General features: G+C 36.1%; 3 protein-coding genes and 1 pseudogene across 3 annotated transcripts; 2 read left to right on the top strand and 2 right to left on the bottom strand.

The window, feature by feature from the left end:
* Positions 1-42210: 42210 nt before the first annotated feature.
* Positions 42211-43838, bottom strand: LOC149166940 (uncharacterized). The gene is made up of 2 exons (XM_089430304.1): positions 43806-43838; positions 42211-43293 (listed from the first exon to the last, which is right to left on the bottom strand). The coding sequence occupies exons 1-2, from the start codon at positions 43836-43838 to the stop codon at positions 42211-42213; spliced, it is 1116 nt and encodes a 371-aa protein (XP_089286430.1).
* A 323-nt stretch (positions 43839-44161) lies between these two features.
* LOC149166939 (uncharacterized) lies at positions 44162-59719 on the bottom strand (annotated as a pseudogene).
* LOC149166938 (uncharacterized) lies at positions 59415-62311 on the top strand. The gene is made up of 3 exons (XM_089431439.1): positions 59415-60109; positions 61336-61646; positions 61777-62311. The coding sequence occupies exons 1-3, from the start codon at positions 59798-59800 to the stop codon at positions 62237-62239; spliced, it is 1086 nt and encodes a 361-aa protein (XP_089287565.1). The 5' UTR covers positions 59415-59797; the 3' UTR covers positions 62240-62311.
* Positions 62300-62890, top strand: LOC149166937 (uncharacterized). The gene has a single exon (XM_089430302.1). It carries the CDS (start codon positions 62300-62302, stop codon positions 62732-62734), a length of 435 nt encoding a protein of 144 aa, XP_089286428.1. The 3' UTR covers positions 62735-62890.
* Positions 62891-72089: the final 9199 nt, after the last annotated feature.

Raw genomic sequence — 72089 nt, 5'->3', positions numbered from 1 at the left:
GATGGGACTTCATCCAAGGGCGAGGATGAAGAAAAAATTTCATTGACTAGAAAGGAAAAGAAGGGAAAATGGAATAAATATAAATCCAAACCAGAATCCAGTCAAGGGGGGAAGAAGAAAGAATTATCCAAAATTAAATGCTTTCGTTTTCATGAATTCAAGCATTATGCCACAAAGTGTCCACACAAAAAGGAAAGCAAGAATACCTCAAGAGGAGCAGTGGGTGAAGCTTTAGATTCACATTCCAAGCTTAACTTTACCCTTATCACATGCATGGCCAACATAGTGATGGGGAGCTTGTGGTACTTGGACTCAGGTGCATTGTTCCACATGACAGGGTGTAGAGAATTTTTTAGTGACTTGGAAGAAAAAAATTTGCAAATGCACATCGAGATGGGGGACGACAGAAGGTATAATGCAACTAGGATTGGTACAATCACTTTTTAGATGGAATCAACCCCCCCCCCCAATGCTCAAGGATGTCATGTTCGTTCTGGGTCTAAATAAAAATCTCGTCTTTGTTGCAGTTTTGGTAGATCGTGGTTATGATGTGATCTTCAATAAAGGAAAGGAACTCCTGAGACACGTAGCCATAGGACAAGTGAAGCAGATAGGGGTTCATGTGAAGAAATTGTATAAGCTAGATGTGGAAAACTGTGATGCATTAAGCACTAAGGTGGAGAAGGTGGAGAGTCGCAATTTCAGTGAACTTTGGCATAGAAGACTTGGTCATTTGCATCATGGCACCATGAAGATCATGCAATAGATAACCACAAACCTCCCCAAAGGAGTAATTGAGCAGAAGGATGTATGCAAAGGATGTATTTTGGGGAAGTACACAAAATTCACATTCCATGATCAGGACAAAAAAGAACATGCAGTATTGGAAAGCATCCACTTTGATGTCTTTGGACCTTTCTCGACAACATCCACTGCCAAACACAATTTTTTTTTCATTTGTATTGATGATTTCTCATGGAAGTGTTGGATCTTCTTCATGCAGAAGAAATATGAGACATTCTCCAAGTTCGTAGAATTCAAGGCACTAGTTGAGAAAGAAATTAGCAAGAAGGTGAAGGCTCTCAGGAGTGATAATGGAGGTGAGTACATGTCAAATGAATTTAAAAAAAAAATGTACAAAAGAAGGCATTCGAAGGGAGTTGACAACACCCCACAACCCACAGCAGAACGGGGTAGCTAGGAGAAAGAACTGTAGTATCGTGGGAGCAGTGAGGGTGATGTTGGATGAGCAAGGCCTATGTCTGCACTTGTGGTCTGAGGCATGTAACACAATAGTCTATTTGCATAATCAGGGTCCTCATCGGATTCTAGGAATGATTACATCAGAGGAGGCTTTCTCAGGAAGAAAGCCACATGTCTCGCACTTTAGGATTTTTGGAGCCTATGTTTACTACCATGTCTCCAAAGAATCAAGGAATAAGCTAGATCTGACATCAAAATTGGGGGTATTTGTGGGTTACACAAAAACTCCCCACAACTAGTATGTGTACTTTCCATCCCTCAAAATGACAGTTGTGTGAAGGGATGTAAATTTTGATGAGGAGAAAGCGATGTGGTGCTCTCTTGAGAGGGATCTTTAGGTGCCACCAGAAGAGGAGCTTTTAGCTCCAAAGGAGGAACCTCAAGAAGTTGTGGAGAAACCAAAAATTGAGGTACAGAGAGTGCAGACAACCACTCAAGTAGAACCATCCAAAGAAGGCAGAAAACTAACCAAGGATGCTGAAATACTTGTGTAGGATGCGAGGGAGAATGTGGGTTCTACTTAAAATCAAAATAGGAAGAGAAGGTCATCTAATCAATACACTGGCTACATGGCTCTAATGACTGAGCTTGTAAAGACTGATCCATCCTATTTCGAGGAAGGAGTAGAGAAACCTGTATGGGTTGATGAAATGGTGGAGGAATACGAATACATTGTAAAGAACAATGTTTGGGAAGTGATCCCAAGACCAACAGATAAATCAGTTGTGGGTTCACGATGGATCTTCAAGGTTAAGCAGGTAGTATATGGAAGAATAGAGAAGTATAAGGCCAGATTTGTGGCCAAGGGGTACTCTCAAGTTGAGGGAATTGACTATGATGAGACCTTTTCTCCTGTAGCAAGGTGCTCATTCATTAGATCAATTCTTTCTCTGAGTATGCAGATGGCATGGAAGATCCACCAAATGGATGTAAAAAAACATTCCTCAATGGAGTTATTAAGGAGGAGGTGTACATTAAGTAACCGGAAGGCTTTGAGACTTTTGATCGGGAGTCTCGTGTGTAGACTCAAGTGAGCATTGTACGGTCTCAAGCAAGCACCCCATGCTTGGTACACCACGATCAATAGTTATCTCACCAATTTTGGCTTCACTGAAAGTGAAGCAGATGAAAACCTCTATCATATCTTAGTATAAGGTAAATTGTTGATTATTGTCTTATATGTTGATGACTTGATTTTAACTAGTGATGAACAATTGATTGGATCTTGCAAGGAGGACCTTGAAAGAGAATTTGAAATGAAGGACATGGGTCTCATGCACTCTTTCCTTGGCTTGGAAGTATGCTAAGGCAACAGGGAACTGTTTGTCTCTCAAGGCAAGTATGTAAATGAGATATTATAGAGGTTCCGAATCGAGAGTTGCAAACCCATGGAGACACCTCTAGCGACTAACTGGAAGAAGGAGGATGCCACTTCAGGTGAGGAAGTGGGTGCTACTATTTACTGGAAGTTAGTGGGTTCACTGATGTACCTTATGAACACACGACAAAATATGTGCTATGCGGTCAACTAGATGAGCCAAGCTATGGTTAGGCCAACTAGTTTATTTTGGAAGGAATCTAAGAATGTTATACAGTACCTAATAGGAATTATCTAGTTTGGACTATGGTATAGACGGGTAGAGGGAGTGAAGCTATGTGGCTTCATAGATGTAGATTGGGTGGGAATTCCATCAGACCGAAAGAGTACATCAGATGTAATTTTCAGTGTTGGGTCCACAATTGTTTCCTGGTACAGCAACAAGAAAATACCTGTGGTGCTAAGCTTGGCATAAGTAGAATACATGGTTGCAACTCAAGTAACATGTGAGGCGGTCTAGATGAGAAAGGTACTTGTTGGATTATTTGGTCAGATGATGGATCCAACTATAATAATCAGAGTTGCATCAAGCTATTTGAGGATACTATTTTTCAAGCATATAGATATCTAGTATCACCATATACAAGACTGCATGTAGAGGTGGATAATGTTGCTTCGGTACATTCTGACAGAGGAACAAGACGCTGACGTTTTGACAAAGGCCTTGTCAAGAGGGAAGTTTGAGTTCCATAGGTGTAGGATATGGGTGGTTGATAATCCCTTTCTTGTTGGGATGGAGTTCCAACTAGGAGAAGGTCAATTGTGCAGTGGGACTTCCGTCAAACTAAGTGATCATCCAATTAACTGATCAATTTTCTCAAAATAGCTAGTGAATGCATAAAATTTGAGTTACCCAGTTGAGGTGGAGATTCCAAGGCAATGTAACATCAGTTACATACTATTTTAGAATGTACAGATGTTGCATGCAACCTGATGATTAACCTAAGGAATTTCACAATCCATTTTCGAGAAATTCCTAAATAATAGGGGCCTAATTTCTCAAGGAATTGCGCAAGGAAATAGGAGCTCAAGTAGAGGAAGAAATTGACTAGGTTTGGGTAAGAGCTTCTCAGTGAACAGAGAGATAGGTTATGCACTTGCAGGTTGTGCTCAGTTGAGAAAATCAATTGTAATACATCTTTATTCATCAGATTAATGCAAGCATGCATTGGGGTTTTTCACAGTTTAGTTTCCCCGAGAAAAATACTATTTGCATGTGTGTTATTTCATATTGCATGTCTGAAGTTTTTGTTCTATATTGTGAATTACTTTCCACAGAGCAGTGCAATAGGCTTTTGCCTTGTGATTTTGATTAAAAATTCATGAGAAGTTGCAAATATATACCATAATTTTTATAGGATGAAGTGTCAACTATATCGACCTAACTTCCCCAACACGCATTTGGCAATCGTCATCACACGTCTTAGGAAGCTTGTCCACCATTGGCCTCCTAGGATTTTAGGATGGGAGATTACATAGTGTCTATAATTAATATATATAAAAAATATTGTATTTTAAATAATAATAATATAATATAATATTGATTATATACTTTAAATAATATATATCTATATGTGTGTGTGTGTGAACTCATAGTTAATTAGTTCAAGTTATTGTGTTTGATAGAGCAAAAAAATACATCAATGAGATCCCTTCTTTGATGTGTGTTTTTATTGCTCTATATAAAATTAAAATTTATATTTATATTTATAATATTTATATTACTATTATTATTTATAAAAAATTTGAAAGAAAAAAATGATTAAAAAATGATCTATTATTATTTATTATTCAAATCATATAAAATATTCCTATTATTAATATTTTCATTTTTGATCAAAATTAACATTTATTATTATTATTATTTATTTATGATCATAACTATTAAATTAAAAATTAAATTAAAATTACTATTATTATTGTCCATATAATAGGGGTTTATTTGAGAAAACCTCTACTTAAGGAACTAGGGTCTACACCCTAATATGGACCACACTATAGTGCTAGTTGGATACTTGTCATCAAATAATCCAGTTGGGCAGTCATGTCACCTATAATTTGCACCTTATGCCATTTCATAATAGTGCATATCAATTAGATACAAAATATAATAGAGCAATTTACATCATGCCATTCCTCATTGGATGTCTCGATATCCCCCAATCACTAGCTTAGAACTTGGTTATCACATAGTCCCTTGCAATCTATAGGTTATTTCTCATCCAAGGATATACATAACAACGATATATATATATATATATATATATATATATATATAAGTTCAATATCCATGTACCAATTTTTTTGAATTAATATCAGTAGCTAGAAGTAAATATTACATCATATAAATCATAGCTTTGATAACTTATACACTAGATAATTCATAACCAAATAAGCCATACATCAGATAAATCATAATTTTGATAAGCTATACACTAGATAAATCATTACCAAATAAGTCATACATAAAGTAAATCATACATCAAATACTTTAGTCAACAAAAAAGTTTTTTATATAAGTAAGTTCATTCGTCTAATTGAAATGCATCAATATTACATAGCATTCACAAATAAAACAACATGGAAATGGAAATAAGGCCTTAACATAGGTAGTTATCTAGGTCAAAATGGGCATCACAAATGGTCAAAAAGTGAGGCTAGTTGCAATGTATAAACTCTGCATCCTCCTAGGTAGTAGATCCAAGTTATACTTGTCCCACTGAACCTTAACCTAGTCCACCAAGTGACACCTGAGTTGTCGACCCGATGGTCCAATATGCGTAACTATTTGGCCGTTACGGTTCCCATGTCCAAGACCTGCTATTCCCTCCAATCAAGTTTATGAGATTCATCAGAAACATAATGTCATAGAACATATATATGAAAAACATCATGAGCTTTATGCAAATGGGGTAGCAGTATAAGACGATAAACAACTAGTCCAATTTTCTCTTTGATTCTAAAAGGTCCTATAAATTGAGGGGACAACTTCATCACTTACCCAAACCAAATGGTGCTTTTTTGGCTCGGATATGAATAAAGACTTGGGCTCCCACTTCATAACATCAATCGTTCCTATGTGCATCGACATAACTCTTTTATCTATCTTGTGCTTCCCTTAACCTTTGTTGAATCTATCCTTACCTATAACTCCATTTCTTGAACTAATTCTGGCTTGATTATTACTTTATACTCCAACCTTTCCTAAGTCAATGGCATCCTGCATGGCCTCCCATATAGATTCTGATAAGGTAGCATCCTGATTGAACGATGTTTCCTTCGAAACAATTTATGGGTTGACCTTCTAAGGAGTCTTCATCACATGAGGCTTCTTCTATTTGATTATTTGTTTTTACATGTGGCCAATGATTTCAAAACCATTCCACTTATTAGGAACTTAATTAATTATTAACCTTATCTTTGGGTTAGATTTTTGGTTGTCCAAGCATCTTTATAAAGACTTTTTTTCTTAGGCATATCCACTACTTTTTTTTGTATTTTAATAATGTTATATTTTTCTTATTTTTTCTTTTATGAAATTTACAGGTTGAGGATATCATGGGAAAGTTCTAGGCACTTTCTTGATGGATCATTTTTAGTGCTACATTTTCAAGATTCATTGAAAATATCTAGTATTAGCTTGCTAACATTTATTACGACGTCTGACCTTGTAGGGCCCCAAGTGACTCATGCAATATAGACAACTAGTTTGGTAAATAAATCCTCACACCTCTTTCATGAATTCAAAGTAGTCAACCACTTTAGCTAGCACGCCAAGCTTAAATTTTCTTTAAACTTGTCTCAAATAGTTGTTATTATTATTGTGCAATTGTGTTTTCACTTTATTTCATATTATTTTTTTTTGTTATTTTTTCTAACATTAACTCTTAAGTTAACTTATAATTCATACCAACTATTATTTTGAATGACCGATGGATTTATCACTAACCTAAGTTTCATATTAAAACTAAGGCTTGGAAAATTTAAGGAGTATTGTTACTTATAAAGTGGAATATCTCCATTAAGTATGTCAACAGATTGATTCCCTTATGAATAATTGGTTTTAGGGATTAAAACAACCAAGGTCCCATTCCGTTTTTTCATCTTAACCAATCCTACTAAAGCATTTTTATGTGTTAATTCTCGAATGTCAAATTTGAGAATCAATAACTTCCAATAGTGAAGTTACTAGAAGAACTACAAAATAATTTTAACCACATATCATGGTTACAATGAAACCATTTACATACATCACTAAAAGAACACTTTTACTAATAATAAGGATGACACTGGGCTATGTGTGGAAATAGTCATAGGCGCTTGACCATTAACAAAAGTAGTATAGGGTGGAATAAGGAAGGAATGACATCATCTTTTTTGGAATTGACTCTATATCAATGTCATGGCCTCTTTTTGTATATATCACACCATATTGACACATCTCCTAGTGTACCATTCTCTTCATTCTAAGAACTATTGCTAAACACTTCAATCTTATCATCTGGAAGTAGTATGAGCTCACATGGTTCCCATGTACACTCCATCCCAACAACATTCCCTTCTTCATCATGTTGCTTCTTCAACTTTGACATGATGATGTTCCCTTGAGTAATTCAAACAAAACTTCTCCATTATATGTTTGAACATATACTCTTTCTCACAAGACTAGCTAGATATTCCTTACTCAGCTCTCACAACCATCTCATTTTCTTACACTCTCGTTACAACTACATTGTACTCTCTCGAGATGGACTTCTTCCTAGCATAGATTCTTTTCACATGATCCACAGACTAGACTTATTTTAGTTGCAATCCTGTAACAAGTTCATTGCTACCACTTGTTATATTCTTTATGTCTACCAATGACCAAACCGAGGCTTCTTAACACATGAAATCTGCTTTTATATGCTCCTTTAGTGTGGCCCCATATTTTAGGGGTTAGGCTTCAACATTTATTGGGTTAGGAAAAAAATCTCATTCAACTAAAATCATCTTGATCCATCCAAGAATTTTGTAAATCAATATTTCAAGAGGCTCTATATTGAACTCTTAAAAAAATTAGTTAAATATTTATGATACTCTATAGAAAATTTCAAACCCATAGCTTTCAATTGCACCTTTAGACTAAATTCTATTATGTGCATGAGTTCAATTACAAAGGTATGCAACTTCACTATATCTTGATATCCCATTTGACATTTAGATATGTTCTTTAATGACAAAATTTGTTAACCAATACTATACAATCATACAACCTTAGAGGAAATTTGGCCCAAAATATACCAATATCCAAGGATAATTTTAGGGATGGAAATTTATTTTAAAGTTTATAAACCTTGGTGAATCTTACTAGTCCCTAATATGCAAATTGTAAAAATTTTGGCTATATTTCTATAAAAATATTCAAATTTCTAATGATTTTATGTAGTGTATATAAACCCAATGACCCTTGGAAACCTCTTATCCACCATCTTAATCATTAATTAGTCTCCCTTTGGTGATCTTGTTGCTTCTCCCTGCCTTCTCCCAACCCCCCCTTTTTCCCTTTATTTGATCATGTCCTTACTCTTATTCCTCCTTTATTTCCCCTCCTATATGATCTTCCTACCCCTTGCCTAAGCACTACCCTTCCTTCTTTGATCTTATATTTTGTAGCTTTCTCTTACGTGTTTTCATTAATTTCCTCACCTTTATCATTTCTTATTGATATATCGCTAATAAATTAGAATATTGAACTTTACTTTATATTGAACTTTCTTCTTCCTTTTTCCCTTTATTTGATCATGTCCTTACTCTTCTTCCTCCTTTATTTCCCATCCTATATGATCTTCCTACCCCTTTCCTAAGAACCCCCTTTCCTTCCTTGATCTTATATTTTGTAGCTTTCCCTTACGTGTGCTCATTAATTTCCTCACCTTTATCATTTCTTATTGATATATTACTAATAAATTAGAGTATAGTTTACTTGATATTGAACTTTCTTCTTATTCTTCCTTATTCCTTGATTCCGCCCCAATTTTATTTTGTTCTCCCCTCTTGGTTAGTCATCCATGTCCTTTGTCTTTATCCATAATCATTATAATATTTTTGTATACATAATAATATATATATATATATATATATATATATATATATATATATATATATATATATATATATATATAATTAATTTTAATTGATTTGCTTAATCATCCTCATTCTTTTAGGGTTGAATTTCCTTTCTAAATATTTGGTCATCGGTCAAAAAAATTATGACATTAACAATATTTGTGAAGCTAAATTTTTAATAATTTTTTTTCTATTTAGTAAATTTGTTTAATGTTCAATAATCTCTATTCATTTGGAGGTGGGCTTAGTAACTATTCCAAAAGTTATTGAAAATACATCATCAAACCATGATAAAGATAAATATGAACCAGAACCCAAAGCTAAGAACACTGAAATTTACAAAGAAGCTAAGGAATATGTTGCAGAGATATGCAAAGTTTGGTATCCTCAAAATAACAATGAGAAAGTTGGTGAAGCAGGAGAACCAACAGATTGTTTGGGAAAGAGAGAGAAGTATGGTGTAGATAAACAAATTCCAAAGGGAGCTACTAAAAAGTTTATGGATCAGATAGTAGATGGATCTAGTATGTTGAATGCATCCCAATAAAATTAATATGGATTTTGTTACCAAATATATATGCTCTTTTTACATTGCTAGTGGTGATTCACTTATTTTCCATAATTTCTTTTGTTTCAATGCATGTTGAATTTTTCTATTATTTTTCATTTTTTATAAATAGATTTAGCTTTATTATGTTCCTTGATAACTTGAGCAAAAAGTAGCACTACAAGTCTACTACTATTTGTTTATTTGTGTGTCATTGGTTGAGCTAGTAGGATTACTTCATTGTGGTATTTTTCATAGTACTAATTTTGTAATGGCAACAACCATACTTGGAGACAAAAGTGCATTGATCATTGATGATTGGAAACCATAAACATGACATTCATTAAATCTTGCTTATCAACAACCAATATTATGAACTTAAAATGATAAAAGCATATATATATATATATATATATATATGTGCCCACTTTTTCATGTTCAACAAACTTCATATTTTCATCTGAGCTACATTAAATCTAAAAAAAAAATATCATTCATCTTAAATCCTACTTGTTTATATGGAAAATTTTAGGGGCTAATATTCATAGGTGGGCTAATTTTCCATGATTTTTCCAAATAAAAGATTCACCAAATTCCATTTATTATAAAATAGATTTGCCCAAATTTTACAATATAAAATTATTTTACGTTAAAAATCATCAACAATATATAGAGAGTGCATATAAAATCATTATAAATTTTAATAATTTTACAAATACATCAATAAACATTTTACAATTTGTATATTAGGGGCTAGTGAGATGTGCCAATATTTTCAAACTTCAAGATAATTTTCCATCTGTAAAATTTTATGTGTTGTTTATCTATATATCCAAAGATTTAACTTGAATTTTTAAGTGGAGTCTTTCCTTATATATATATATATATATATATATATATATATATATATATATATATCTATATATATATATATATATATATATATATATATATATATATATTGGTTCATTGTATTTTATGGTAATTTTCCTACGCAACCTATTTTTTAGAACTTAGCACACAAAGCATCTTTACTCTTATATTTTCACAACTTCATGTAATATAATTTTAGCAACTTTGGTATTTAGTAGGTTTTTTTGTTTGTATAATTCCATATTCTAATTTATTACATTTCTTAGGTTAATGAAAGTGGTCAATTTTATGGTGTGGTAGGGATGGTCGGTAGTGTTCATTTTCTTTTTGCATTGGTGAAGGCATTACTACTCATAAACCCATTGAAAAGTATGACAACAAAGAAATTGTTCATTCTAGTGGTGCTTTGTCTTAGAATTTCTTGTAGGTTTTAACCCTGTACAGAAATTACCTGCATACGAATTCTAAAACACAGAAAATAAACAATGTGGGAGCATAACACATAAAACACATATACATAAAGATTTTCCCTTGGATCCCAAAATCGGGACTACCAGCTTGATTTTTCATTATATTCCTTTCAATGTTACAATACATATTTATACATGTCGAAGCATCCAATACCATGGACCGAAAAACCATCGCGTCCAAAACCATGGACCGAAAACCATCGCGTCCAAAACCATGTGCAAAAATCATGCACACAACCATAGGTAGGTCCACCCAACCTAACATAGGGTCCAAAACCAAAATTTTCTAGGGTGCTGACTTGGACCCCATAGAGTGGGGCTACCTGCACCCCTCAAACCCCCTGTGACTCCCCCCGCTACGCAATCGACACAATGAAGGGGGGGCTATGCCCCCCTTCTAACCCCTCAGTTAACTACGTGGGCTAGTCGTGGAAAGAATATAACACAACCCAACATTTCTAGCCAATGAGTCAAGTTTGCCTAGTAAAACTTATCCCTCAAGGGGAGTTGTGAGTCAATAGGTATATATTTCCATATGCCATCTACTATCAATTTATTTGTAGTTTTCTTTTATAAAACCCTCCATGCATCTACCTTTTCTCTTTAAAAGAATGTTCAAAATTTCGATACAGTTATGCATTTATAGTCATTATTATCATTGACCTTTGGCACTTCTCTTATATAAAAACCCGAAAAATACCGAATGAAATATTTCCATATATATATATATATATATATATATATATTTTCTTTTCAATATCTAAAATATTATATAGTAAATAGAACCTATGTTTATTCATTGTATTGTAAAAGTTATGTTGAATATCTAGAGAATTCTATTGTAAATGAGACTTTGCCTACATAACCCTTCTTTTAGAACTCAACGCACAAAGCATCTCCACTCTTATACTTTCACAACGTGTTTTAATATAATTTGAGAAATTTTGGTATTTGTATGTTTTCTTGTTTATATAATATCATATTCTAATTTATTATATTACCTAGGTTAATGTAAGCGACCAATTTGACATGGTGGAGATGGTGGAGATGGTTGATAGTGTCGATCAAGGTTGGAATTTCAAAACAGACCCCCCTTTGAATTTGACAGTTTTCACACCTCCTCCCAGTTTTCACAATTTCAACAAAAAAACCTTGATGGTGTTGTAAAATTTCAAGTTGTACTTGATGGGAAAATCACCCCACGACAGACAATTTTCCCATCAAACTCCATCCCTAGTGTCGATTTTGACAAGAGCATAGAATTATAAAAGTTAAAATTTTCAAGAGAACTCAATAAGATTTTGAGATCATTTAGTTGGAATGAATTTTCTTTCCTAATTAAGAAAAGGGAAGTCGTGATGAATAGCAACAATCACTATGGATAATTTGAAACTAATTTTAAAATTTTAATTTGGTAATAATTATAATTACTTTCCTATTTAAATCGTCAGAGTATAAATTATTATATGTCTTCTTTTTGTAGCTTACGATTCATGAAGGTGCCCACATTCAGAAGTTAGGTGAGGATTGTAATATGGTCAATAGTTCTAATGTTAAAGCATCAAGATTAAGGTTGCCAGTAGTGAGTGAAAATGGTAATCAACTTTCACATTGAAATAGGATTTAGAGTGTTGCATCACAACATCTAAATGAGAAGGTAGGGGAAACAATTCATTCCAAGGGAGTTTAATCAAGGAAATGTGATGCTAAAATAATCTATGTTAATAGCCTATGATTTTTAATTGTAGCATGTTCTATAACTATATATCATATATGGTGCAATTAGAAATTTTAGTTGAAGTGATGTGTTAGGTTCACGTGATTCAGAGGAATCGGGTACAATTGTTGTCTAATTTTATTCACTTTTATATATTATAATAATAAAGTGGATGCTTTGTAAAACATTGTGAGAGAATGATGTTTTTCTTTGATAAATTTGAAGTTTCTTTAAAAGAGTTCTTTTCTTATCTTTCATATATGTTTAGCAAGAAATAGTTTCAAGTGTAATTGTGATTTTAATTAATTTATTGAAAACATGGTTCTAAATATTTGCAATTAAAATTTACAATAATAATACAAATATTTTTATACAAATTAAAAATGATACTTCGAATTTAACAACTTAAATATTTAATTTAGATATTCTACATTTTATTTTTGTAGAACTAAATAAAAACTAAATTATATTAAAATAACCCTCTACAAATCCATGAAACCTTTGTTTAAATATAAAAATACTTAATTTTAAATTACAATAAAAGATAAAAGCAAATAAATATAAATTAAAAATAAAATTTATAATTTATTAATTTAAATATCAAATAAATTACACATATTTAAAATAATATAAGGATGATAATCAGGGTCAACTAAAACCAATGAACAAACCTTAAAAGTAAGAAATTCACTAACTTTCAAAACATTTTTACATTCACATTTATTTAATAAAAACTAAACTATATGCCACACTTATTTTAAATAACATTTTTCTTTTGTAAAACATAAATTTATTTTTAATGATAATAAGTTAATTTATATTTATAAATCACAGTCAATAATAACTATTTTCATTTAATATCCACTAAATTATAATAACTTTAATCAAACTGGTCTTCCTAAATTACCTTGCATGAGATGAATTTCCTCTAACTCACAAAAGAGCAGGTATGGAATATGTAAGTTGCAATATTTAATTATATTCCACCGCGAGAGGCGACGAAGATTTGGAGTCTTCTTTGTGGTTCGTTTTGGGGAACGAGAAGGAACGTTAGATCCACAGGTTACTGTCATTAATAAATATATCACTTATATTAATTTTTTCTATTTTGTTTTTGTTCTGGGGGATGTTTTTAGTTATTTTTATCTAAATTTAGAAATTATTTATAAAAGGGGATGTTTTTAGTTATTTTATTTAAATTCAGAAATTATTTTTAAAACTTTTTTATTGATTTATATATATATATATGGAGTATGCTCTAAAATTATTTTTATTTGGCTAAGAATTATTCTATCTTGTACATAAGAAAACAAGTTAACCACCCACGACCCAATGGTATTTAGCAAGAGTGAAAGCATTCTCCTTTACGGACCACCAATGGATAATTCCAGGTGACATGGTTTTCCTTGAATAACAGTGATGAGTCAACCTACATATTGTCCCAATACTGGTTTGACAACTGAGTTATGATATTGATTCATTCAATATAACCTATCAAGATTTCTTGTGCCCTTTTCCATTTCCATCTACTAATCCATATTACATGTTCATAAGAATTAGGCAAATCCTTTACTATTTTGTTGGGAGATTAAAAAAATTTGTCCTTAAGTTCATAATAGGGCTCAATGAAATGAATAGAGCTTGGTGGAGTTCCAAGTTTGTCCTTTAATTAATTGATTCATCAAGGCATGGCACTCATTCAAACATGTTACTACATTCAATATATCATATCATGACTTCTTGTCATCATTTTCATGCCCATCTACAAATCCAAGTCACTCTAGATTCTGGAAGCAAACAAATCCTTCAATACTTCATTGGGGGAGTAACAAAATTCATTCTTGAATATCATAATAGAGCTTAGTGAGTAAATCTATGTGGAATGCCAAGCTCGTCATTTAAAGCTACTCTTTCTTGGGTAGTTTGACATCTCCCTACATCAATAAAAGAACAAGGTAATTATTTTTTCTTTTACATTTTTTTCTTGGGTAGTTTGACAACAATTAAAGAAAATTGTTACAATAGGTTCATAACATTCATACCAGAAAAAGAATAATATTTAAGAAAACATGGTAATGTATATTTTAGCGTGATGTAATTTGTATGGAGTCTACATATTTAGAGTGTTATTGTTGGAACCCATTTAGCCATATAACCTTGAAGTGCAATAGATTTGTGATGAGCTAACATCTCTTCATCATTACATATTTCCACTAGCGGCTAGTAACATGATTGACCTTATGGGTTTATGGATCATAACTATAGTCGAGGGAAGAATAGGAGATGTAATGGAATATAAGGAGTTATATTGGATAACATAACATGACACTAACTATTATTTTCACCTTGTTTACAGGAGCATTTGGGGAATAAAAGTGAAATAAAATAGACAACAGGAAGGGGATAACGAGAATGAGAAAGGTCATATATGTTGCAATGGTTCTGTAAGTGCAAATGTCATTACAGCTACAGAAAAATCCCATGTCTATCTTGTGTACATAAAATATTTCATTAACATAAAAATAAAGCTATAAATCTTAGCATTTCCAGGCCAAATAGGAAAGGATTTCCCATTGGGGTGTGGATGAAAACTTGCATATACTACTGAGACACCCATTGCGGTTGTGGTAGCTACCATTTTTCTGGATCCATTGCATAGTAATTTACCAAAGATCATCCATCTGTTGTGGATCTATTTCATTGTAATTTTCTAATGTTTTTTCATTTACCCTTTTCACTGACAGTCACTCGCTCCCTTTCTTTAAGCCTTTTACCATTCCATCAAACATAAGCTATAAATAACATCCCATACCTACCAATAGTAATCGAATTCATAGTATCATCATGGAATTCGATTGATTCCATGAACGCAAAATATTTTAATCATTGAACCTTTATAATCTTATCTTATGAACTAGATCACAAAATGTTAAGAACATAAAACCCTTTATTATGCCCCAAATATTGAGTTATTACATTTGCATTGTTATATTATTTTGTCCATCAAAACCTTTTATTGTACCCTTCCATTATAATTGTACCATTTCTCTTCTCTACACACACACACATCAAGGAGACCTAGTATTTGGATCATCTCATCTAGTCTTTTGTATTAGATTCATTATAAAAGGAGATTTCCCCTTAAACTGAATTATATTTATTAACATTTTATCGTTTTTAAGGCACTTGGATCATTACTTAAAAGGTTGCCATCCAACCCTATGGTGACATAATATATTATGTAAAATGCTTAAGCAATGGGCTTTTGTGATGTCATCCAACTTCATCGAAATTATCTAATTATAAAATAATCTCATGGTTGGAATTATGGTTGATTTTTTTTTTTGGTGGTGACAAATGTTATTCTTACTACCCATGTGGTCGTTGTACCCCTTATTTCCTTCTCCCACAAATAACCTTATTGATGCATTTTCACAACTAATAGTTTTCACATCAAAGATGTCAAAAATTTCCTTATCCAATATGTATATATCACACTTCTTTGCACCAATGTAGACTATGCTACACTTAAGTTGCAAGGGATATTATGGTGTTGTTCATTGTTGGTATCCATGTGATGAAGTGAGACATATAATTACTAAGCCTACACTTCACCGACTCTGGAAAAAATCGTGGCAATTCTCATGTAGGACGGGAGTAGTTGATTTGAGGAATTTTGGTTGATTTGAGTGAGGCTTATTGGGGAAAAAACAGTGGGTCCTATTGTCGTACCCAAGGAATTATTCTTTCTAACTATTGTCACTAGTTTCTCTTACTGTAAACTAGCTAGCAAGCGTTGCTCATGGATTCATAAAGGGCACTATTTGGGTCACTATAATGGTTATCATATCCAAATCATTAGGAAATCTCATGCAATAGAAAAGGGAAATATGCAAGTTATGGTTCATACAAAAGTTCCAATGCATTCTTTAGTTGTGAATGCATGATGCCAACACTAGCATATAATAATTCTAGATGCTCTTATTGAAATATTAAATTTTGATATGGTTTCCTTGAAATATGGAGCTCTAGATGATGCGTCAATTTATGAAATAATGAATTTATATTAAAGAAAATCCATCATTGCAATTTGTTCTGAATTTAAAAAATGCAACAATCAATTATTTGTGTGTCACGTGTAGCTTGCACTGTCATGTAATCATGAAGGGGAAAAATGAATGAAATTAAAAATATAATCATAATTTGCAAATGGAATACCTATACTAGCTATTGTAGTCATTATTGTTGTTGAGTAATGGGATTGAGCACCAATAAGAATTAATGTGGATATCTCCATTGTTATACTAAAAACCTATATTTCAAAAATCCAAAATTATACACACTATGGAACATACAAATTTAAATATGTGATAAAAGAAAACAATATCTTGTGCCCAATGATACCATGTGAGATAACCATTTGAAAAATAATTTAATTCAAAAAACTATTAATATTATGATCAATCCAAGTTTCAAAAAGCCAATTTATTAGTAGTAATCACCTTTAGGCATCCCTTAATTGTATTTTTCATGGATTATTTTCCAAGTTTCTAATGCACTTTCTACCACCTTGCATTTATTTCCACTTGTTTCTCTTCCCCTTTCACATTTTGTCATTTTCTTAATACCATAGGCCCAAAACCAAAAGAAATAACAATAACCAAATTTATTAGTTCTCCAAGTAGTTCACCATGATAGGTTTATTGCTCCTCATAGTGTCATAATTGTAGGTTTTAGTGTTGCATAATTAATTGTTATAAACATATTCTTATTAAAAAAGAAGAGATACACTATTAGACAACACATTAACATAGATATTATATCCTGGAAACCCAAAACCAGAAAAACTAAAAATATTTTTCAATATATTCTCCTTTACAATATTACAATCCAATATATATATATCTTGCAACATCCATAAACTATCAATTCATTTACCATGGATTAGAATACAACTGTAGGTTCCTAACCAAAACTAAAAAACAATGGGAAAATCGCCATGCACCACAAAATCACTAAAGGAAAAAACCATGTGCTCAAAATAATAAAAAAACACACAAAAACTGCTCAAAAACAATTCGAGGGTGTTTCCCTTGAACCCCTTAACTAGGAGGGATTACAGCCCCCCATGATCCTCATGTTAGACCTGGTGCAATGTACAATGCATGGGGATAGTCGTGCAAGGAATATAACACATACCCAACATTCTCCCACTAGTTTTTTTCTTTGCATATAGGGGGTCGTAGGAGTACATGATCAAAAAATTAGGGAAATAATGCCCATTGTTTCTCTAAACCAACATAACTTCTCAATGATCACATATTTAGTTAATAAACCTGCAACTTTCTTAGAAGTAACCACCTTCACCAATAACACCTTCTTTTCTTCAATCATATCTCTCATAAAGTGATATTAACCATTAGTATGTTTTGTCTTAGAATGATACATTGGGTTCTTTGTTGGGCATGGAATCCCCCCGAGGCATGTTTTGGGGCTCAAAGCCCATGTTTTGATCGAAGAATGTTGTAAAGCCCCACGAATTGTGGGCACCGAAGTATGTCAGAGTCATAGGTTGTCCGTCTTAGTTTGTAATGTAATGTTGGCCTACCCATGGTCCGCGGACCATGGGATTGTATAAATAGAGCGAGGCTCTAAGTTGTAAAAGAGGAGAAGAAGAGTGAAGTATGAGACAGAGAAGTAGAAGAAAAGTGTAAAGTGTGTCTTGGGTCGTAGAGTAGGAGAAGGCTCTGCAGCTGAGTGTGCAGAGGCCTAGTTGTCTGCACCTGAGTGCGCGGACCCCTGCAGCTGAGTGCGTAGGGCAAAGTCGAGTCTGTAACCGAGAAAGAGAATAACAAAGAGAAGTTTTATCTAAATTCTGCGTATCTATTCTTGAGTTATTACATGTTTGATATCAATTGCAAATATATTGTTTATTTACTGCATGCACTTGTATGAATGATTTATATTACTAAGTACACTTTACACATGTAAGTATGCTAATTTAATCAACTAATGGTGAAATACTAGTAAGGACTTGGGTAATAACAGCGTTTGGGCCCCAAGTAGGGTTGCATGAAGACATTGTCACAGGCTGCGAGGTAAAGGTAAGCGTGTGAAGAGACATGTGCACAAGGTCAAACCACAAACCACTTGACCTCATCAGACATCTCCAAGGTGTCGAAACCTGGTTCTAGCACCATCCCATACTACTTCGAGTGAGACCTCAGCCCGCGCTCCATGGACTGTTGCCGAAAGGGCCAGTAGTATCGGGATTTGTTTGGCTAAATCACCTATGAACTTGGGTTGGGCCCCAACAAGCCAACAAATGGTTATGTTGCCAGGACTGAGATCTACATAAGGGATGTATGATGTTGTGTCACTGGAATCCGACCAAGAAAGAAATTGAAGGGTGGTTGGACAGAAAAATTCACAAGTTCGTTGCGCAGGAAAATAGGAATCTGCGAGTATCAAAGGAACAGTGGTTATAGCGCTACTTATATATGAAAATACACAAAATTTTCTTTGTGTCCTTCCCCTCTGAGTTGTATGAGTGGATCGCAAAGCTAGCAGACAGTCAGGGAAGGTGTAAGCTCGATAAACCGATTGTATGGACTCTAAAATTGGTGCACAGACTAGAAGCATCAGAAGATAAGATTGCGCGCATTGTGGACCATTGGCTCGATCAAATCATAGGAGGGTTTATCACCGAGTTGACGGTGGATATTTCAGTCAGCTACAGCGAGGCGGAATGACGCTTCCTCAAAGGATCGCGAGGTAACTACATTAAAACTTTCAACACTTGGATTAAAATGCTACTGTGTGAAAAGCGGGTTATGCGAATAAATTGATTTTTGGGGCTATGCGAAGTGGGAGGATCTACAGAAATGAAGGTAGCAAAGAATTAGAGACTAGTCCCTTGATTTCACCTCCGTGGGAGAGTGAGGAGGAGCTCGCGAAGGTTTCACCAAGAAGTGCAATCAGTCTGATAAGACAGCAAATTCCGCGGATACCACCCCCGCCTACACCACTACCAGTTTCACCATCTTCACCCCCATCTTCACCCACACCACCTCCACCACCGCCACAGTTCAATATGGTGAGCGCATTAAAGTTGTCGGTATTCAAAGGAGTAGGAAACGAAGATCCAGACCAATTTTGGTTCATAGTAAAGGCTGTATGGGAAGCTAAAGGAGTCACAGATGATAATACCAAGAAGGCAACACTGGTAAGTGCCTTGCAGGATCACGCACTGACATGGTACATAGAGCATTCCAATGGCAATCCAAATGCAGGGGTCGCAGATATCCAAGCTACGCTAAATAGGGAATTTAGCAAACCAAAATCAGAGACAAAGTCAATCATTGGATTTAAGGAAATCGCGATGCTTCTAGGCGAGATGCCCTGGGAGATGGATCATAGACTGAAGGGTAAGATCTGTGAAGCTAATATGACCTTGACAGACGCACAACACCGTGCGTGGTTTGTAGCATCACTAACGCCGCATCTAAGGAACGCGTTGTCACAACAGAAGCTAACCACTCAGGTCGAGGCCTTGGAGATGGGGATGAGACTGCATTAAACCCCAATACAGGATCCTAGCCTGGGAGTGCAATAGATCCACGTGTAGTTGCAAAATTTGTGTCTGGAGATGCAGAGTTTGAAACAAGATAGGACAACTTGACCAGAGGGGTGCGAGGAGGTATATTGCATAAAGTGAGAAGGCTAGGGACATGACAAGGACCATTGTCCAGTCTTCGCGAACTACCTAGCGGGAGGAGGGCCAATGCCATTGAGACCAGAGGCACAAGCAGGACCAAACGCGGCGCCTGCATTATGGTGCGTGATTTGTTAGATAGGAAGGAAGCATGCTACAGATAACTACTATCTGTTACAGAAGTATACATAGACGTCCCAACAATTGTTCTGTAATTTCTGCAGGTCAGTAGGCCATGATGAGCGTACCTATAGAAGTTGTGAACTAATGATGGATTGGACTCCTACTTATAGGGTTCAGGCTGAAACGTGAGCCCTCAATCAAAATGCAAGGATGGCGCGCACTGGATTTCAAGGACGTGGAAGAGGTCGAGGTGGAATGGAATTAGGAAGGGGTCACATACAGCTAATTTGTTAGAATTGTGGAGGGACAGGGCATTATTCCCTCGATTGTACAAATCCGATGAGAGAATCATGTTTATATTGTACCCAGTTTGATCATGAGATGGAGGACTGCCCCACACTAATAGTGAGGTTGCGTGATAAAAGAATAATGTAGCCTCCCCCGGCTCAGAATCTACAAACAATAAGGTCTAAATCGCACGAAGAGGACCTAAATGTAAACATCGTGCTCCGAAGCAGTATTACCACAGGAGATGACAAGGGCAAGCAACCCGAAGAAAGTGCTTGGCTTCACAAGGCTCCTACAAAGGAACTAGAGTTCGATTTGGAGCACGCAAAGGAGACATTCATGGAAGCTAAGAAGAGCTTCACGAAGGCCTCCACTTCAGGTAGTAAGGACAAACTAGAACCGAAGATGGACCCATCGATGCTCACTACCTTTCTGGACACATGCATGAGGTTGTTGCATGATAGCAAGGTGGTGAAGGGACTACAGGAAATCATCACTAGGTGCGATGGGTCAGGAGAACTGAGAGTAGTCTGAAAGCTCGGGAAGCACACAACATGAAAAGGAAGGGAGATGAGATTGATTGCGCAAATCGGGGAATATGAAATGGATCAAATAATTCTGGATTTAGGATCAGATGTGAATGTACTGCCAAAGCAGACATGGGAGCGCATGGGCAGGCCCGTGTTGCAATGGTCCCCTATTCAATTGCGAATGGCGAACTAGCAGAAGATCCTGGCGATGGGAAGAAATAGGGAATAGCGGTAGACATCGAAGGTGTGAGCGCGCTTGCAGATTTCGAAGTGATAGAGATTGTTGATGACAGCAATCCCTATCCCGCGCTACTGGGAATAGATTGGGCCACTGATATGAACGGAGTGATAAATCTAAAGAAGCGCAAAATGATTTTTGAAAAAAAGTCACTGCGCGTAGTGGTACCTTTAGACCCTATGGAAGGATTGCGCTACACAGAGCTAGTCTGCGACGATGAAAGGGACGATGATCTAGACTGCATCTACAAGATAACTGCTCGGGAATAGGATTCGGTGAATCCTACAACGAATGGCAGGATTTGGTGGGAGAGTGAAAGCTCCTTCCCATCGGATTCGGATGAGGAAATAGAATGATGGCAGAATTGGTTACATCAAGTAACCACGCTCAATTGCAACATGATGGTACGATCAATGTGTTGTGTAACAACAAAGGTAAGGGATCTGCCTATGTATGACGGGTTGACAATGATGGATTAATTCCTGAACAAATTCGAAAGAGAAGTGCCAGAACAATAGCATTTTGATGCTCTGAAATGGGCACTACATGCTACACCTTCAAGGTCGTGGGGTACACTTCAGAGAAGCTTTGAGAACTGGCGTGACTATAGACAAATGATGGTTATACAGTTTGGAAAGCCTCAGCTGTGGATGGAAGTCAAGTATGATGGACGAAACATCCTGCGCGCCCACCTCTCCAGATGGGTACAGACGTATGGTATGCAACCTGCACGAACACACACCCTCCTCATGATAAGAAACAAGAACAACAAGCAGGAGCGGGCAAGACGAGGGTGCGATCGATGAATTATGATAAGACAAAGCACGCCAAAGATTATACATGGGGAAGCCTTTGACAAGGTGTACGAAGTGTTGAACATGGTTCACCATGTGAGATGCATTGACTGGGACCTGCGGGTACCAGCGGTTCTATGGGCTTATAGGACCATGTGCGAAACCCTGACCACACAAGCACCTCTGAAACTGAAGTATGAAGCAAGGGATGTTATCCCTATGGAGCATGCAAAGCCTATTTTGTGCATAGCAACACCCATAGATACGATAGTCTGCGAAGCTTAGAATGAAGGAATCACACAGCCACGAGAATTAAAACACATAAGACTTAAGGGAGAAATCTGACAGGGAAACCTTAGACTTTGCAATCTTGAAAAAGACCGGGTACAGCTGAGGGAGAAAAGCGCTTCAATGGACGCAGAGGTCAAGAAGCTAGAGGATGAGATCAAGGAAGAGTTTCTCGTCGAAAAACCCAGGATGGTACGGCAAGGTGCGTACGATCATACTGACTAGATGGCGGGCTATCGCCGTGAATTGGTTAGTCTAATGCCTTGGCTTGGACCACACATTGCTAAGCCTAGTGACCAAAGTAGTGCATTGCAAGTAGTAAAAGGCGCAAAGCCGACCACAACTACGGAAGGTGGGGGTTATCCGCAAACCATGGTGGAGGACAGGATGGAGCCCCATATGGGTGGTGTGACCACTTGACTAGCCACAGGAAGGACAGTCTTAGCGCTCCAAGCAGTTGAAAGGAAGCGCGGGACTATAAACTATTCTGCCCGGAAACTGCGCAATATTGGGGGTGCGCGCAGAAGTAGAGCGTCACAAGGTTCGCGACCACGCACAGAGGGTTGCGCTACTACGCGGATTGGCTGAAAAGTGATCATTGGTGTCACTATTCATGATGGGATGCTCGATTTGAGGTCAAATGGAGCGAGTGGCGGGCATTTAAGATGCGATTTATGGGCAAGATTTGGGAAAATCTGCCGCCAAGAAAGCATTAATGGCCCAAAATTGGGGGGAATGGTCGAATTCAAATTCAAAAGGTGCTATAAAACACAAAGGGTTGGCCAGTGAACAACACTTGGTCATTTGAGAATTGAGCGCTTGAGCAGAGCACTGAGCATTGAGAGTCGAGCGATAATTGAGCCCTTAAGTTTACGAGTGACAGAATACAGCTAAGATACAATGACAGCTACTAAGGATGGTTTGGGAATTGAAGAGGTAACCGCCGGCGAGGCCACGCAGACCCCCATGGTGGAGGATGTTCCAAAAGGCGTTGGGGTTGTGACAAAAATCCCCAAATCACCGCGAACGTCAAGGCCCAAGAAAGACAAATAAGCCATGGCCCCTATACGCGTGTCCCTGAGGAACCCACTACATAGTAAGCTATCAATGGCCAATAAAATAAAAGTTGTCACGGTCGACACAGATGAGGAAGAAGAAGATTTACAAGCCCTTATCATCACAGTGGAAGAAGACGAAGATATGGAGGAAGATATTCAACCTATATGCTCTGCAACAAAACTGCCCGCGTATGTCCCTCCACGGAAAGGGAAAACCAAAGTGCCAAAAGACCTGGATGAAACGAAGAGTTCATTCTAGACCCCGCTCCTCCCAGATGGCATTGTGTTTGAGGGCACGCACCTAGGTCGCGTGCCAACCATGAAATTTGAAGACTGGGACCCCATTAACCACGAGAAGTTCCTACACCTAGAGACCGGGAACCTAATGAAGCAGAACACTGAGGGGGCGGTGATAACGTTAGAGCCATGGAAGTGGCTGCGCGATGTGGAAAAGGCCGGATTGCCGCACTTACTATGGATACTACATTTCCACTGCACGCCCATCACCATTTTCGTCATGAGGTAACTGCTTTGCTTGGTGCATGATGGGTATCTATGGCTGGAGGAGCCTATCCCCATCACAGAAGTCCTCATTCACTGCATTTCTCGGCTCCCCTACAAAGGAAAGGACCCCGTAACCATCACTGAAGAGAAGGGCAGTGATTTGGACCTTGCAGAAGACATGAAGAAAAAATACAACCTAGAGAAGAGGAAAAGGGGCTACGCCATCTCCAGCATCAAGGAAAAAGGGGTACATGTAGCAACCCAACTCCTGGCTGGAAAAGTTATTAGGAAGTGTTGCACTGATGAGGTACCGGCATCGGTAGTCACACTGGCCGAGCAATGCATGGAGGGGGTCTAGTTCAACTGGTCCCAATTCCTCTGTGAGGAATTTTTGCAGAACTGTCATGAAGCCTAGGAGCAGGGTAAAAACTTCCACTACTCATGGTTGTTGTTATCCATAATGCTCATAGCAGGGGAAGTACAGAAGGACAGTCAATACCCTAGCATTGACAGAGATTTACCGGAGGCCGCGAAGTATGCTTCGCTCTGGGCCACAAAGGACGTGAAACGGATCCGTGACACCAAAATCTTCTGGGTGCTCATGGAGATGAGCATCCAAATGTGGATCAATCAGTGGCCATGCCTATTGCCTACGGTGTACAACACTATGTAGAGTTTTGCAGAATTCAAATCCGACATGCATAATGTATACATTAGGGTGTGCAAGGATACAACAAAGCAATGGATGAAGCTCCCTTTTACAGCCACCGATGATGCTATCTTCACTGTCTTGGAGACATGGCCTCCAAAATGGTGTGCCCCAGATCTAGGAGAACTAGAGAAGGCGGCAGCACAGAAGAAAAAGGATGATGCCAAGATACACATCACACAATTGGCTGAGAAAAGGCGGCAGGAAATAGCAGCAGCTAAGGAAAAGGCAGCGCGTGAAGTGGCACAGAAAGCCGTCGAGCAGAAGAAAGCCGCAGAAGCAGCAACAACAACACAAGAAGCAGTGGTAGCAACCGCAAAGACAAATGAGGGCCAAGAAATGTCCTCGCAAGGGTAGGAGGCAGAGGAAATAGAAACATCCGAAGGGAGCGTGGACCCAGGGACCGCGTCCAGATAGTTAAAGCGGCCACACATCGCAGAACAAGCAGGACTGAGGAAGAAGGTCAAGGCCCGGAAGTTGGCCATTAACCTGATCACCTTAACTGAAGGTGATCTCCATGACATCAGCGAGACAATCCGTGATGTCACCAATGAAGCACTTCAAAATTTTCTACAAGAGCACCAGACTGTGTTGAGGACCCTCAAAGTGTAGTTGCAGGAGTTAAAGGTGCACCCCCCTCAGGAAGGTACCATGTCAACCTACGTCGTAGGCAGAAATTTAGCAACAGAGAAGATGTTGCGCGCAAGGATGGCAAATACAATATTGTTGCCGGAGGGAGCTCTAGTGTCATCAAATGCGATGGATCGATTGTCAATTAGCACGATGAAAGGCCTTGGCCTTAATCTGGTTATCCTTCCACGAGAAACACTGTATGTGCTACAAGATGGGATAACAACAGAGATGTGCGCTAGGGAAAGCCGCGCGATCCAAGTTCTTGGTGAATAGAAGATAAACATAGAACAACTCAACTTGTACCGCGACGACTTGGTGTCGCAGAATTAACAGTTGGTGCAGGTGGTCAATGATGCTTGCCGAAGCGTTCAGGAGCTAGCCATCCCAGCAGATCTACTAGTGGAAGTGCGATCCATAGGTTGGCAACTAGAGTCCGCGAGGCTAAAGAAGAAATGACAAAGGTTCAGCTAGAGCTAAATCTTCAAATCGTCAAGCTACGATTGAAGGCGCAGCCATCCACTTCCCCAGAAGTCAGAGAACATTGCGCTAACACTATCACAACAGGATTGGAGGATATTGGAGGTGCAGTGTGAGACTACACCAGCTCGTTGGAAGAATCATTTGAGGTCCTCACAACTCTACAGGAGTACCCCAACATCCAGCGCTTGGAAGCAAAAGCGCGGGAACTCCAACAACAGTATGACAGTGTCCGAGGAACTGCAAAGAAAATGGTCCTCACTCAGCAGCTTGCGAGGATGCAGCAGGCTAAGGCACTAAAGGAGCAGGTGGACGTGGCTCGACAAAAGGAGGCAGTTCTAAAAGTGTGCATCCAACCCTGGATCAACGAGGCTTTCACTCTCACAGCAGCCATCGAAGGAAAGCTCGCGCATATACAGGGGATGTACACATTGAGGCAAAGAAGCACCCCTGACTCAGAGGTCTCGGAAGAGCGCATCTAGCAGGTCCAGGAAACAGCAGCTCAGTGCGCTGCTGACCTCCGCGCAGTTCAAGAACAGTTGGCGGGACTCCGTGCCAAGATCGCTGCACCGATAATGTGACTTGAGGGCGAGTCACGGGGCTTGTTGGGCATGGAATCCCCCCGAGGCGTGTTTTGGGACTCAAATCCCATGTTTTGACCGAAGAATGTTGTAAAGCCCCGCGAATTGTGGGTGCAGAAGTATGTCAGAGTCATAGGGTTGTCCGCCCTAGTTTTTAATGTAATGTTGGCCTACCCATGGTCTACGGACCATGGGATTGTATAAATAGAGCGAGGCTTTAAGTTGTAAAAGAGGAGAAGAAGAGCAAAGTATGAGATAGAGAAGTAGAAGCAAAGTGTAAAGTGTGTCTTGGGTCGTAGAGTAGGAGAAGGCTCTGCAAATGAGTGCACAGAGGCCTAGTTGTTTGCAACTAAGTGCATAGACCCCTGCAGCTGAGTGTGCAAGGCAGAGTCGAGTCTGTAACTGAAGAAAGAGAATAATAAAGAGAAGTTTTATCTGAATTTTGCGTATCTATTCTTGAGTTATTACATGTTTGATATGAATTGCAAATATACTATTTATTTATTGTGCACACTTGTATGAATGGTTTATATTGCTAAGTACACTCTACACATGTAAGTAAGCTAAGTTAATAATTAACGGTGAAATACTAGTAAGGACTTGGCTAATAACAGTGTTCGGGCCCCGAGTAGGGCTGCGCGAAGACAACATCACAGGCTGCGAGGTACGGGTAAGCACGCATAGCGACATGTGATCAGGGTCGAACCATGAACCACTTGACCTCATTAGACATCCCCAGGGTGTGGAAACCTGGTTCTGGCACCCTCCCATACTACTTCGGGTGAGACTTCAGTATGCGCTCCGCGGGTTGCCGAAAGGGCCAGTGGTACCGGGATTTGTTTGGCTAAATCACCTTTGAACCTCGGTTAGGCCCCAACAAGCCAACATTCTTTTATGGGAATATTACACTCTAAGTGGCATAATATATCCTCGTATCTTACTATACCAACCCAACACCTAAATACAATCTCTTCAACCATAATGCTTCCTTGCTTGCATGAATGGATGCCATGTATTCATCTTTTGTAGCAAAGAATGCCACTAAAACTATCTCTTGTTCATCCAACCATTTTCTCCTCGAAATAGGTTAAACACATATCCACTTATAGATCTCCCATGATCCAAATATCTAGCTTGGTCTGCATTAAAAAATCCATGTATTTCCAACACTATGTCCAAACCTAGTATTTCTTAGTAGTAGAATCCATAACTAGTAGTGTCACAAAAATTACTATTATTCATTTCTCTTTTCCTAGATTTGGCATATACTTGTACAACACTCTCATTGCATGTGCAATGCCCAGTCTAGCGTAGACCATTGCATAAATCAAACTTCTAATCACACTGGAATATGGAACATGGGACATGTCCTCTTACTCTTCTTGTCTCTTGGGACACTATTTTGTAGATAACTGCACACCTACAGAAATAAGGACTTTTATTGGTTTACATTTTTCATTTTAAACCTTTGCAAAATAATCTCAACATATTTCCTCTAATTTAAGTGTAGTTTCTTGTTTCCCAGTGTCTTTTAATTTCCATGCCCAAAATGAAATTTGCAGCACCAAGATCCTTCATATCAAATTAGAGCACAACTAGGTTTCCACTTCTTGGATGATTTCCTTATCATTTCCAATCAGCAATATATCATCCACATACAACAACAAATAAATAAAATTATCACCAACCAATTTGAAATGCATACAATAATACGTTTTTCTCCTTGTGAAGCCAAATTTTGATATGTAAGTATCAATTTTTTATACCACATCCTTGGTGATTTCTTTAATTCATACAAGGGATTTTTCATCTCGCATGCTAGTTCTCTCTTTTCTTTAATAGTAAAAAATTCTAGCTGCTTCATGTATGTAACAACCCTAGCAAAGATTTCATTTAATAAAATTTAATAAAGGCAAAATAAGACCACAGTTAAGGGACACATATTCCAAGATGAATGTTGGGCAAAGATATCCTAGTGGACATCACTTTATGTGTTTATGTCTAAGGAAATTGGCAAAGGCTAAGGAAAATGTATTAAAAGGAAAAACAACATTTTTGGCACATTTATTTATGAAAATAAAGGAAATTAAAAGAAAAGTAAGGTTAAAGGTCACAAGTTGCATGTGAGGAGGAAATTGAAGGAAAATAATGGAAAATGAAGAAATTAGAGGCCTCATTAATAAAAAGGATTCTAAGGATCAGTTAGTTAATTTTTGTTAGTTCAAGTTTTGGAGCTCTTTTATTATTCTCTCTCTCTCACACTCTTGGTCACTTAGAGTTTCTTGGAGCACTTTAGCTCTAGATCAAGGAAGGAAAAGCAAGCAAAGGGAAAGGAAGAAAAGAAAGGATCAAGGAAGGAAGAGCAGGATTAGGAAACTTCAACAAGAATAATTGCAGGTAACATATTGCATGTGTGATTTCCTAGCTAGCTTTGACATGCATGGCTTTGCATGTTGGTGTATGGTTCTCTTGCTTTCGGTGGCATGGTTTTGTCGGGTTATGACAGTGGTTTTCATCCTAGCCTTGCCTTTTTCTGGATGTTGTGGTATGTTGGGATGTTTATCTCGGTTTTGATCTTTGGTTTTCCAGATGGATTTCGGAATTCGCATTCGAGGTGGTCTCAAGGTTCATTCCCAAAAGCCTAGGAATCCCTTGACTGGTTTTGGTGGGATACACTGTAAAGACTGAAGGAGAAGTCTCGGTTTAGGGCCTAGTGATCCAGGTTTGGATTGCGGTAAATCCTGAGAGAATGGTCTCGGTTTGGGCCTAGTTGTTTCCGAGAAAACTAGTGTCCATTGAGAGTTGCTAGTCCCACTAAGACGGGGAGCTATCTTAGAAACAAACAATTCAAAGTAACTTGTGTTTTCCTTTATGAGAGATAGATGAGAGAGAAGCAGAGAGTACCAACCTCAGTCTTTCGCTTGGCTCCTTGCTTGTTTCCTCTCTCCTTTGATAGAGATTCGCCACTCCTTTCTCACTTGTCCCACTTCAAAGAACACCTGTAGAGTCAAAGCAGAAAAATACCATCAAAGCATAGAGATCTATAACCATAAACAATGCAGAATCAGATGTACATTAACCATACAAATGCATACACAAATACAAGATTCAGAAATATACAAGTATATGGAGGAAAACTCAAATATCTTTATTGATAGAAGTAGTAGAAGAGAGGATTACAACCTAGCTGTTTGATCTAGCATCATCCTCCTAGCATGAAAGCCCTCTTCACCTCATGAAAAGCAAGATCACCCAACAATACAATGTCTCAAAGAGAAACCAACAACACTTCCTTACAAATTACAAAATTCCAGCCTTTGGATCTCTAGGATGAGGGATCCATATATAGATATTTGCAGGGGGGTGAGTTAGCTTCTGGGATTTTGATTAGTGTCATTTCACTGATAGTTCTTGGTTCCACTTGGAGATTTCATGATCTCTTACTCATCCCTAGGCGAATTCAGAGAGGCAAGTGTCATATGAGCAATTTCTAGAAGATTCTCTGAGTTTCCACCTAGCAAACTGCCTCTGCCATTTGTCTACTCTCTCTCATCGCACCTTGCAGAAGGGATTTTCAGTATGCATCGCACCCTTTGTGTGTAGCAGGTGAGATGCATCCCACCCTCACCATGGAGCAGTCTGTATGGTCCAGTTTTAACCAGTTCTGAGCAGTTTTTCAGGGAGAACTTCTGGGAAATGATGTAATCAGTTGACCTTGATCCTTTATGGTATGAAACAACACTTTTAGGGGTTTGAGAGCCCTTGGTTTATGGACATATGTGATTGGGGTTTCAATTCCCAAATATATCTATAACACTACTGATTTGAGATTGGATTGCGGTAAAGCCTGAGAGACAAGGAGATGAAAAATTCTTCAAGGATAGCAATGGATTTCAGATGGCATTCCAAGTTCAGTTCGGTTGTGATTGGAGCACCGGTTTTGGTGTGATCACGCTTTGGTGAGGGTGGAGGTGGTTTAACCTTTAGATTCCCTTGGTTGTTTTTGGATTGGTTTATCCATGAGATCCCACATTCATGATTGGAATATCACACGAAGGTGACTGGTTGAAAGAAAGATTTGGTTCAACCATGTCTATGGTCGGGTGGTAGGTGGAAGTCTAGAACTTGGTCAAATTTTCCTATGATTAATGAAATCTAAGTTCTCTTGATTTTGCACTTTTTTACATGTGGATTTAATGGTTGTTATATCTCTGTTATTTACATGGTTTTATGCTGGTTATAAGCATGGTTAATTGACTGGTTCATGTCATGTTCCTTTCATGTATTTACTTGAAATTGTTAAAATGATGGATGAAAGACCTAATTGATGTTATAACAGTTCAAGGGAGAAGCTGGTGATCATTCTTGTCATGTTTCATAATATTTTTCAGTCATTCATACTTTGTCTTGTATCCTAGACCTGTAGGTTGAATTGATGATCTGAACTTAAATAGGAACACAACAACTTACAGATGTAATCATAAACACAAAGATGTGGCAGAAAAACACTTCATTTCATTAATAGAAAAATACTAAACTAAAAAGTGGCCTCCTAAGGAAAAATAATAAAATAATAGTTAAAATAATAAAATAAAAGTTATGAATTTTTTAGGGAAAAGAAGAAAACTACATTTTTTAATTGTATTTTTAGCTTATCTCCTTAGAGGTTTGCTCAAATTTCAAGTGTAAATACTCGTTGGATGCATATTTAAATTCCATATACAACGAGTACCCATTGTGAATACTTTTAAGAAGACCCACATTGATAAAAATTGAAGATACATTAAAAACGTGTGTTGAACACACTTTTTTAATGTATCTTCAATTTTTATCAATGTGGGTCTTCTCAAAAGTATGCACAATCGGTACTTATTGGATGTAGAATTTAAATTTGCATTCAATCAGTGTTTTCACTTGAAATTTGAGTAAACCTCTAAGGAGATGAGCCAAAAATACAATTAAAAAAATAGTTTTTCTTCTTTTCCCTCCAAAATATTTACATGTACCTCTTTTCAAATTTAAAGGATTTTGATTGGTTTACATATTATGACATGGAAATTACCTAAAAATTTCATGGGCACTTTTAGGCTGAAATTTCCTTTAATATCTCAGGAAAATTACCAAAGGTTGGGGATGGAGATGTTTTGCTCTGGGAAGCCGTCGACAAGTGAGCGAAGAAAGAAAAAATCCTCAATGTATGGCGAATGAATTCTGAAGCATCTAAGATCGGTTTGGTTTTATGATCTCAGGGTTGGGTTAGGTGAGATAACAATAGCTTGAGGGTGGAGGTGGTTTAACCTCTAGAGTCCCTGGTTGGTTATGTCTTGGTTTATCCCATGAGATCCCACATTCATGCTTAAAATATGGCATGGGGGTGATTGGATGAAATAAAGATTTGGTTTAGCCCAACCTATGGTTTAGTGGTACGTGGAAGTCCCTGTCCTGGTTGGATTTTGCATAAGTTAATAAGAGTTATTTTCCTATTGTGATCTATTAGAACTTGTACTTGTTAATATGTTTATGTGATGGTTGGTTTGTCATGGTTATTATTCTAGTTATGTGTTGGTTATAAGCATGGTTCCATAATGTGCTATAGTTATGGATCTTGTTCATGATTTGTTAAGTATTTGAATGGTTGATGAATGCATGGGCTAACAAGTGTTGTTACAGCTCTTTGAGAAGGAATTATACCTTCTTTTTGATTCTCAGATGAATTTAAATATTTAAGATCATATATGCATTCATGCCATGTAACTTATATGTTTACCATATGTTTGACGAAATGTCTAATGTGTACTAGGTAGTCTAGGTCAATTTCTTACTTCAAGTTTGAATGTTTGGCATTATTATGATCTTAATTATGATTATGGAAAGTTGTAGGTAGTTCTAGGCAGTGGTCTAGAGGCTAGTTGGAAAGGTGGCTCAGATCTTGGAACTGTTGACACAGAACTAGGGAATTCAGGTCATAATCGCATGGAATAGGGCTTATGAGTGCGGTTATAGCCTCATAACCACGTGCAGGGTGTTTCAAGGGTGCGGTTATGGAGTTATGTTAGTGGAAAAGGGTTCCATCTCAAGGATTGACCACCTGGGTGGTTTGCGTCCTCTTGAGTGGTTTGTGGTCTCTGAGGGATGTCTGTTTTTGGTCGGATTCCATGCCCCACTTCCATAAATGGAACTTGGAGGTTGAGTCATTTCATAGTAGTACTCAGCCTCACATTTACCCTAGGAGCTTGTAAAAGTAGGTAAATGTTTGGAGGGGTGATTACAATAACTAAGAGATCCAATGTATGCATGTGCTCATATATGTGTGGAAGTGGAGCTTGAGAAAATCGTTTTGGAAGCAATTCAAAATAACTAGTCGTTCATTCAATAGGTGGATTATGATCAGATCCCTTTCAAGTGTAAACAATGTCATGAGTATGGGAATTTTTCCAAGAATTTCCCCAAAAATGAGGATTCCCTCAAGCAGCAAGAGGATGGGAATCAATGGAAAATCCAAAAGAGAAGAAGAGGAAAAACATGCTAGAATCCTTAAAGGAGCTAGGGTCACCCCAAAGGGCCCCTCCTCTTTGATCAAGTCATCAAAATGTAGGGAAAGATTCATCTCCAAGATTTGGGAAGAAGATTTATCAACATGACTAGCAATTCCATCGAGACGTGCAAAGGAACGTCGACAAAAAGAGTAGGGGAATGTGGAAGGAAACAATCAAACGAAATATATGAACAATGAAATACAATATAATATTAGGTGTGTGAAATTTAGATAGAGATCGAGAAGAAGAGATTGTGTAGTGGCCCTATAGCCCACCCCAACTCCACAAAGGATTCATTTTTTCTCATAACTCCATGGTGGTCTCAATAATGCATCGTGAATTATCGATTTGTAGGTCCCACTCTTCTATAGCACGAGGACCTGCATTGTGCATCCAACCAAACTAAAACCTAAATGGTCGATTGGCAAGTGAAAAGTATAATTTTGAATGCTCTGTTGATTGGAGAACAAGTGAAAATTAACGAACCTACCAACTAAGTCCTACACATCTTCAGTGGCTGGAAAGAAGGGATTGACTTCCCATTAACATAAATCAGAAGCCATATCCAATTTCCATATGCAAACAAGCTTGAAAGAGGAAATCCAAACAATTTGAAACCAACAACACTACGAAATTCCCATGCAATATCACAAGAAGCAGGGTATCATATAGACCTGAAAATTGAAAATTTCCAGAAAAGATCTCAATTCCTTCTACTTAGTATCTTGAGGTAAATTATTGTTGAAACCTATAAGAATATTTTTTTTGTCAGAAAAATTGCAAAAATTGTAATTTTCCCTCGAGTCTTCCATTCTGTGAAAAATGAAAACTAAAATTTGAATAACATCGAACTAATATCATAAGAACTCAAGAAGTTCAACTTGAAATGGCCCGTCATGCTCATACTGAATCACAGTGAAAATTTTTTAAACCACAGCTTGTGAGACTGGGGATCATCTTTCTATTTCAAATCCTATATCTGAGCAAAAACCAATAAAAAAAGATAGGTATGACAAAATCTCTTAAACTTTAAGACAATATAAATAAAATGCTTAAAACTATAATATCTTTCGATACACTTATCAAAGCGATATGAAGGCCTTGTCAAGTCATATCTTGCATAAAAATCATCAATTTTCTTCAAATTTCACATTCAAAAGCTCAAGCTGAATGAGGCAAGAATACTAACATGCATTCTCCTCTTGCTCCTCACTATTAATGACGTGCAAGGGTTTCAGAGCAGAAATGGCGTAGGCTGAAAAAGGAAGGGACGGGTACCGAGACACAATATGAAAAAGAACTGGGAATAAAGCGTGTTTAGATCAGCATATGAATGGGTGTCTAAAACTAGTCCATATTTACTGGGTGATTATGATCACGTTACTTGGATTCAACCATAATTGTGCACTCTTCAATATGTCATGGAAATTGAATACAAGAATCCACTGTAGAAAGAGAAATTGGTTATGATTTGTCTGAAGACTTAATCTAGGTTCAGTGGAATCCTAGATTCATTTACCAATCATCCACATAACTTCCCATCCAATGTCACACTCCCCTCTGCACCACCTCTGGATCTTCGTTATTCCATTGTGGGCATTGTAAATACATGCATATGTGAAAATAATACTTGTGTTGAAGCATTGATGAATGCAGTGACTGGGATAGAGGTATTCGTGCAAAACTCTTCTAGGAAGTAGTGGTCAGTATTCATGCAAAACTCTCCCAGGACATAGTGGTCCTATCCACAATTGAAGGTAGCAAATCTAAAGTCCCACAGTTCGCTTCCGTATGCGCTCTTCCTTCTCTTCTTTGAGGGCTAGAAATTGGAGCACTCCTCAAATTCAAACTACCCACTAGAAACAACAAGGTAAGATATTGGAAGTTCGTTAAGCTCCCAAAGGAATTTGGCAAGGACTCCATTTCAAAACAGGTCCTTAAGTTTGAAAAATAATTTGGTATTCAGTCCATTTTTAGGTAGGGATACAAATATAGAAAGGAAATTGTACCTTCAATGTGCTAAATTTCTAAGTGCTTCAATGACTATAGATGGAAGATTTTGTAGCAAAGTTACATGTAGAGAACACATGACCACAATTTTTTTGAGATGCCTCAAGTTCCCAATGGACTTCCCAACATAAAATTCCCTCAAGTGCTTCGATGCCTGCAATGTTTATATTTCAAAATGGGTTTGACCTCTAGTATGCTAACACTAGTAAAGATCAAAACAATTTCAAAAAAAGAAACATTATCTCAAGAATTTCAAATTACTACCTATGATTCATGCATCCACAATGTTTCAAGTTTGCTCTCCTTTAATCATAGAACTCTTAAATTCGTTAGTGAAATCCTAGAAGGTAGGTAGTAGTACAGAAATTTAACCCAAGAGAACCATATTAGTGACATAGCAATGTTGAATATGCTTTTCGTGAATTCTCTTTCCACAAAAAAAAACTTCAGTCCTAATCATCTGCAACCCCTCACATAATGTTTGAAACGACTGCCTGCGAACTCCATGAGGTTTTTGAACAATGGTTAAGCCCTTTCACAGCCATGTGAGTGAATGGTCCTATTCCACGCACCTATATTGTTTTCTCAAGATGTTAGAATCATGATTAAGAATTGTTTTGGTTAAGAATTCAAAACATAAATGACACAACTTTGAGAAAAACATTATTTTGAATTTCCTTCTAATGTTTCAAAATACATATGAGTGATTTTTTAGACAGAAGACGAAGATCATGGGTTGGGAATGAAAGGCGAAGTGTCAATTCCAGAGGTTCAGTCTCTGCAATATGTATGGCCATGTTTGTCAAGTGGTCATGAATTTTTATCATCTACTTCCACCAGACACCTGCTCTCCGGGTTTTGAAGACCAAGCCATCCTCCCCATCCTGTTGCGTACCATATTCTTATAGCGGTATATTTGTCTTCTCCTATCAAGAAACCAACAATGTCTAAGAACATCTGCTTCTCTATTCTATTGAGTCTGTCATAGATAATCTTGATTGTAGCTAGTATATCATCAAGAAGAATTTTGGAGATTTTGTCCAATTGCACTTTCCCAAACTCCAAATATTTTCCACGAAAAAGACCTCTAAGAACTTTAAGGGATAATGGCAATCCAACGCAGGCATCCACAAACTCTTTGAACACTTGCTTAAATTCTATAGGAGGATATCATTGGTTGAACACATGCCAGTAGAATAGCTCTCCCGAGTGATCTTGGTCGAGTCATGTTAGCTTGAAAATTAAATACGCTGCAATCCCTGAGCTTGTAAGTATATCTTATGAGGGCTAGCCAGAGGTGTGGTAGGAATGGTGGGAATGAATTGTGCTCCCTTCACCCTTCCCTTTCAGCTCACAGTCGCCCTCAAGTTATACTGAAAACTCATTCTTTTCCATCCATCCAGAAATCAAGCATAGGGAGCGGTTTTCTTTGGAAACCCCTCCTTTGACCCTGATAATGCGAATGTGAAGCACAACTACATGCTTATGTAGGTTTCAATTCGTACCAGGGTATATTTTATTAGAGTGAACACCGTCGCAGTCAACTAAAAGATAGCAATTTAATCTAATATGTGTCATAATTTCATTGGAAAAATGAAGGCGAAAATGAAGTTTAATGATTGGTTAGGGTTAACAATGTTTGCTCACCCCAACCCCGCAAAGAAAATGTCTTCGGCGTAAAACTTGTTCATTTTCTTGGAAAATGAATAGGATGAAGGATAAGCTTAGGGGATTGAAGAACTAGAGAAGACACAAGGAGAAAATTGATATGGCAAATCCCATTATGAAAATAAAGTTCTAGAACCAAAATATGACCTTGTGTGAAATGTCTCGGCAATAGAAGTAGGTTTAGAAAAGGAAGAATATTTTGAATCTCCATAAGCAAGGAAATCTGATCTCAATTTGTTTTCCTCAATTGACGATAAATTAGAAAATGAAATGGAAAGGGATATTGATCCCCTAAAATATATAAGGAAAGTGGGCAGAAAACCTAATCGAGATTTATGGTCGGCTCATGCAAAAAGGATAAAGAACAAGGAACTCAATTGGTGATTAATGTTCCTTCCTTCAAAGTTCCTAAAAATAAAAATAAATATGGTTCCTTTAGCCCTCATCTAGTGGACGCTATAAATATTCTAGAAAATAATGAATATCATCTCCTCGAATTGCAAGGAGAGTTAGGAAGTGAGAAAATGGAATCTAAAATCAAAATATTAATTATATCAGAGAATCCCCATGTCCTCCTCCTTCAGGGGAAGAAATTAGGGGAGCGAGAATCTCTAGAAAAATGTTGAACAACTTATAAAGGGTGTAAACTAGTGGAAGTAAGCTCAAGGGGTGCTTCGGGTGGATTTTTCACTCTATGGGTATCCTCCTCCTTCAATCCTCTACAAGGAGAAAAATCTTAGCATTAGATCATCACTAGATTGATTCATCTCCCATACATGAAAAATTGCAACATACTAAACATTTGCATGCCAAATATGTATCATGACAGGGTAGAATGTTAAAAACATTTGTTAGGAAAAAGGCAAACCCTTCTCAACTCCAACTGCATTTTAGGAGGTGACTTTAATGTTAGAATTCACCAGTGGAAGAAGAAAGGTGGCAATATTGTAAGAGATTAGTTCTAGCAAAAGATGGAGGAATTCATTTCACAGTTAGACCTAGTCAATATCAATCCTTAACTCTCCAAAGTTATTATGAGAAACAAAAGGGTTGGCCTTGGACACATTGCCACAAGATTGGATCGATTCCTAGTTAGGAGTGACCTTTTGGTTCAAAACATTTCTTCATCTTCCTTTCATTTGGTATGGGGTGTTTCTGACCATCACCCTATCAACCTTCTTTTAGAGTTGGAAGATTTAAAAGGTACCATCCCATTTCCTTTTAACCCTGTGGATGAATGATGAGGATTTTAATCCACCAATGCATCAAGCATGGTCGAGGAGGGTTATTGGCTCTCCTATTTTTATATGGGAGTAGAAAATCAAGGGACTAAAAGAGGAAATAAAAAAGTGGGAAAAGGAAAGGTCCAAATATTAGAAAAGGAAAGTGGGGCATATCAAATCCAATCAAGAAGGATCCTTTTGAAAGTGTAAGAGGCTCTAGTCATTGAGGATTTTCTTGATAAAAAGTGAAAAAGGATTTGGAAAATTGCATAGGAAATTAAAGTAAGAAGAGGATATTTGGACATTGAAATCAAGAAGTTTGTGACTGCAATCAAGAGACAAAAATACTAATTTCCATGCTGTCTTTCTTTTTTTATATCTTGGATCAATGTTTGTATTTTTGGGTCTTGGATTGCCCCCCTTGTTAATAGATTTTCTATTGGTTTCTTTAAAGATTCCAAGGGCCTCAGACAAGGGTTCCCCCTCTCCCCTAGTATTTACATTCTCATGGTTGAATCATTGAGTAGGAAGCTGGAATTTGAACAAATATGGCACTCCCTCTCTAGAATCTAATTCTCAAAAGGTATAAAGGCCATAAATTAGGTGCTTCATAAAAATATCTTAATGGGGTGAGAGAATCTTGTATTCTTTGTGTCCCTCATAATAGAGGTAGCTCCCAGATATGGCTTTTGATGTTAGCTTTTATTCCTTTAATAAGGTATATGTTGACTTGAATTCTAGGAAATGTGAAATCAACAAATTTTTGGGTTGAGGGAATTATGGAAAATCCTCCTCTGGGCTCAAATACCCTATTTCATCCCCTATGTAATTAGTTGATTTCCACGCATAAAATCTCTCTATGGGATATCTCCTCCTAGTCATCTGACGGACATTCATTGATTTGGGCCTAGGGCAACATTCTGGGTCACCTTGTTAGTAGTTGTAGATCTCTTGAATCTGCTCGTATTGGATATGCTCCTTCCCCCTTATCAAATCAACATTGTCAAGGTTGGGTAGGTGATTTGTATTATGTTAAAAGGGGTTATCAATATTTTCTCTTTTGTGATAGTAGACCTCCCTCTTCTCAGCTTTGGGACTTTATTTGGAGCTCAGACTGCCTTCCAAAAATTAATTATTTTTGTTGGAAATTAGCATATAGGAAGATCTTAACAACTGATAATTTATTAAAAAGGGGAATTTTTGGACCTTCCTGGTGTGCATTGTGCAGGCACACTACTGAAAATATAGATCATCTCTTCTTGGAATGCTCATTCACACTTGAATTTTGGGGAGTGATCTTATCTCAATTAAAATCAATGGTAATATGGCCTTCTTCACTATAAAACTTGTTGGGAAAATGGGCGAAATGTTATAATGGATCTTTTGCAAGGAAAAAACTAATGAAGAGAATATGGGAAGTGTTGCCTAAATATGTATGTTGGAAAATTTGGCTGGGTAGAAATTAGGTTATTTTTCAAGATAAAAGGGTGGATGTTATCAAGGCTATGGGATCAACATCAGAGTTTCTTGGAGAATCTTTCCAGGCTAAGAAAATAAATGAAGAGGATCTGAAATTGGACGAGATTAATCAGAATGGATTCAGTTTTTGACCAAAGTGGACCATCAGGGACAAACACATCTCGACGCGAGCTAGAAAGTAAAATTATCTGAGGAATTTGATCACTAGCTCTTGGATCAGAAACAATTTTTCTTAAGCTTCAACAACACAACAAAAGGAAACCTAAGGCTATAGGAGTTGTGGGGGTAATTTTTTTGGTAAGAACCAAGAAGAACATAGGAATGCTTGGGGTTTATGTCACACTTCCAACAATGTTGTTGAAGCCTATGCCTTATATCAAGTTTTAAGAAAAATTGTGAATATGTGAATTTAGGACGTGATTGTTTTTGGTGATTCCTTGAATATAATTCACCATTTATATTTAGGATCTGTCCCTTCAAATAAAAATTTAAGTAATATTTTCAAGTGAATTTATTAGTTGTATTGGTCTATCCCTAAGAAGAAATGTCCCCATGTTCTTAGATCAAACAACTCCAAGGAAGATCACATGGCTAATTTGGGGTCAAGGCTAAATCAAGGTCAACTTTGGTGGAGGGGAAAGGGTTATGTCCCCCTTCCTTAATGGTCAATCAGGAACTCAGAAATCAAAGCAAAGGAATAATTTATCATAGTTTAATGTAACATTTTGATGTTTTATAAATTTTGTTTTTGTTAGGTCAGTATTGATGAACATATGAGTGTAATATTATAGACATTGTAGCATTTTGTTGAAAAGTTTCAAGGTCATAATTCTTTAAATGGTCATTAGTACATACTCCATTCCAACCATGTCCTCTAGTTTCAGCTCATGTAAAGTTGTAACTCAACGTCTTTTGATATAATAATTATTCTCAATTCTTAAAAAAAAATTGCATATAAATATAAATATAAATATAAATATAAATATATATAGTCATAATTCATAGTGTGTCATAATTCATATTTTGTCATACATTTTACTCTATTGGAAATCAATTTAAATATTATTTATTATAATTATTTTATATTTAATTATAATACAAAACAAATATAATAACTATAATTTTATTTTTTATTTTTTTTAATACAATTATTTTATTTTAGTTAATTTTCAAATAATTAAATAAAATATTCCATAAATGTTCTATTAAATGAATATCGCAGGTTACCAATTATGTTAAATGTTATAATAATATATTGTAGAAGTCATATGCTCTCTTGACCCATACTTTTTAATTTGATTTGAAATTTCTTTATAAATTAAATTTACTTATTCTATTTAATTTTTTAATTTTATTTTAAAAATAGTATTGGAGATAAATTGATTTTTTTAATTTAAAATTAAATTAAAATTTTATAATCAAAACCGAATCTGTGAAATCTTTAACACAAATTTTTATATTAGCAAAAGCCAAAATATTAAAAAAAAAAAATTAATAAATTCTATCATGTTCCATTTAAATAATTAGGCCGATAGGCCTTCCTTTGAAAGGGACTTTCGTCGTCCTTTTGTTTCTCACGCTGACACCTGGCGTCGGGCATAGAGCGGGCAATTTGTGGGCAATTTGTTTTCGTATTTGTTCAGGAAACACGTCAGCCCCTGCGTATCGGCCTCGCTGCAAGGAAGGGGCGGAGGTATTCAGGCGCGGAGGTATTCATGGATGTCGGGGTTGGAGGGCAGGACGCCGGCGTTCCCTGTGAGGGAAGCCACAAGAGACGCTGGAAGCCTTCGCATAGCTGGACGATGCGCCTGCTCCCGACGGCACAAAGAATGCCCCTTCTTCCATATCCGTCCATTTTCTGCTCTCCATGTTGTCTTCCACGCCCTCTGCAATAATGTTTTTGTGCTTTTCCACTTACTCCTGCAATAATGTGTCTCGTTTTTGCTGTGCAATCTGTTGTGCACGACCTAGCCCTCTGTTGTTCCATATACACTGTTTACACCTCCATTTTACTGTTCAGAAATTGTTCACTCACGTTTTACTGTTCAGAAATTGCTCCTGCTCAATTTTCAGGTCAGTGCTTCCAACATTTTAATTTTAGTCCAGTGTTTTCTTAGTGTTCTCTTCTGGGTTTTTCACTTCTGGGTTTTTCAATGGCAGGTACAACTCTCTTTCCCGGTTCAGAAATTGTTTGCCCAGGTTCCCAGGTTGTCAGAATTCTTCTGTTTACATTGCAGGTTAGTGCTCTCAAAAATGGGTTTTCTGATCCCATTCTCTCTTTTTCCTGATTCCTGGCTGTATTATATAAATTACCCTAGCAACGCTTTGGTTTTTCCTGATTCCTGGCTGTATTATATAAATTACCCTAGCAACGCTTTGTAAATTTTATCGCTACAGAAGAAGAAACCCTAACTGATCAAATCTCCAAAGAAATTTAAACCAAAGAATCTACTTTTTGTTTTAAATGTTTTGTGTAAAGAAACGAGAAAATGCGAGGTAAGCAATGGAGAAGCTTGGCGACTAAGAGGAAACATGGCCACAAGAATGACCTGGTTCACTTCCGGGGTAAGGAGAAATTGTTGCCGCCACGGTTGCACAATCCTAGCGATAATAGTATCTTATAAGTGAACAAATGATAATGATCCTTCCATCCAACATCGAGACTGACTGCTCTCAGCCTAATTAAAAAAAACAAATATCCTTTACCAGAGGCCGGCTGACGGGACTACTTTGCAAGAGTCTGATCGATCGATTCATAAGCAAAAGATGAAGTCCCAAAATGCCAGGTATGAGTATAAATTATAATATAATATGTGGTGACAATCCACCAACATCCCCCGATGAATCTGTACCATTTTAACCTGCATTTTGCGCCTGCAGTGTTTCTTCCCCCAGTACGCCATGTTTCAGATGCATCTGGTGGGAGTTTATTGACTCATATCGAATCTAAATACAGAAGATAGACGAGGTTCGAGGGGGAATGATGGCTCGAGGGAGGAACTTAGTCCGTAGATGAACAGTATAATAGGACCAAAGCCCTCAACATTTGTCCATGTCTTCTGTTAATTCCTGAAATGTTCATTCCACCTTCAATATCAGATGTTGTTAAAGGGGAAGATAAACAAACAATACTAGAAATGGAATAATAATTTCCTTGGAGAATGTGCATATTCTGGCTCTTATAGTCTACAGTTGACATCCATCCAATTCCTTCTGGTACATTAGATTCAGTTGCACCTAGGTCATATGCTAGCATTGGCATACGGTTTATTTGCCTTGAACTAGGAGCACCAATAATATTATTGCCAAGACTGCTATTGCCATTGGCTAGAGAAGATAAAGTAGCCCTCCCCCTAAATTCATTTGGAAGGACTTGTGGCCCAACAATACTGGCAGATGGCAACTTCAGGACTTGTCCACTGTGAAGCTGAGAACCTTGAAGTTGTCTGCCAGGTTGCTGTTGTGCTGCAGATCTCTGCAGTTGTTGTTGTTGTTGGTTTATTTGATGTAGCTGTTGTTGTTGTATCAATTCCATCACCATCGCATTGTTTTGAGGATTAGATGCTCCATTGTTTCTTATCCCACAATCCACACTGCCAACTTCTGCACCTTTATTTTGTTGTTGTTGCAGCATAGAAAATCCTGCAGATGTATCATTGGTTAGTAAACCCAAATTTCCAAAGGAAGGAATATGTTGCTGTGGCTGGAAAAATTTCTTCAGCTCTATGCTTCTCAGGAGTCCCTGAAGTAAATTTCCCTGACTGTTCATCAATGGTTGCCCAAATTTCCCTCTATTTAAAGGATTAGAGTTTACACCATGAAATGCTGCTTGTAAAAGCAGTGTCCGAGCAATGTTTGGCAGGCCCAACCCATTGTTTGGATTCACTTGTCCAAGAAGTTCAGCTGGTAATGTCACCAATGCTTGAGGTGACATTTGACCTGATGCCGCAAGCCTTTGAAGATCCAGCCTTCCAAGTAAACCCATAGGTTCAACACCTGCTTCTATAGTTCCCCCAAAAGAAGAGTTCATTCCAGTTTGCTGTTGTGCCACTCCACTTAACCTTTTCAAATATAGCCTATATTTCTAAGCAGTGAAATAATAAGACCAATTAAAAAGTTATGTTGTTCTCAGTTGTAAATTCTAATAATATGACAACAATACTAACAAAAGCAAATATATTAAATACAGAGTAAAGTCAGTTGAATGATGAATCCTTTCCCCTATCTCCTCTCTTAATTTTAACTCTCCAATAAATACATACAACTCAGTTATGAACAAGAACCCAATAATAGGCACAACGTAGTTGTGACGAAATAGAAAGGATCTAGCATAAACTCTAATAACAGAGTTTGTGGAAGCTATAGTTCTGCACAATGTGACAACCCCATAGAAAAAGAAAGAATTGCTGAAAGGTTCAGCATCAGGTCAAATGACTTCAATGAAGCCAATTACATCTAAAAAAGACATGCCCACTTCCATATGAAACCTAGAGCAATAGGCATATATGACAGCCACAAAATATTTTAATCACGTTAATCTAAGACGAATTAGATAGTGAACCATCGAAATTTCCGGCATTTTGCTTATGGTCTTACCTTTTTTAAATTCATCTCATGGGAGTGCGGCATATCATAGTGAGAACGGGATCCTGAAGGATGGCTTAGCACACCTATTTAGCTCAAGACATTTATTTTCCAAAATTTTTTGTATTAGAAGATGCTTTCTTTTCCCCAAAATGGTTATTAAACTAAAGAAAAAGACTTATATTTAAGACCTATCATTTTGATTTGATCAGTACCTTTCAGGTTCTAACATCTTTTACGAACACACAATCTTCTAAAAACTTTCTTTGTCTTAAACTTGCTCTTTTTTGCACAAAAACAGTTAGAAATTATATTCTAACAACCTGTGGCTAAACCATATAGCGTAGGTTTACAAGAAATATATAGTTTTAGGCAGACATATCATGGTTGAATGATATAGCTTTAGCTGTTGCATAAAGATTTGGTCCTTTCCCAACAAATCCAAAACTCCTAACCTGTCCTGGATCTTGCACAACAGGAACATTCAAGCCCTGGGTTCCATGAGAAGCTTCTGGCTTAAATTCTGACCAATACCACTTGATGTGCCAAAACTTATTCCAGAACTACTTAGAGTTGGAGAACCAACTATGTCACTTATGCCACCCAACCTTTTAATTCCTAAAGTGTTCATTCGACCTTCAATATCAGATGTTGTTAAAGGGGAAGATAAACAAATAGTACTGGAAATGGAATAATCATTTCCTTGGAGAATGTGCACATTCTGGCTCTTGTAGTCTACAGTTGACATCCGTCCAATTCCTTATGGTACATTAGATTCAGTTGCACCCAAGCCATATGCTGGCATTGGCATACGATTTAATTTCCCTGAACCAGGAGCACCAATACTATTATTGCCAAGACTGCTATTGCCATTGGCTAGAGAAGATAAAGTAGCCCTCCCCCTAATTTCATTTGGAAGGGCTTGTGGCCCAACAAAACTGGCAGATGGCAAATTCAAGACTTGTGCACTCCGAAACTGAGAACCTTGAAGTTGTCAACCAGGTTGCTGTTGTGCTGCAGATCTCTGTAGTTGTTGTTGTTGTTGGTTTATTTGATGTTGTTTTTGTTGTTATATCAATTCCATCACCATCGCATTGTTTTGAGGATTAGATGCTCCATTGTTGTTTGGTTCCAATACTATTATTGCCAAGACTGCTATTGCCATTGGCTAGAGAAGATAAAGTAGCCCTCCCCCTAATTTCATTTGGAAGGGCTTGTGGCCCAACAATACTGGCAGATGGCAAATTCAGGACTTGTGCACTCTGAAACTAAGAACCTTGAAGTTGTCCGCCAGGTTGTTGTTGTGTTGCAGATCTCTGCAGTTGTTGTTGTTGTTGGTTTATTTGATGTTGTTGTTGTTGCTGTATCAATTCCATCACCATCGCATTGTTTTAAGGATTAGATGCTCCATTGTTGTTTATCCCACAATCCACACTGCCAACTTCTGCACTTGTATTGTGTTGCTATTGCAGCATAGAAAATCCTGCAGATGTATCATTGGTTGGTAAACCCAAATTTCCAAAGGAAGGAATATGTTGCTGTGGCTGGCAAAATTGCTTCAGCTCTATAATTCTTGGGAGTCCCTGAAGTAAATTTCCCTGACTGTTCATCAATGGTTTCCCAAATTTCCCTCTATTTAAAGGATTAGATTTTACAAGATGAAATGTTGCTTGTAAAAGCAGTGTCCGAGCAATGTTTGGCAAGCCAAACCCATTGTTTGGATTCACTTGTCTAAGAAGTTCAGCTGGTAATGTCACCAGTGCTTGAGGTGATATTTGACATGATGCTGCAAGCCTTTGAAGATCCAACCTTCCAAGTAAACCCATAGGTCCAACACCTGCTTCTATAGTTCCCCCAAAAGAAGAGTTCATTCCAGTTTGCTGTTGTGCCACTCCACTTAACCTTTTCAGATATAGCCTATATTTCTAAGCAGTGAAATAATAAGACCAATTAAAAGTTACATTATTCTCATTTGTAAATTATAATAAACATACGTCAACATAAACATACCTCTAGATAATTTAGTATCTGCAGTTTATATATATATATATATATATATTTATTTATTTATTTATATTGGAATGCTTCACAGAAACATACCTCAAGGGGCTGCAGTGCAAAGAGAGGATTCCTTTGGCTTAGGTGCCAGGTTTGAAGGTTATTCCATCGAAATTTCCTGCATTTTGCATATGGTCTTATCCTTTTTTAAATTCATCTGATGGAAGTGCGACAGATCATAGTGAGAATGGGATCCTGAAGGATGGCTTAGCACTCGGTTGATTTAACAATGAACCATTACTTTATTGGCCAAAATTTCTTTTTTTTCAAAACAATGGTTCCATTAATGAAGAGATTTTAATCCATTACAACAAGAAATGGGCTGCAATCTGCAATTAAGATAAACTAAATCACACCCTTCACCGGATTCTGCATATTTTGCTTTATATTTAAGACCTATCATTTTGATTTGATCAGTACCTTTCAGGTTCTAACATCTTTTATGCACAGACAATCTTCTATACAATTTCTTTGTGTTAAACTTGCTCTTTTTTTGCACAAAAACAGTTGGAATTTATATCTAAAAATCTGTGGCTAAACCATACTCCAACTAAAAAACTGTGTCTAAACCATAAGCGTAGGTTTACAAGAAATATATAGTTTTAGGTAGTGTTGTGCTCTACAACAACCCCCCATTTCATATCATTTTTATTCACAAAACTATCATATGAAATGGGTCCCTTTTAGTTTTGATTGGTATCAACTTTGTATTATTCGAAAAGATTCGAAAACAAAATGAAAACATTACAAAAAAACCTTTTTGACAAACCAATTTTGGTCTTATAATATAAATAATCAATCTTTTATCATTGCAATAAAGCGATCGCAAGATCGCATATCGCAACGACAAAGGAGGCATAACTTAAAAACCCATTGGTTTGCTCCGATGCGATAACATGCAATAGTTTATCGGACATCGGAAATCATAAGTTCCCATAATTAAAGTGCCTTTCGATCCGATGCAATGCGATAAACTCCCGTTCGCCCCGATGCGATGCGATATCGCTATCGGCAATCGGCGATATACCATGCATGCTTTTTAAAGTGCCCATACTCCCAATGCGATGCGATGCGATATCGCTATCGGCGATCGGGGATTTCAAAAGGTGTCAATATGAAGATTTAAGTTTTCCCCGACACTCGATTGCGATAAAGCCAAAAGCACAAACTTCAAAAAGTCGTTAAAGCAGAGGTATTACGATTAATTCGTATTTAAGGCCTTATCTTTCAAACAGTGATTCACCTGCGCTCAACCGCCAAAACGTCCAAGGCACGCTTAAACAAATCATGCGGCCGATAAGAGATATGATGAGCATTTAAAGGATTGGCAGGTTTTAATGGCCATTTAATGAAATAGTAAGCTTAAAAAATCTTCTCATAGATTGTATCCGCGGCCACTTTTAAGTTAATCCCTCATCATGCATTGATCAATATATCTCACTCGTATTTGGTTTTCTCTACCAATTCTCTGTGTTACGCTTATTTCCACTACTGTGCAGAATTCTTCCTAAGCAATAGATTCAAGCAGAATGGGGAAGAAGTCTAAGAAAACCATAGTCGCTTTCACTGCACCAGCCACAGGACAAGTCGTCGCTGATCCAGCAAATAAAAAGAAAGGATTAATATCTGATACTACATGTTCAGGACTTGCCAAGACCACTTGGCAAAGTACCTATAATTTGATCGAAGCCGAAGAACCAAAGGTGACGGCAGTACAAGCTACAGCAGGTTCCAGTAGAAAATCTAATGGTACTTTGAAAGACTTGGCCGACTCTTTCCTTCATCGGATAGCGGCTCGGGAACAAATTCTCCCATATACGGATATAGTAAAGTGGGCAATTGAGGAAATCTGCACCAGAGATGGGAGAATCTTCGGTTCATTCAAGGCTGATGATTTGAGGCAAATGTATCATTTGCCTGAGCCAGAGAAGAAATACAACAAGGCATTTCTGGAGAAATTCCGAAATGAGAACGAAACTGAATCCGAACCCATTCGGGAATGGAGGCAAAATCCGGCGAAACACAAGCATGAAACTTCCGGTAAGTACTCTGTTGATTCTCTATGTTCTCCGTATTGTTATGCTGGGATAATGATGTGTAGATTGTGGGGGTTGCACGATTCCGCTAATTTCACTATAGAAATGGTTCCCTTGATGGAAGCGACATGTAATAGTGAGATAATGGATTGGGCAACCATACTGTCAGATAAGCTAGCGACCACAGTTCTTAGTTTTAGAACTAAAACTTCCGTCTCAGAAAGGATTATTCCCCCATTCTACTACAGTGCTTATATACTAGATACCCTGTGTTTTAATTCTGAGTTTCCTGTACTCGGCTGGAGGTGGACTCCACAAGACCCCACGCCTATTCACATATACCATTAGAAATTGTGGAAGACTTCCTATAAGCACCATTTGTACCAAGTCTGCAACGACTTCATGTTACCCATTCATTATTCTATTTTTAATAAACCTGCTCCCAAAATTTCTTACCAAGCAGGGATTGATTTAACATCAATAGGAAGATGGTTCGGAGAGGAGAAATTTACTTATGTAAGAATTTTCGGCAGCCAAGCCGAACCTCATGTTCTTCCTTTGTACATACCTGATAAACTGCTGGCAAGGGAGATAGCCTATCAGATTATTGCCGAAGGAGTTACACAAACTCTCAAGAAGAATAAGAAGCAGGTCTGGCCCTCCTTTCCTCTGAGATGTGGTGTCTACAATTTGCATGATTTCAAACATGTAGAAAAAGAAGCTACAAAAATGAAATCATTAACTCTAGCGACTCTCCCAAATAGGCGATTTGATCCCAACAAAGTCGCCTATAATGCACTTGAACAGGCCAAATTAACAAAGTTTGATCATGTAGAAGATAAGTTTGACGACCTGTTCTCTTCAGCTGAATCAATGTATCAGGTTAGATCGCTGGCCATAATGCAATACAAAGATGAAGGGTTAGCTGAATTCAACAGACTTAGAGAACAAAGGTTGCAAACTCTGCCTCTAGATCTGTTAGCAACAACCCCAGCAACAAGACCAAGCGAGCCTAAACAACAACATTCAAAGGAACCTTCGGTTACAACAAAAGAACAGGAGAAAGTGCAGGAGGAAACCCAGAACAAAGAACAAGAGACGGTGCGAGGGGAAACCCAGACTAAGGAGCAGAAACAGAGCAACATAGAGGTGAATGTGGATACTCAAATTGATCCCAAATTGCTCCAGGAATGGCAGCAATTTGATTCAATTATCAATAGTCTTGAATGTTCAAAGGACACTGAAACTTCTAAAGCAGCAGATACACAGGAAACCACTTCACAACAGGTTCTAAGTGGAACCAGCGGCCTACCCAGTTCAAAGGAAGTAGAAATAATCCAAAAGGACCCCTCCGATCAAATCATTTTGCAGATAGAAGAAATTCCTCCCTTGGATGTCTTCTATAGCCCAAGGCACAAAGCTGTGGTAAAACGACAGAGGAAGAGAAGAAGGACTGATCAACCTTCCCTTTTCCCAGAACAGACGGTCACGGGCAATGTGGTTTGGAAGGAGGAATTTGACCCCTCTGATGACCTAACAAAACTATCACAGTATGCTGGAGCCTATTCGGCAGCAACAATAGACAAGGCATCAGAGGTGAGTCTTTTATTAAAAACAAAAGACCAGGAAATCTTTTTATTGCAAACACAGCTAACAGAAGCACAACAGAAAGTGGAGCAGGTAGAACAGCAATTGTTAACACAACAGCAAATAAATAATCAATTAACTCAACAATTACGGGAAGAGAAACAGAGGATTGATCACAGCGCAATCTAGAAGTAGAAAGAGTTGTCTGAAGCCTTGGCATAACTGAGGGAAGCAAATGAACAAATGCTGAAGTCAAAAGATGAGCAAATTTCTCAACTATCAGCACAGCTTGAGAAGACAAAGGGCGTTCCACAAATAACCGAATTCAAATTAGAAGCGTTACAGATAAATAAGGCATTAATAGCACAAATCAAGCTTCTATGTCAACAAATCGCCCAGGCGGAACCACTATGCGAATTGACGGAATCAATAAGTAAACGAACAGAAAAGGCTAGAACAGAATTAGATCAAGCTGAAGAAACATTAACTGAATTTCTTGACTGGCAAGATACCGATCAGGGACAAGCGGCAAATTTACCAAGAATTTTAGAGTCACATAAAGAAATATTGTTTACAGAATGGCAGTCCCAATTAATGAAAGCAGAGAGGGAAATTTCAAGGTGCAAATCAACCACAAGTAATTTAGTTGAATTGGTTAATAATACTCTCTACTTGTCAAACATGATTTCCTAATGCACTCCAGGTAAATTGACAGCAGTGAAAACATTGGAGTAGTCATGTTATCCAGATCTAGAGGAAAAGGGGAGATTAATTGCTGGAATTAACAGTTTAACATGGGACACCTATTGGTTCTTCTTGGTAAAACCACACAGTCAAAGAGCCGCCCTCAAATGCCTTACAGATGCAATCGGGTATATTATCCCCGATATTCAGGATGCCACCTATGCCGCCCAGCTTAACTCTCGCCTCAACAAACTGCCTGAAGTGGAGCCAATGCTTGCGATAAGTCAGCTCAAGTTTAGAGGCAAACAACCTACTTAATGATTCATGCCGCCGACTGCCAGGTTGCTGAGAAGGAGATATTCAAAATCATTTGATACCAATTAAGTAGGATTTCAGTTTCATAGATAGTTAGTTTAATTTAGTATTTATAGACCCTTTCATGTTTTTAGAAAGGGTCGTAAAGTTTTGTACTTGACTTAAAACCTGAAGTTGCACTACTGTGCTTCAGGCATATTCTTTTATAAAACTGGACCAATCATTCTGATTTTGGCAAAAAAGCTTTTATGCAAATGTGCATTACTGTCTTTGTTTGAAAGTATTTCTGCGTTAGAGGAAGAATTTCAAATAGCGATTGATATTGGAGAGTGACTCGCAGCTCATATGGTACTATTATCTATGTCTGAATCCATTCTTTTTATATGAATTGTTATTTGATCGCCTTTGCTATTATCAAATATATATATGTGTTTTAACAACATTTCTTTATTCCCTCCACTATTGGATGTTTATGGTAATGCTTTTCTTTTGATCATATATGTATTGATGATATAAATGATGAGTGTAGCAATATTGCGTTAATCACCTTGTTTAACTATTTAAGAAAAGTAATCCTTGAATGAGTAAATGTCCATGTTTATTAGATGGAGTCATCTACATGCATGTTAATAAACATAGATCATCAAGCGCTACACCTCAAAGTACAATAGTTCCCGGGATTAGTAGTAATTCTTTTTATTTCACTAATAAATTAAGTTATTCGCCTATCATTAGATTAGTCAATCAATCATTCATTCATTCCATTTATTCATTGTTGGGAAACTGGTCCCATTATCCCCAGTCGGAGCCACCATTCCAAACGGAAAAGGAGCTGTATTAAGGTCCGGATCGGGTGGTTATCCCCCAATGTTGATACAACGATTTTCGGGGCATCAACAGGTAGACATACCCTAGAGTGCACAAATAAGTATAAATTATCCAAAAAATATTGTGGAGGCCTATCCATGTCATTCTACTCTGAATTCTGCATGTGTGTTGCTTAAGAAACTGACATACTAACAATACTATTAGACAAAACATGGTATGAGCACCTGAGCAGTGAAATAATAAGACCAATTAAAAAGTTACATTGTTCTCAGTTGTAAATTCTAATAAACATACATCAACATAAACATACCTCTAGATAATTTAGTATATGCAGTTTATATATATAGATATATATTGGAATGCTTCCCAGAAACATACCTCAAGGGGCTGCAATGCAAAGAGAGGCTTCCTTTGGCTTAGGTGCCAGGTTTAAAGGTTATTCCATCGAAATTTCCTGCATTTTGCATATGGTCTTATCCTTTTTTAAATTCATCTGATGGAAGTGCGGCAGATCATAGTGAGAACGGGATCCTGAAGGATGGCTTAGCACTCGGTTGATTTAACAATGAACCATTACTTTATTGGCCAGAAGTTCTTTTTTTCAAAACAATGGTTCCATTAATGAAAATATTTTAATCCATTACAACAAGAAATGGGCTGCAATCTGCAATTAAGATAAATTAAATCACACCCTTCACCAGATTCTGCATATTTTGGTTTATATTTAAGACCTGTCATTTTGATTTGATCAGTACCTTTCAGGTTCTAACATCTTTTATGAACACACAATCTTCTATACAGTTTCTTTGTGTTAAACTTGCTCTTTTTTTGCACAAAAACAGTTGGAATTTATATTCTAAAAAACTGTGGCTAAACCATAAGCGTAGGTTTACAAGAAATATATAGTTTTAGGCAGACATACCCTAGAGTGCACAAATAAGTATAAATTATCCAAAAAATATTGTGGAGGCCTATCCATGTCATTCTACTCTGAATTCTGCATGTGTGCTGCTTAAGAAACTGACATACTAACAATACTATTAGACAAAACATGGTATGAGCACACATTTTCAGAGAAAATTTTGATTGTGCACACCTAAGGATAGGTAGGAGGCGAGGTCATTCAAAGCCCTTCCTTGCAGTCCATGAAATTACATGGGTTGGTAAGGCTAAAATTATATCGAAACTGCCCACATTCTTTCCCCTTGCACATCATACTCCATTTGCCTCTTTGTAACTTTGTACGAAAAGAAAATGGGAATTGAATTACTCCTCTTTTTGCAGATCGTTGCATTTAGATGGGTTGGTCAGGCTGCAAATAAATAGAAACTGCCCATGATAGTCTGCAATCTGGCCACAGTTGTGTGACTGATGGAATCTGATTGTTGTTATGGTCTGGATGTTGTTTTCAGGGTCCTGTTTCTGACAAGAGGGAGGACCCAGATAGCTCTTATTACAAACATGAGCTTGGCCCCAGATAGTTCTTCTAGATGCCTGGATTGAAGGAATGTGTGAACTTTCAGATTCAATATCTATACGTAGTTTTTGAATAACATGTTTGTTATATGCAATGGCTGCTATTCAACATATGTTTAATGAAAGTGATTCCCTATAATGTGCAAAAATGCACAAGCACAGTGAGTACACCCGAATATAGCATATTAAAAAAAAAAAATTGTGCATTGTTCAGAAAATAGTTAATATATCATGAATTATGCACAAGATTCACAAAAGAAGCACACTGCTTCCAAGTGATGGGTCTCACACTGCCTGCCCTAAGTGTGGGCACTTTATGTCGATGCCTCCAAGGCCTACTAATATGAACCACTTATAAAAAATTATTACAAAGCCATAAGGAGTCCAGTCAGCCTTTAAAAAGGGTCTGCAAAGGGTAAATTAAGTGAGCGAAATACATGGCAATTGCCTTGATTGAACCACATCTCTTAATGGGTAGGATCAGTATTAGGAATGGCTGGCAAATGTTCCTATTTCATTGATGTTTTGACGGTACTGTAAGACTATAAGGATCTTTGAGTCGCTTGAGGTACTTCCGAATTTGCACAATATGTACCTTGTCACTGAATCAAATAACAAGCATTTTGTTAATGTGGTCTACCTTGGGTGGTTAATATGAGAGGTTATTCTCCTCCCCGTGTAGGTTGTGCCCTTATTATTGTTTCACCATCAAAAGTTAGCCTTGTTAGATTAGATTCCGCATTCATATCACATCTTCTTTGACTAGAATTTTGTGTTGTGGTGAAATTGATGAATTGCAGGTACTCCTATCACGGGAAAAAGAAACCTCCTGTTAATATTATGGAGACAACCTTGACAACGAATGCCATTCCTCTATTGCTGAATGGTTGCACCGAGATTCAACCACTACTTCAGATAATCGATGTTGGTTTTGTTACCTCATTAAAAACAACATCCTCGCACTTCCACATTACTTTATCTGATGGAACACATCAACATAAGACTTTGCTACCATCCGCATATGGCCCACAAGTTGTATCTGGAGACATCCAAATTGGCTCAATAATTCTACTTAAAAAAGCATCTTGCACAGTGCTTAAAAACTCCTTGTAAGGCCCACCATTTGAAGTCACCCTCTTTTACTTTTTCCCTTCTAAACACTTCTTGCATTAAAAGAAGGAAAATGGAATCTTCATTAATTCATTTCTCATTTGTTTACATAAGGTCCATCCGAGTGGTTGAGCTTGAAGTTGTGATGTGCTCAACAGCATTGATGAAGGATGCATCGATGCTACAACATGCACAGGCAGGTTCATCCCAATTTAGCTCTTCATCGGCTGAAGATACCTTGCCCTCTATAGTTACTCCACCAACTACAACAACAACTACAACAGTTCCATTCATGGCACTCAACCCTTACCGAAAATATTGGTCAATCCAAGGTAGGGCATCTGCAAAAACATCATTGAAGGCTTACAACAATGTGCGAGGCTCAGGAAAGGTTTTTGGATTTGACCTTATCAATCATGATAAGGAAGATATCCACCTTTCTGCATTTGCCGAACTGGCCGAATCTCTTTACCCTAGTTTTACGTTGTATCATTTTAGTTTACACACGCATTAATCATAATAACTATGGTGTACCTTGTGTCAAACTCTTAAACTTGTTTCCAGAATTGGAGCCCAGAAAAACTCCATAGAAGCATCATAATCCTTTTAAGAGAAAGAATATTGTAAGACTTCATTACTCATCACATAATCAAATGCACAACTATCCATGGAAACTACATTTATCAGCTTACCAGGGCCTTGAATATTGAAGCTTGTTGACTAACAGTTTTCTTATTGCTAGGAATCACTGCTTGAAGCATGCAGACCATGGATTCCCATTGGTTTTGACTTATTGAGTCTCCAACAAACATTAATCGCTTTCCTCTTAACCACTCTAGCAAATTTTTGGCATTGAAACTAAAACACCATATACAAAAAAGTCCAAATCCTTTTATTCTCATACACAATATCACCCTGTTTTTAATCCATTTATTTTCATATGCAATATCACCCTGTTTTTTTGCATTTCATTTCCTTTTAGCATAAATGCAATGCAAAAGAGAACATACTTCTAGGTAGGCTAATTTGTTTGCATTTTTATTTGCGGGGTTTATTTTGATTTCTGAAATATTTTGGAATAGAAATGATTGAGGGAAAAAATTGATATTTTTTATTTTAAAATGGGGATTGCCAGGAGTTTCGCTGCTACATCTCAGTTCTAACAGCTTTGAAGGAAGCATTTCTAAAGATATTGGAAATGCTAGAAATTTATCTAACCTACAAATTGACTGTAATAGATTTTCAGGTAAGCTTCCATCTGAGATTGCCAAGGTAGGGCTTTTATCTGTTTTCAATGCTAGCAATAATAAATTTTCAGGAAGTATACCAGATGCGCTTTATGGGTTACATAATCTTGATGTATTGGGTTTGCAAGTAAATTTACTTTCTGGTAACATTTCGTCGAGTATTGGGTCTCTGAAACAGCTTACAGAGCTTAACTTGAAAGGAAATGATATTTCTGGTGAAATACCTATGCAAATGGGTGATCTCCAAAACCTCAGATGCCTTGATCTATCCAGCAATCAACTCAAGGGGAAAGTCCAAGATTTTCAAGATATCAAACCCTGTGTCTTAGAAAAGGAGGATCATCATTTGATGACATGGATACTCTGTCGCATCCTTGTTTCTGCAACAGCTATGGTGTTGGTTGTTGGATTACGATGCTTCTACAAGAAGTATTATCAGTCTCCTGTTGTTAAGGACAAGGAAAATCTTGAATTTAGTGCTTGGAACGTGGTCTCTTTCCATAAGCTAGTTGTTAATTGTCAATTTGCAGATTGGGTTGTTTTGGTCATTCCTATAAATCTTTATATTTTGTCATTTCAATTATATTATTATTAATTATTATTGTTAATTATATTATTATTATTATTATTATTATTAATGTTTAAATAAAAATAGCTATAAAATTATTTATAGATCACAAAATTAATTGTATTTTATTAAACATCACATATGAATACAATAAATACAATAAGTATTGGTTTAAGAATATTATAATTCGACTTTCTAATCGCACTATACAATTACGGGGCCTACCTTACCTTCCGGATTTCTATTTCTATGTTTACCTATAAAATAAATAAAAAATAATGTCTTTCAATTCGAAATACAGGCAATGGTAAATGTTGACATAATCCAAGTAAATAATGTTGCTATTGCGGAATGGTTAATGTTTATATAATTTATTTAGATAATTCTTTTTCAACACTCATGGTTTAAGTAAACAATGTTTTTTCTTATTTGAAATTAACCATTGTTGATCTGATCTTCACTTGAGGGGTTATCATTATTGATTAAGGAGGTTTTATATATGGTATAAGTGGACAGCAATTTTAGAAATAATTAATGAGTTTACAAGTTGAAAATACTAAATTAAAACGAATTTACGAGTTGAAATAGAAATAGATTAGATTACGCGCGGTTATTTTAAAATATTAAATTAAAATGTGGAAAAGCATATTACAATTACTTAATGTTTTAGTCGTAGTGTCAACCAGCAATGTAAGTGGTTTGTTTTTCATTTATCATGTAAAACGGTGTAATTTATTTTTTATTTAAAAAAATAAATTGTGTTGCCAATAATCTATTGAGTTTTTAGTATGAACGCGTTTTAAACTTAATATATTGATAAAAATTGTTTGGTTTTGGTTTTGTTGTTTTAGTATGAAATCTGCTTGTACGGGATGGTCATGGTGGTTATTGTCTTGGTCACTAGCAAGCTTTGTATGTACTTGACTATCTATAAAGGTTTCTTGCTTTTACTAATCCTATCCGTCTCTCTTTGTACCTTTTGGGACAACTGCTAGTTTATATTTATAATTTAAATCTAGGATACGTTTTGAAAACGGTATTTAAAATAGAAGGTCCCAAAATCATATGTATTCTTGTGTATACATCATTGGTTTAAAAAAATTTCGTTTATGTTTTAAATAACTTATTTTGTTTAATAATTTAATATTTAATATTATTACTCCGGATGCTGGTGATGAAACGAGTAACGGGGAGGAGGAGCCGAGGGCCACCGAGGTCGGTTGAAGCTTGCTTTGGTCAGGGTAGTGCTATTTTTTTTTTTTAATTTGTAAATGAATTGTAATCATAGACATAGATTCGAGAAAGTTAAAGTTATAAAATTCGAGAGGGCGAGGGTAGAATAGTAAGTTTGGGGGAAACTCATTTTTTATTACAATAAAGGGTATATTCAGACATTTCCCTGGTTTCTAGCATGGCAGGGAACTTGTTAGAATTTTCTCTATGCTAGAAAAAAAAATTTGGCAATTTAGTAGCCAGAAAACAATATGGCTATGTAAATTAAATTATTCTGATAATTAATATGGCTATGTAAATTAAATTATTCTGATAATTAATAAAAATGGTTATCATGGTACTAAAAGAAACTTTAATATTATTAAAAATTTTAAATGGAGAATTTTTTTACTGAGTAAAAAATTAATTTGTAATAAAATAATATCTAATTTATCTATTTAAAAGTTACTCAAAAAAATATGGTTATATTAAAATTTAATTATAGTAATGATAATGTATTTTTATTTTTTAGATATTATTTAGGATAAAATTGTATTTTAGTCTTGGTACAAGATTTAAAATTAATTTATATTAAAATTTAATTATAGTAATGATAATGTATTTTTATTTTTTAGATATTATTTAGGATAAAATTGTATTTTAGTCCTTGTACAAGATTTAAAATTAATTTTGATTGGTTAAAAATTAATCTAATTCAAATATAAGAAATAAGTTAACAACCTTATATTTAGTTGTAGTTTTTATTACATTGTACAATAAAAATTACATTGTTTAGGTGTTCAAAGCAAGGTAACCGAGTACATCACCACTTACATGAGAACAGGTGCATAGATCACTTACCATATTAAATTACATTGGTAATGCATATATAGTTATTTTTCCTTAGAAATATTACCAGTAATGTTTCTATTTTTTCCCTTCTTACCGTTAACTTTTTGTCCTTCTTACCTTTAACATTTTTCCACCCTATTGAAGGAGCCACATTAACTAAGCATGATTCAAAAGTTAGGAGTTTGAGACTCTTAAAATGAATTAGTTCCTATCCCTCTAAAATGGAGTGGATTCTCCAATCAACACATTTAATTATTAATTTATCTCATTCAAACCAATACTAGTAATAGGCTACTCAACCTCCCATTCACATCAATGTCAATATCTAAACTTGATTTCATCTAAAATTCCATCTCTTTGATTTTGTTTTGGTTCCTTGTTTCCAAGGAAAATGAGCATGGGTATGGGAGACAAGTAGCTTAGAAATGACTAGGAAGATGGCAGATCCTACACCTAAATGTAGTGCTCTTATAATCCAAAAACAGTGTGTATTTAAATTTTTTCCATTTGAGAAGCATTGTTTAGAAGACCCTTACTAATTTGAAGAAATCTTTACTCAACACACATACATGCATTGAGGTGTCTTTTAAGGATGCAATGAAAAACCAATCCATTTCTCCAATTTTGTCAAAGTCTTCTCATATTTCTCATACCTATAAAGTGGATCATGTTGAGGAGGTATTATTGGTGGAAATCAAGGTGTAGGGGGTCACACATCTAAGTTCATTATATAAAAAAATATTTAGTTATTTGTAAATATAATGGGTATTAGCTTTCTACATCAACATTGTTATAGTGGATCTACATGACTAGAGCAAAAAAATATGAGATTTCTTTATGTTCTGAAAGTTATTTTTATTGTTTATTTTTATGATCATGTTAATTATAAATAGGTGTTTGAGAAAGGTATGTATTTTTGAGGAAGTATGAAACCTTTTATAATTCTTGTGGTTTCCAAATTTTAGTCTTAATAGTGACAATCTCTCTTTTGAGGTGAGCCAAAAGTACAATGACAATATTAAGTACATTCTCATCTATCTCCTTTAATTTTATTTTGGAAATTAATTTCTCATGTATCTTTTTTAATTATATCCTACAAACTAATTATGGTCATAACAATCCACTATTTTGATTACTAAAGAAATATCTAAATCATCTTCCTAAATTACCATCACATTCTGTATTTTATTATTTTTTTAAAATATAAAAATATTTTAATAATAAAATAACCTTCATAAATACATTATATTCAATTATCATTACCTCATGACTAATATCATTGAATCATATTTTAAAAACCTTTCTGAATATATCATTCATTTATACATGAATAATAGTCAATGTTGATTAGCTCAATAGTAATTAACCACCACCTAATCACATTTTAAAAACTTTTCTATTCTCTGGGAGTTGTAATATATAAATTATCATAGAATCACGCCACACGTTGCACGAGGACTCCTTCCGACTCACAAAAGAGTCAGTATTTTGATTAAAAAAATTGGCTGAAAGCACGTTGGAAGCCAGGGGTCCATGTAGCATTTGGGAAATCAGGCTGTAACTTATGGTTTAACGTGGTCAAAGTTATGAATGGCGTAGCGCAAGTTGCAATATTTGATTATTCTAATGTGCTCCCTCCCTCAATTTATTTGGAGTTTTCTTTGTTGTTCAACGGGGAAAGGGGAAGAAACCTTCGATCCACAAGTTACTGGAACCTACGAGTCTCTGATTCGAGAAAAAAGTCAAGCCACATATGAATTAATTCCATTGAATTTGGAAGTTGCATTTCAGAGTTTTATCACAGAGATCCAAAATCAAACGAAAAGCCAATATCAACGGTGACTTCATTGAGGTTACCTGGCTGCGCTTCTGAATCCATTGTTTCCACTCACTCTGATTCGAACACAAGCTGTAGCTGAAAATTTCATGGACGAAAAATGGTTTTTCATTCATTATAATTGGTATTCAAGTGGGGAGATTCTTTGAAGGCCTATTTGCACAGCAGATTTTGTGTATTGGTGTGATTTGAAGATGGGATATTCATGCCAATCATGGGTGGAGAACCCAACAAGAACCCTGGTATTGGTCAACTTGGCAGCGATCATGGAAAGAGCAGATGAAGCGCTGTTGCCCGGGGTGTACCAGGAGGTTGGATTGGCGTTGCATATTTCACCAACACAGTTAGGGTCTCTCACCCTACTCAGATCTATAACTCAAACTGCTTGTTATCCACTGGCAGCATATCTAGCGATTCATCGCAATCGTGCCCATGTCATTGCTCTAGGAGCATTTCTGTGGGCAGTTGCTACATTTCTCGTTGGGATCTCTACAACTTTTGCTCAGGTACTGACAATTTTCATTCATTGGCATAACAGAAAATTGCATATTATTGAGTTTGGTCTTAAAAAAAAAAATAGGTAAGCACATTAAGGAGGTGAAAAACAGACACTGGAATTGTTTTCTTACACAATATATTGTTTATTGTAGTTTTTACTGTATGTATGTTATTGATGCAAAGAGAATACGCGTAGTCTAACGAGGCGGAGACCAACTGTTTGAAAAAGCGGAGACCAACTGTTTGGGTTTTCAGTATGGAAACCCATGGCCAAATGTCATTTTCCTTGAAAAGGAATGCTAACCCATTGATGTGGTATTGTAGATGTTTTATTGTATGTTAAAAAAAATGGAATAAAGTTTTCAATCTATGTTGTTATATGAATACATATTAGCATGATCCTATGAATTTATCCAGTACAAAAAATCAAACCTTCTCAATATTGTTGTGCAAATTCTAAAATTTACAGCAGTTGAGATTTCTAATCTGCACTAATTAAAGCCAATAGAAGTTGGGATTTCTAATCTGCACTAACTAAGCCCGATATTCTCGGGATTCTAGTCTGGTACTAGTTAAAGCCTATTCCTTCTTGGCAATACTCAAGGTTTTCAAAGTATGGTCAAATTTTGTTATCACATTGCAAAGCTGCAAGGAGGTAATGACTCCCTCAATTCAACGAATTTTGTTGTAATGACTACCTCAATTCAACTTGCAAGGGCAAATTTTCTTGGCATTGTTTTAAGCATTCTTATGTATATTGTAGATTTTAAGAATATTTTAAAATTTGAAGGACATAGGCGTGGATAATTGTTTGACCTCGCCCATGTCTTTTGAAATGATTACCTCAATTCAACTTGCAAGGGCAAATTTTCTTGGCATTGTTTTAAGCATTCTTGTGTATATTGTAGATTTTAAGAATATTTTAAAATTTGAAGGACATAGGCGTGGATAATTGTTTGACCTCGCCCATGTCTTTTGATTCCTACAATTGTAGGACCTCGCCCATATCCTCTGATTCTCTGATTCTGACAATTGTTTCACCTCGGCCATATCCTTTAATTCTGAAATATTCAAGAAATCCTCAATCGAACTAAGTTTGGGGCATTGCTCCAGCTTCCGCAAAGTTGCTGCAACCAGGTGATGCATGTCGACAATTAATTCCCCAAATATGAGCCCGTTGGATTTATAGCTAGATATAATGTTATATGAACATATTGCCTCTGTCGATTTACAGGTCGCAGTATCAAGAGCATTGAATGGGATTGGACTTGGAATAGTAATACCCGCAATTAAGTCTCTCGTGGCAGATTCGGCGGATGAAGGAAACCGTGGGTCGGCTTTCGGGTGGCTAGCGTTTACAGGCAGCTTTGGATCTATATTTGGTAGTATGTTTTCTGTTTTGTTAGCTTCCACAACAGTGATGGGGATAGCCGGGTGGAGAATTTCTTTTTTTATAGTCGCAGGAGTGAGCGTTGTGATTGGGGTTTTGCTCCGTGCTTTTGCAACAGACCCGCGGTTTTCAAACGGTTCGATGCCCAAAACTTCGTAAGTATATCTGTCACTTCCTTTGATACATAACAACGCGCATAGATTTCTATCAAAAATGAATTTCACTGGACTTGTTGTGGTTCAGTTTAAACAGTACAAGTGATATAGCATCTGTGAATCTTTTTAGAGAAAATGGAACGAAAGGGGGGTCGGACGTGAAGATAATGGTTGCAGAAGCGAAGAAAGTGGTGGGAATTCGGAGCTTTCAGATATTTGCAGCTCAAGGGGTCTTGGGATCATTTCCATGGTCGGCTCTATCGTTTGTAACCATGTGGCTGGAGCTCATTGGCTTCTCTCATGAAGAGACTGCATTTCTGATGACTCTGTTTACCGTGGGGTGTTCCTTGGGTGGATTGTTTGGAGGGCGAATGGGGGACCTTATTGCCAGACGCCTTCCAAATGCTGGAAGGATTATTCTTTCGCAATTAAGTTCAGGTCTGGCTATTCCTTTGAGTGCAGTTCTGCTGCTAGTCATGCCTCGTGATCCTTCTACTGGGTTGGCACATGGCCTAATGTTTTTCATCATGGGAATCTTCATATCATGGAACGGAGCTGCCACCAACAAGCAAGTAGCATGTTTCATATTTTAGCAACATTAATGCACGTTCATTGATTCATGTATTTGAATCCAAAGTTTATACCCTTTTTTTATGTGCAGTCCCATATTTGCAGAAATTGTAGCTGAAAAGGAAAGAACAACTATCTATGCCTTGGACCGAACATTTGAAACAATCCTCTCAGCCTTTGCTCCGCCAGTGGTTGGCATTCTGGCCCAACATGTATATGGCTACAAACCTATTCCGAAAGGGTCGAGCAAAGCCACTGAAACAGAAACAGATAGGGTTAATGCTGCTGCATTGGCGAAGGCACTCTACACAGCAATAGCTATTCCAATGACTCTGTGTGTCCTCATTTACTCCCTTCTTTATCGATCATATCCGAAAGATCGTGACAGAGCAATCCTTGAATCTGAGGGCCAATTGGAAATGCAGCGGCATAGTATCGATTCACCTGCTGATTACAGTGTTGTTGAAACGGACGAACAAATTGATGACGACGAGGAGAAGAAATTGCTGATCGATTGAGAGAATACAAGAGAGACACAACATATGCTCTGAAATGATATCCAACGATCAATCTGTGTTTAATCTTTGAGTTAAAGAAGTCCCTAGCATACATTCAATGTGAAATCTATGTGAAAATTTAGCTGATCTCCATTATATTCCAGAGATCCTTGTATGATGGACATTTTTTTTATATAGGTAAAATGGTTTTTTTAACTTGAATTTATCAAAATCTGAGAATATGGTTTCCAGATTTTTTGGTTTCCACATTTTTTGTTTTCCAAAATAAATTTTTAATGTATAAATGATTTAGCACTTTGTGATATTTAGATTAAACAATTTAAACTCAAGTTTAAAAAAAAATCATTAGAATTTGATTAAAATTAATAAAAAAATAATGTTGAAAAAAACTATTTCATTTATAAATTAAACTATCATTTTTTTCTGGAAAAAAAATAATAATAAAAAATTTATTTCATTTATAAATTAAATTATCTTTTTTCCTGAAAAAAATACAAATCAGAACTTAATAAAAATTTTAACTTTAATAAATAATGTGTTATTCTTGCCCTTTGAAAATATAAATGAAGGTTTATTTGCCTTTTATAAATTAAGAGACTGTAAGCTGTGTGAGTTTTCTAGAATGGAAAAATTATAACAAAAAATTGTAATTTAGTATTTATTTTAATTTTTATATTAATACTTATTTTTAAATATTTTAAAAACCACTTATCTAAAATAAAAATATAACTCTATACATTCTCAGAAACGTATTTATCCAACAATTAGTCCCATTATATATTATCTATTTTCCATATCCTTCATATCTAGTTCATTCTTATGCTTTTTCCCTTGAGCATGCTTTAAACTTTTTTCATATTATCACATCATTTGACCTTGTAACTTCTTATACTTCGTGGCATAGTTAATGTAATTCTTATATTTTATTGAAAATTATTTATGTATTGAGAGAGGGAAATATATGTATTTCAATAATGCTTCTTATAATTATATACAAAAATATTTTCTTCATAATAATATTTTAAAATAAAAATTTTATTGTTATATTTTTTATAAGGTAAATAGGTTAAAGATTTTATTGATTAATTGAAATAATATATAATATATGGTTTTGGGTTATCTTAATTTCTTATTAAAGATATTAAATTAATGGCAAAACTATAAATTCTTTAGTATCTATGTAGTATCTATGTATAGTGTTCAAAAAAGAGTTCAAAAGAGTTAAGTATTTGGTTTTAAGGTCTTTATTGTCTATGTAATTAGAATATATTGATAAGCAAAAATCCAATAAAAAACCAAAGAAATAATATCAAATCATGTTGAGTGAGACAAGTGAGAGGGATCTACCTTTATTAGCGCATTGCCACTTCTGGGAGAGTTTCCAAAGTTAGGCTGAGAGGCTAAGAGCTCTTCTATCCTCTTCATGCATTGGTCCAAAGTCTTCATATACAGTCGTAGCTCATCAAGAATGAGAAATGTTTCCTCCTTTGCTTCATTCTTTCCTCATATAACTTTGTCTAGTAATGTATTTATGTGCCAACATAAATCCACCATGTACATTGATTTGTTTTTTCTTTCCCTAATGTGACCTGTATTGGGTACCAGATATGCTACTTTTCCCGTGATATCATTGTCGAATAGACAATTGCATTATATAACGATAGCATTCTCAACCTTAGTGAACTCAACTTGGATTTTGGTGGCATTTGGGAATAATAGTGTATGGCCAAGGATTCCACTCTCTAAAAAGCATGAGATCCTCTTCTTGCATCATAGTACCCAACCCCTCATAAGCACCTTGCATGTTGATGCAGCATTGTCATCCACTAAAATCGATGATTAAGACCCCAAAGAGAGTGGCTAGTAACAAGGGTGGTAGGGGCACATAGAGAGTGATAAGAAGGAATAGAGAAGATAAAAATGGTAGCAAGAACAAAACGTAGATTACTCAAAAGGTCTAGGACCAAATTCTTAGGATTACTCAACAAAATGGGAGGGAAACAAGAAGAAAGAAATAGGAGGAATGGGATCAGAGAAGGTAGTTGATGCATACACATGCAAAATTCAATTAAAAAATAGAAAAATAGAATGTAACAAAAACTATGACAGAGGAGCCCAAAGGTCACATTGTAAAAGTTGACCATGTTGAATACTAATAGACTATGGAGCCAAAATCCTAAAAAACATATAGATTGGAGGAAATCATGGATGTGCATGAGGGATGATCTCCCATAATTTTCTTTGCATGGTGATTACAGTCAATAGACAATGGCATCATCACAAAATGATAATCAAAGAGGAGGAGCCTTCACTACCCTATGGCATAGGTTTTATCCTTATATTGATATAAGTAACTACAATAGTTTTGACTAAGAGTACCCATGTGAGATCCTTACAATTGGAATATTAAGTTTACGGGGAACTTGTAGGTAAAATCTTGCATGAATATCTTTGAAGTTGGATTTTGGATCAACAAAAACACACTTGTTTTATTTTCAAAATGTGGTTTACCATTAGGTTAAAAGTTTTATGTAAATATGATTTATCATGCTTTATTATCCTATTAAAAATTAAATGCTTAAATTTCCTTTGTACTTTTGCAACATTCATTCATTAAATGGACATAATAAAGTTTAATAAGCATTTAAAAGACAAAAATAATAGACATCAAATAAGAAGAAAAAAAAGTTGTTCACAGAGGTTACCCATTGTGGACTACATCTTTGGGTTAACTTCAAAAGCGCAACCCATCATTTATAATAATAAGAAATACATAAAATTGCTTTCATACTACAAAAATGATTTTAAAACTTGCAAAATTTGCCTTTAGAATTCTTCTAAGAAGTTAGGAGCATTGTTGGAAACTTCCTCTACCTTCTTCTTGCAAATAAACTCTATATGGCCTTTTTTCTCCAAAAATGTTGTAAAATACACTTTATAAACGATTATGGGCAATATTTTATCACCTAACAAACCTATGGTGCAATCATAACGTGTGGAGTTTATAAAGGCTAGGTTGCAGTTCAAGTTGTGCCAAAAATAATGTATAATTAATTACATTATCTATAAAATCCATGCTCATATCACCATGTAGCCTTGTCTTAGTGTAGTGCTAAGTTTTGTTGCTTGTGGACAAGAGGTCAAAGGTCCAATTCCTTTGTTACTAGATTTTGGGCTATGTAATTTTCAATCACCAGTCTAGTACCATATAGGCCTTTTAGAAGGTCCATGTAGTAGTCTCTTATTGGTTTACATGGTGCCACATGTCAACTTACCACCATCCATGTGTCAGCCTTTAACTGTGCTGCATGTTAGCCTAGACTATGCCATGTTTCAACCTCTAGGTGTGTCACGTGACATCGTGCAGTGTGTCATGTGTCAGCCCTACCCTTGTTAGAATCTTCAACTTTTGAAGGCCATAACCTTTTGATACAATGTTTGTTTTATCCCATTCAAGTTATGTTGGAAAGCCCTTCAGGAATCTTTGACATGGAGACCCTTTTATGGGCATTTGATACCATCAACTTAGATTAGTTGTGGGCATCCTCTTGGATTATTATTTAGTGTTGATAGAGTTTTGGGATCTTACTATGTAATTTTACCATTCTATAAAACATTTATATAAACTTATATTGGATTTCATCTGTTACAATCTTGATATTATTTATAATTTCCAAGTCTAACCAAAAGACATGTTTTTATTTAATGACATGAAAAAATATATTTGTATTAAAGTTGGAAAGAATGTGTTTAACCAACTTGTATGATATCTTAACATTCCTAATACTTGTTTGAAATGCCAAAACAATTATCAACGTATCAAGGATTTCCCCAAAAAATTAAAACATCCTGAGTCCTTTCAAGTGAATCTATGCCTTATAAGTTCCACACACCCCTCAAATTCCTATAATTAACTAGGATAGTTGGAATATAAGAAAGATCTTATAGATATCTAGGATAGTTGGAATATAAGTAAGATCTTCTAATTAATTGAACACCCCAACCATATTAGTTAGGTATTACGTAATATATAATGACAACCACAAATCCTTAAAGCCACACAAACATTGCTCTTAAAGAACTTAAGGGTGCTAACCCTATTTTTTATGGGGCACAACTCTAAGAAGTTAACAATCAATGCGCTAGAAGGTTATCGCCTCTCTGTACTAAGAGGCATAGCCCTAAAGTGGTAACAAAATTTTAACTACATAATCATAGCCTTAATAGAATTAATAAGAATAAATCCATTTCTAAGAAGTAAAATTCTAATTTATGATATTAAAAGACAAATTTGTTGTAATATATCTCAAAATCTCAAATATGTATGTTTTCAAATATGCACAATATAGTTATAAATAAAGTTGATATGGATATATGTGTTGGAAACTTAAAAATACTGGGCAAGGGGTGGGGGGGGGGGGGGGTGTTGAATCAGTATTGTAGTGATGGATCAAATTTTACCCCCATTTTCCCTTCTTTACAATTTAACTGAATCATGAATAAGTTAACCAACAACATATTAATTAATTAGCAGATCTATATACATAATTATGTGAGAAACATATAAACATGAGAGAATATGAACACATGGACATCATCAACCATGAACCATGAGAAACAATACACATGAAGACACAACAATCAAGAGGTAAACACATAATAACAATGGATGTAAGGTGGAAACCCTTCTGAGAGAAAAACCATAATTTGCTTGCCTCTATCTGCTTCTTTATTATTAAAATCTTCAGTACAACATATCACTAGCCACCACCAGTGTGCAAGCCCCAACTCGTGATCATGTTAGAAACCATTCGCTCCAATCCACTACCTGAATGAAACCCACCACTTCCTAAATTTGCAAACAACCACCTATTGGAAGCCACCACTCCCTCAACTATGCAAGCCACCGCCTAAATGCCAAATTTCTGAATACCAAATTTGCGAATACAATTTTTTTTTTGCATCTCCAATGGTATTTCATACTCCTTTGCTCAGAATTGTTTCCAACTTCTTCAACATATATCCCAGCACCTGCAGGACCTCTACACACCTCAAAAAACCCCGTGGACACTTCTTAACATTAGCACAACCCCATAAAGCCTGTTGAAATTAATGCCAACACAACTAGCTTCATGATTGACATCAATGCCAACACCATGTTGCCAACAATATGTGAATGATAAGAAACATATCCCTCACGAAATTAGAATGAAGTGATTTCATGGAATTCAAGGGATTAATAGACAAAGAGTTTTTTCTTTAACAAGAACAAAGGAAATTTTGTGTTAATAAGGTATTGAACGTAAAACTTAGATATAGTACATACCAAAATTATTTAGAGAGATTGTTCTCAAAGCTTTTTTTTTTTTTTCACCCAGTCTCTATTTTATAGATACACCATGTTTAAACATTCAACGCTACTGATCTCCTTACATTGCTTATAGCAATGCCATAAACCATCAAACAAAAACAAAATTTGCTTAGTTTTGTGGTGGATAATCCTTGGAGATGCTTTTATCTTCAATTTACCTAGTGTAATTTCTCCATCTGAGTTTGCATCTCATCGAGTTGAGGGAGCGTGAAATTCACTTCAATCTTCAGTCTGTGGATATAGATTTGATTGGGTTACACTCCTTCCATAGAGGTGGAGCTTTTATATTGGAGTATACTGATAATATTTTCATTAGAGCTTCCCCTTGGGGTCATAAATTTCTAGGATGCTACTTAAAGTTGAATGCAATAAACTAAAAGCACACATATTCTGGTGTCTCGAGATTTCTTAGCCCTACATGAGTTGATACTGAGATCCAATAGAGGTACAATTGATATCACCTCTCCATCAATTAGAAAACCAAGAATTAGCAACAAAGAATTCAATGAATCCATGAAAACTCTAGTTCCAAGGTGACTTAAGAGAAGGAGAATAACAAGAGACACAGGAGGAACATGCAGATAGGGCAGAGCCTCTAGAGAGTGATGCCCAGTAAATAGTAAAATCGAGGAGCAACAAACCAAAGCATAGAAGGGGCACATCGAGAAACAACAAAAAATTCAATCAAACAACCTCAAGATGCAAGGCACATACTAACAAGCTAAGAGAAAATTAACCAAACGGATTAAAGAAGGGGGTTTACCTATGAAATAGTCGCTCTAGGAGGAAATTTATATACCCATAATTGAATCTATCATTGTCAATGAATGAAGGAGATGGTGTTTGAATATGGTGACTTTATAATCCAAGCTAAGCAACCAGACGAGACTTTCAACCCTCATCCTCTATTCACAGGCATAAATTTCATCTACACCATCTCCTACGCTTGAAATCATGGGTGAGGAATTTCTCCTCCATGAAGGATCAACCCACTTCTCCTGTTGAACTAGGAATTCCCTCCTATAGGAACTTTGATGAGAAGTTCTCACAGTCCTCATATGCACGTCCATCATTGTTGTGATCGGGGGATTGCATACACAGAAACCTCCACTAGATACGATTTGTAGGTGACGAATTTGCTTCAGGTCAAAGGTTCTAGAATTTAGCATATGTCGGATGGGGCGCATGTATGCCACGTGGAGAATTTGGAGGTGCATAAGGAGGGGACCCTCCATTTTAATAACTTTGATTATATTACAAAAACACATAATGTAATTCATATAAAACATTAAGGAAGAGGAACTTTTTTTATTTGGCCTTGACATACTAAGTCTCCTTTAGGGAGAGTAGAGCCCAGATTACCCATTTCATCTACTACCAAGTTGTTCACCCTTGGGACATGAAAACATTAATTTATGGGGATGATAAAAAGTAAATTAAGAGTATGTTTGATGTTAGATCTTAGAATTTTGTGATCCATATCGTAAATAATAATTTCTTTCATATTAATCACATCATTAGGATTTGGTCGAAAACTGGAACTACTGATTTATCCCTACATCATTTTAGAAATGTAAGATCAGATTTTTTTCTTAGCAAATTGTAGTCGAGCTCACTCAAATTGATGAGATTTATCAGCCTATTCCCTTACGTGTAGGGTTATAATGTTAGATCTTAGACTTTTGTGATCCATATTGTAAATAGTAATGTCTTTCTTATTAATAACATCATTAGGATTTGGTCAAACACTAGAACCACTGATGCATCCCTATAGCATTTTAGAAATGTAATATCAGAATGTAATGTAATATTTGGTAAAAAATATGATCTTACATTTCTAAAACGTTGTACAGATCCATCAGTGGTTCCAGTTTTTGAAGAAGAAGATGGTTCATGGTTATGATTTTGTCTTTATATAGTTTAAAGTTGTTTCTAAATAGGAATTCCTACCAAAGGAAAAATAACTAGAGATAATAGAGTTTGAATTGGAGGAAATATGACTCAATAGAATAGCATCCATAAGAAGAAGAAGGACCTCATACTATAGTACTGAGAAGATCATTTTGAGAAAGAAGGAAAACAAAAAGGTATACTCCACCTAATTTTCATTCTATTTTTTCTTTATCTATTATTGATGATGATATTTGCACTATTAGGGATGAAGTGGATTCATAGTATGGTAAACTCTAAAAGAAAACCATGGTTGAAGAAATGGTGGCCTTGGATAAGAATAAGACTTTGGATCTAGTTGATTTGTTGGCTAGAAGAAATTTTGTTGTTAGCTAATGGGTGTTTAAGAAGAAGTTGAATGCACAAGGTAAAGTGGAGAATTATAAATCTCACTTAGTAGTAAATGGATATTCCCAGGGAGAGGGAATTGATTTTGTTGAGTTGTTTTCTCCTATTGATAAATTAACTTCTATTAGATATGGTTTGTCTATTGCTATTTCTTTTGATCTTGAAGTCGAACAAATTGATGTAAAAACAATATTTCTACATGTGTATCTTGGAGAATAAATCCACATGAAACGGCCAAAAAGTTCTGTTGTGGAGGGAAAGAAAGAGTTGGTTTGTGAGATTAAAAAAACTTATATGAGTTAAAACCATCTCCAAGGATGTTGTGTTAAAATTTTGATACTTATATATTGCGATATGGTTTCTCAAGGTGAAAAGGTTAATCCTTATGTATATTTCAATTTTGGTGGTGATAAGTTTATATGTGTGTGTTGATGATTTGTTATTGATTGGAAACAAAAAGGGAAAAATAAACGATTTCAAAACTTAGTTGTCTTCTAAATTTGATATGAAAAATCTTGTACTATAGATTTTATTTTGGGCGTTGAAATTAAAAGAGATTAGAAAAACAAGAAATGTTGGTTGAATCGAAGAAAATGTATTGAGAGAATATGCTGAGGGGGTGGATTCCCATTTCTCAATAGTAGGGATTAAACCAAAGGATGAGGCCTCATTAGAATATTTATTGTAATCCCTAAATTTAATGGTCTGAGAACCATTTGATGGGATTTAATATTTTCTTTTGAAATTCATTTTCATTCATTTTAGGTTTTTATGATAACACACACACACACACACACACATATATATATAGATATTTAAAATAATATATTCTACGAGATAACCAATAGTACTAGTTAATCAAAATTACCAGTAATTCTCAGCTCCCTTGGAAGTAATTTGTTTAAGAATTGATTGTTGCATGGTCATTTTAAGGAAATATAAATGAGAAAAAGTTGAAAGAGATGAAAATTATGTCAATTAAAATACCAAGGATCAATTCTAAAATAATTCCATGTGTATATAATGAAAAATAGAAAATAATTGACAAAAAATATAATAAATTACTAAAAATACTCATCAATGCATTCAATTGTATAAGATATCTTAATAGTATTGAAAGTTTTACTAGATTTGTCTGGCAATAAATCAGTTGTTGAACAATCCATGATACAGAACATGTGCACAAAAATTCAGCAAATCCAGAAATTGTCTCAACCCTAGAGGACTTTCCGAATTAAGCTTTGAATTAATTCTCTACTACAATTGTTTCCTAACTCTCCTAAGTCCCAAAAAAAACCATTTGATAGAGATTGATCTCTTTATTTATAATCAAAACTACATATAAAAATATTATAAATAAAAATAAGCAAAAGCTTGAAAGGTTTGCATGTTGCTATGATTTTGGCAAGTTAAATGACCCAGTGAATGTATGCTGATTGTCATAGTTGGATCATTGCTCGAATAATTCTTCACACAATCAGGTATGTAGTAATGCGTGTTGGTCCATGGGAACACTCAACTCCTCCCTCCTATTAATAAAGTATTGCATGTGCTTTTATATTTTTGGAATTATTAACTCCATTTAAGCAATTGTTTTGACCTCATCAATGAGATATTTCTACATGTACCCATGTTTTATTGAGGTTACTCCATCCTATCCTACTTTTCATGTTTTGTATCCATTAT

The sequence above is a fragment of the Pinus tabuliformis genome, chromosome 5_1 (assembly GCF_031772625.1).
Source record: "Pinus tabuliformis cultivar Carrire ecotype Pingquan chromosome 5_1, CPIR1, whole genome shotgun sequence".
NCBI lineage: Eukaryota > Viridiplantae > Streptophyta > Pinopsida > Pinales > Pinaceae > Pinus > Pinus tabuliformis.
The sequence above is the reverse complement of the archived record's forward strand: the minus strand, read 5'-3'. Positions and strand labels throughout refer to the sequence as shown.

What these genes read in the sequence shown, in the direction of transcription:
- LOC149166938 (XM_089431439.1), top strand. Translation starts at nt 59,798, where the DNA reads ATGGGATATTCATGCCAATCATGGGTGGAGAACCCAACAAGAACCCTG. An exon ending in TCTCTACAACTTTTGCTCAG is followed by an intron (nt 60,110 to 61,335) that starts GTACTGACAATT and finishes GTCGATTTACAG; the next exon opens with GTCGCAGTATCAAGAGCATT. An exon ending in GGTTCGATGCCCAAAACTTC is followed by an intron (nt 61,647 to 61,776) that starts GTAAGTATATCT and finishes GAATCTTTTTAG; the next exon opens with AGAAAATGGAACGAAAGGGG.
- LOC149166937 (XM_089430302.1), top strand. Translation starts at nt 62,300, where the DNA reads ATGTGCAGTCCCATATTTGCAGAAATTGTAGCTGAAAAGGAAAGAACA.
- LOC149166940 (XM_089430304.1), bottom strand. Translation starts at nt 43,838, where the DNA reads ATGCCGCACTCCCATGAGATGAATTTAAAAAAG. An exon ending in ATGAGATGAATTTAAAAAAG is followed by an intron (nt 43,294 to 43,805) that starts GTAAGACCATAA and finishes TTCACTGCTTAG; the next exon opens with AAATATAGGCTATATTTGAA.